Below are 67,704 nucleotides of genomic sequence, written 5' to 3'. Positions count from 1 at the left end.
ATCTAATACGGAAGACATTAAATCATGTCTGTCAAATTATGAAATGAAAGTGTCAATATCTTAGTAACTGACAGATAATACTTGAGGTCCTATTCTTGAGATCAGTCAGACTATTAGAAATAATGAGATTTTTAGAGAAAAGCATCTACATAAATGACAATCCCATTAAAATTATCTTTTTCTTAAACCAGTTAGAGAAAAAGGTTGTAAAACAATGCGCCTAACTTAAAAAGGGGTATGAAAACGATATAATAAGAATCCCCAAATTTGGTATAGACTTATTATAGTCTTATTACACCAAGTGGATGTTTCAAAGCACTTTATGGGATTTTACTGTAAAGTGCAGGTGAACGTGGCAGCCAATTTGCAAACAACAATGACCCACAGACACCCATAATTTACAGCAATTACAACACTCTGCAACCTATCTAACCCATTCTATTGAGCCACTTAGGTGAGGTAATAGAGGGACATCCAATTTTATTCATAGAGCATAGACTTACGCAGAACCATCTCAATAGAAGGCAAACAGAGCTAAGCACCTTCATGAGAGGATTAGGAGAGAAAAAGTGGTGGAAAAATACATGTGGAGCACTTCAGCTCTAACAATGAGAGAATACCATCAGGTAAAAAAACCTCAGGGAGGCCAGCAATTTACCGAAACCTTATAAATGGTTACAAAATACTGGGACGTTATCATAAACCTTTTGGAGATTTAGGTTCAGAACATTATGTGACTTTCCAAAGATGTTACCTCAAAAAAAACTATGAGATCAGTCAGGGCTTTTTGCTGATTTAATTGGTTATTTTCCTGCAGGCATTTCTTTGAGAAACATAGGAAGACCATCCATTTAGCCCATTGAGCCTGTTCTGCCAGTTTAATAGATTGTGGCAGGTTTTTTATTCTCATTGTAACATACTTCTTAACACTCCTTACATTTTAAGTCTCTGTCTCCCCATTCCCTATTGATCCGGCCCCTACAGCCTTCCCATGCAGGGCATTCCACATTCTCTGGTAGAGTCCTGTAGAGTAGTGGTTAGCGCGATCACCTCGATTACGAGAGGACCTGGGTTTGATTCTCGGGCGGGACGAAACCTTAAGCTAGTTTCCTTACTCCACACTTCTCTGCTTACCTCGCAGTAAGTAGGAACCTGGTTGTTAGTTGATTGGTGGATAACTTTCCAGGGGTAACAATCCCTCAAAAAAAACATTTGGTCATTGGAATATTTTAGTTTACTCTCCATGACTGTTTTTGGAACATTTCTGTGCGCAATTAACTGACATATTTCACCCACAAAATACACAGTAAATTAACATTTACAATATATATTGAGATGTCTCAACAATGAGATAAGGTGCTTTTTCAAATGCAAGGATTATTATTATTTTGATGATTACGGTATTTTCCTTTTCATTATTGAGATCAGGTTAATGGATCTATTGTTGTCAGCTAGTTTCAGCCTCTGTTTTTGAACAATGCTCATTTGGGAAAGATATCAGAAGATGGCTGTTCGCAGTCGAATGTACTTTTCTGGAGAAAGGGAAAATAATTGAAAAAAAATAAAATAAGATATTCAAATGCATATGAATCACATACATAGCAACAATTCATTGTTGTATGTATAGATTAAGAGGGCATGGTCCTGTGCCCAGTGCATATGTTCTAATAGCGTGAAGAAAAGAAAATCAGGGCTTGAATTTTTGCTTCATATTTGACCTTGCAAATAGTAAAATAAAACCATAAAGTTAGCATCGTACAGAATGACGATAACCTTATGATAACCTTCAACAGTACTTATACTGGGCATCGTTACCTAACTTACCGATGTGCCATTAATGACTTCCAATTGTCAAAGATTTTGTTTAAAGAGCAATTTCTTTCCATAATGGATAAGGAGAGTGACTAGGCTGCAGTATTCCTTTCAAGCACCTCTTAATTTTTAAACTCTATTCTTCTTCCTGGGTGTCAGGTGGTAACACAAATTGTTGGTTTGCATTATGTTCAGAACTGAAGAGATATTTGCTTGTGATTTGAGAGCAGACGATTCTCCAATCTCTCAGTAAGTAGATAATTTAGTTTACCAAGTTTCTAAATAACGCTATAACCTAAAATTATATTCCGTGAGAGAATAGATTTGCAAAGTTTGATTAGACTTTGAATTCAGAGGATTGAAATTAAAAGCATCCAAAATGTTGATATTTGTTTAACTGAGACTGTAGTTTAACTGTTGTTTAACTGGGTCTGTAGTTGCTAATTTGTTTCAGCATGTCATTGTCCTTATTAGGAAATTGAGTTTGAAATCGCCATGTTTCAGGTCTCCTGTTATCTTTTATGAAAAAAAGGTTCCACCCAAGTTTCCTTCTTAATCCTGATTGCCTAATTTTCAAATTGTACCCCCTGGTGTTTAAAATCTTTACAACAACTTGCATTTGTACAGGACCTTGTATAATAGCATAACATCTTAGAACATCTTATATTATACAATCAGATTAAACAGGGTGCTTCCCTCTGGAGAGAGAGCAGACAGTGAAGAAATAAATAAAAATTCAATTCATGACTGTTCGTGGGATACTGTTCTCCACAATTGGCTGCCGCGTTTCACCCACAAAATATACAACCAATTCATTTTACAGTATATTCTGTGAAGGGCTTTGAGCTATCTCGAAAACGTGATAAGACGCTATATCAAATGCAAGGATTATTATTATTATCTTCACAATCACAGATCAGGTGGCGAACAAGGAAGCAGAGAGAGGACGAGGGGACAAAGGGAGAAGTATGGTCAAAGAGGTAAATTTTTAGATGGAGAGATGGGGGTAGAGGAAGTTTCAGAAGTTAGGGTCAAGGGAAGGGACCTATATAAATGCAAGTTTTTGTTGTACTTATATCCTTCAATGATGATTTTAAGCAGATGCTCAGTCAGTTCTTTTTGAATAAAATAGTCAACTTTTTTTGTTTCACATATCAATTCTATGCGGGGGAGAAATTACTCTCATATCCAGCATGAGGGTTTTAAATTATAAATCTAGTTTATTCTCTTGTACCAAGAATGGCTAATTTGTGACCCATGTGACTATTCTAGGCATGAGTAATGTGGCCCGTGGGCCTCAAGTTGTCCTAAACTAGACTATGCTATCATGGTCCAGGTGGAACAGCTGATGAGTCTATAATGTCTATTCCTCCCAATATTTTAAAGATCTGCATCTTGCATCCCTCATCTATATTCTAACGAGAATAGCCTTAACTCTGTGAACCTTTTCTTGGATCTAAGGGCTCAAACATCTGCAATTGTAGGCGCGGGGCTGGGCAAGGCCATCGAGGGATTAGAAAGTGGTGACGAGGATATTGAATTGTATCTGCTGGGGATGGTGAGTTGAGCAAGAATGTGGATGATGGAGTTTCAGAATTTGGTGCTGGAGAGTTCTGGATTATCTGCAGCTTGTGTCAGGAGGAACTGCAGAGTCTAGTGGGTAGCACAGTGGAATAATTGAACCTGGACATGATGAAGGTGTGGTTGAAAGCTTCAGCAGTTGTAGAGAGTTAGAACTCGTCCAGGATTCAATATTTGAAATTTGAAAGGCAATTGGTCCTGAAAACGAGGATTGAGACGGGGAAATAGAATTGAGTATCATCTGCATATATGAGGAAATGGACCACATACCTACAAATGATGCCACTTTGGGGAATCGCATAGATAGTGAGAAGAAGGAGTCCTAAGGAATGCCAAATGTGAGTATGTGGGGCAAAAAGGAGAAGTTATTGGGAAAGACAAAAATAAAGACCCTGGGATAGGTAGGAGTGAAACCAGGAAACCAAACCATAGAGTTGCAGCTGGGAGGAGAGATGGTGATGAAGGATAGAATAGTCGATGGTGTCAATGGCAGTAGAAATGTAGAAGAGAACAAAGAGACAAAAGCAGCCCTAGTTGCAGACAGAAAAAATGTTATTGGTGACTTTGAACTAGGACATTCTCAGTGCTAAAGGTGGAAACAAGACTGGAGGAGTTCAGAAGGGGAGTGGTGGGAGAGGAAGGAGCAAAGCGGAGGCAGGACCATAGGTGAGATAGAGGGTGGAGGAGAGGCAATTGTGCAAATCCACTCAATTTTTAAACTCAAGGAAGTCCATCTCACATTTGGAGTTGGAGATGAGGATGGAGAGAACATGGTTGGAGTGGGCAAAGGAGGTGGTTGTTGGTGGAGAAAGGAGCCTAAGGTTATCTTTGGCCTCCAGTAGAAATTACCAACTAAATTAAGTTACCATCCTCTTCTGCTGCACTCATATTTTGCTCTAGAATGGCAGATTAGTTCCTGAAATTTCAAGAGGGTGCTTCAATGCCGCAGAACCAGCTTGAAACAAAGTATCATAAAGAAAGTTATGATACAATAGAAAATTAGATTATCCAGATCTTTAAAATAGCACCTTTCATGTTGGGAGCACATCCCAAGGCACTGGACAGTCAGGGATTTGGACCTGAGCGTAGGGTTGGGATTGGGGAGGGTGTTGGGCAGGAGGGTGGCCGAAGGCTTGGTCGAAGAGGAAGGTTTTGAGACGTGAAGGAGGCAAGGGAAGGGAAGGATCGAGGCAAAGGGATGTGGGATGGAGTTCCAAAGGGTGAAGCAGAAAGGCTGAAGGCCTGGCCGACGATGGTGGAGTGGGCCGGGCGGGGGAAGTGGAACAGGTTGCAGAGGTAGGAAGGAGCCCTTGCTTGGAGGGCTTTGAAGGCAAGGATGAGGATTTTGAACTCTGTCCTCTGGGGATGGGGAGCCAGTGGAGGGTGGGGGTCACAGTGCCTGGTGTGGGAGAGGACACAGAGTTCTGGATGATCTAGCTTGTGGAGGGAAGATTGGAAGTTGCGGGGGAGAGACAGGTTACTCAGCATGATCTTAAATATCAAACAGTAACAAATTAGCAGCATTATCACAATGAATAAATTGTAAAAATGCTGCTAATCTCATATCAATGTGTGCACGTTTTATGTTGTAATTCAAAGTACATAGAGTTGGGCAGGTCTTGTAGATTAAAGCTGAAAGGTGGGTCCTGTGTGGGAGAGCAACTGAGGAGGAACAGCTGTGAGAGATGATAAGAGGAGTGTGTAATGGTGTTATCTCGTTGAATATGTGCTCCAGACACTTTCCCCCTTATATCTAGAGACCAGGACAGTGGTTTGGAAGTCTGCTTCTATATAATCGTGGTCAATAATTTCACTAAACTAATGAAAAACATCAACAAATTAAATTTGTATAGCACCTTTATGTAAGGAGGACGTCCCAAGGTGCTGGACAGTCAAGTGGATGGGATCAGGAGGGTGGGGAGGGATAGAAAACAAAGTACAATCTCAGGAGGTATATAGAACTCAAAGTGTATTAACAACATTAACAAAAAGGAGAGTCAACTTTTGAGGTGAATTCTTCTGATGCAGGTTAGTAACCAGAAGCTCCATTAATACATTATATATAGGTTTCTTCAGATTAAATTACTGAAAGCATTGTGCATAAGAGATGCGTTAAAGAAAACACATTTTCATTTTGAAGGGGTAATTTTCCCCCAAGATATTAAAATTATGTTACCATTCCAGAAATCTGGTTATGAAGTTTCTTCTGAACCTCTTAACAAATGGCACAGTCATAATATTCCTTGGATTTGGTATACAGCCTTTCAAGCAGGGAGGATGTCTCAAAGCACTTCACAGGATTCGCTCTAGGGTGTAGTGACTGTACATTTTGAGCACTGAGGCCAATTTACACACAGCCTGAACTGGGAGTTCAAAGTCCTGCTCTGGGTCTTGAACCCACAACCTTTGACCCAACTGACCCAAGCTGACCAAACGACAATGAAGCTTTTATCTTCTTACCTACATTAAAAGTAAAATTGAACATCTTAATTTTGCTATTGGTTTTACTGCATGGTACCTACTGAGTTTACACTGTGTTTTCTTCAGATATAGTTTTAATAACCTTAGTAACAGGATTGCCAGTTTTGACGTTAGAAGCGGGCTTTCAAACCATTTGTTCTAATTTACATTCAAACCTTTACCTCCAGATGCAAGGAAGAAATAGTTGAAGCACATTATACATGACATCCTCACTGCCACAGCCCAGTTTTACTCTTCTATTCAAGTCTCCCTGTATTCAGGTCTCAAAATATTAGTCTGCCTTCTGCCTTGGGATCTTTTCCCAGCTGGAACTCAAAAAGAAGTGAGAAAATAGGCTTTCAAATTATGACTGAATTTAAGACTTCCAAAATTTTGCATAATTCTACATTTAAAGACAATGAGAATTTCAGCCTCAAATATCTGTATTTTAAGCAATTCAGTGTCATTGGGGAACATTTCTCCAGTGCTGTCAAGTTTTATTTTAGGGTGCATAACAAACTAGAAAACAGTACAATAGAAGGTTTTGACATACAGTGTGAGTCAAAATGGTGACAGATAAAAACATTGTAGACAATGGTTTCACAATATGAAGCAATACATTGAAGACAGTGGTGGTCAATCAGTTTGGTTGGCCAACAAAATAAATGTTCTTGATTGAATATTTCTTGATTTATTCCATAAAACGACAATGGACCTCACATCTGTTAAGCCATTATATATTATACATGTGTGTTTGGTTCTTTTCTACCTGCTTTAAAATTTTTTGCAAGATTTTTAAAAAAATCCAAATTAAAGGAAATTTCCAGGGTGATTTACAACAACAACTTGCACTTATATAGCACCCTCCACGCAGGGTAGCGTCTCAAGAACGCTTCACAGTGGCGGAACCTGACTCCGAGCCGGGGTGGAGGTGGCCACATGCACGGTCGAAGAGGAAAGTATTCAGACGAGAGTTGAAAGAGGGAAGAGAGGGGGCAAGGCGGAGGGATTGCGGGATAGAGTTCCAGAGTTTTGGGGCATATTGACTGAAAGCACGAGCTCTGATGGTGGGGAGAAGGGTGCGAGGGATGAGCAGGAGGTCGGTGTCAGTCGAGAGGAGGTGCCGGGTGGTGGATTGGGGACTGAGGAGGTTGGAGTGGTAGGGAGGTGCAAGAGAGTGAATGGATTTGAACACGAGTCTGAGGATCTTGAAGTTGATCTGTTCAGTGATTTATTTACAAATAAATGCAGGTCAAAGAACTGCATTTCGAAAATGTTCCTGAACAATGAACCCTGAAATACGTTACCAATTGTTGTGGCAGTTTTCTAAATTTCTCAGGGCTTTTTCATTTCTTGATTTAACTTTCCCTTAAATACCCTCAGCAGTCATTTATTTTGCAGTAAATCCAGTGTTTTTATTCATTTCTTAGGACTTTATTTAGCTCTTCAGGATATCTTGTCAAGTTTCAGTTTTCTATATGGAATTGACATTTTTTAGTGCCTAATGAATGACCGTGAACTTACTTTCATACCATCTTTGATATTAAAATTTATTTGTTTTGAAAATAGATAAATGCACACTCGGCCTCATAGACCAGGAAATGCATGCTTACACCATCATGATTCACCTTATTTCGACTAAAATATCGTGAAATACATTGTGCGCATAAAGCTACAAAACAATTGAATATCCTGGTATTTTTGCTCACTTTTTCTCCTCTTCTGGTCATAAAGGCACTGCCAGGTATAGTACGTCTCAGTGCCTTGAATGAGTGCCAATTCCTCATGTGTGAGACTTTTCACCCAATGTCCACACAAGCACTTTTCAGCAGTACTCACTGGATAGCAGTCAAGAATGTGAACCCTGGATGAATTTTCTTTTCCTTAACCCTGGGATGCTGAGGCCAATCCTAGCACCCTGAATGCTGTTTGAGATGATCAGCTAATTCAGCACAGACAGAATCAAACCTTTTGCAAAGTTGGTGCCTTTACGCATTAAGCTACTGGAGCAAGTATCTGAATTCAACACTGCATGCAAAAACATTCAAAGTGTTTCTTTTGAAAATTAATCTAGAATGAAGAATGTTCAAAATAATATTCAAAAACAACTTCCAATTATTTAACACTCACATCATACAGTTCCAATGGAAGTAAAACATCAAATAGATATAATGCACCACAATTGGTAACAAATTCATGTCAATTTTCTAAAATGGACGGTTAATAAATTCCAATAAAAATACACAAGGACTAAATCCCACTAGTGGAGATAATAATAATAAATAATAATAATCCTTGTATTTGATATAGATGATCACAATTTGAGACTTCCTTGTTTATGAGGTATCAAGCTAACCCAATTCTGGGATATGATGTAGCACCAGTCTTCATTATCAGTTTTAGGATATTCCTTAGGAAGTATTCATTTCTATCTAAAGTGGAAGCTGGGAAGGGGAAAGGGTAATTGTCTATTTCCAGATAACTCATTTAATAAGTGAGCTTTTAGTAGTCCACAAGAAATAGTCATATTCTAGATTTTGATAGTGAGGCAGAACGTTGGACCATCAAACTGTGAGATACACTATTAAACAAGGCAGACTCTTTATGTCAATAAACTCTCAATATTAGCTAAAGTGTACTACCCGTGATCCAACATACAGCATTGGCAGTGGTTAGGAAACAAATCTCCTCCTTTTCTTCTAATGAAAATACTATTACGAGGGTAATGCCTTTAAACATTTTTAAGTTATTACATTTCAGTCTTAGAGAATGAAAAAGGGTGAGAAATCACATATTTTGTTGAATGTGAGGGACAAACAGGAAAGCAAGTTTAAATGCTAAATTTATAGACATTTAACAAGTTTCTATTAAAATTTGTAAACCCAAATTAATAAGGTTAAATGAACATTCAAATATATCTGGGCACATCATCCACTAACAAACATACTAACTAAAAAGGAAATACACACAAGGCTAGACCAGGACACCAAATACAATAGGTTTGTTCATAGAGAAATGTTACTTCCTGACAGGAGTATGGCATTCATTCATTTACCTCATCAGCTAAAAAATACAGTACAAGTGTTTGACATATTACATTACATTTTGAATGACTGAGTGGAAAAGAAGTGTAAGTAGCTTAATTTACACCACAGCACTTAGTGCTAAACTCTCCCTCAGGAGCAAAATACATTGGTTAGTGGAAAAATGCAAACCAGAAATGAATTTTGGTTTCTTTACCCCGTCTCCTACCCCCACACAGATTAACGTGTCTATACCTGTGGACCTAAATCTCAGTGCCTCATAATCCAATGATATTCACTGTGGATCCAAAAGTATGTTGTAGCTAAACATGAAAGCTTTCTCCACAGCCACAGGTTCCTGTGATGTTGGGATTGTGAAATATAAATTCACTTGAGAGTTTACTTTCAACATAGTCCATTTCTGTTCCTAGAATTGTCAGCTGTGCCTTCTTTTCAATGAATACTCTAGCACCTGGAAAAGAAAATTAAGTTTTTATTTGAGTGGAAAATCAAACTCTTTAAGATTCAAGCTCAAAAACTATTTGGTTAGGCCATCATGGGATAAACTATACTTTACATTATTTTCTCATGACAAATACAAAGATCCCAACTTCCTGGTAGTTTAGAAATCCTGCTTCAAAATTAAGCAATCATTTACCCTGAAATATAATACAACATGGGTTTTATTTTAGTTATAATGGAGGAAGTTCAGGATGAAATCTCAACAGTAAAATCATTTTTACTTAAGTTAAAGCCATTTATACATATTCAGAAAGGTAGGAAAGTTATAGGACTCAAAAAAATGACAGTTCTAAAAAGGAAACATGTATCTTGATTTCTAATCTGATTGTACTTTTGGCGGTGGAGATCCAGTTCACTGAGCCAGAATTTCGGGCAAAAAATGCATATACAGTGCTGGAAAATGTTGGTAATGTATTTACCAGCACTGAATATGCATTTCTACTGCTGTGTAGAAAAAGTAGTAATATACCTACGAGGATACCAGGTGCCAGAGATATGATATGATAGGATATGAGGCGGGAAGTTGTAAGATCACGTGGGCTGATCAGCGATGCATTAGCGTGTGCTAGGTGGGTTGGGCCACCGAGAGTTACATGTGGTCCCATGGAAATTTGTGGTCTGTGGAATTTTTTAAAATGGGGGGCGTGTCAGTCAGCTAGGGTAAATTCCAGATACCTGGAGTGTGGAGAGCTGGGGTTTGAGTGTATTAGGAACATTTCTCTTATAATATTGATTAAGGGATGTTCTGTACTTACAATAAAACAAAAATGAAAAGAATAACATTCTAAATCATTAAAAAAAACTAACATACTTACCATCCTGGACTACCTCTTCATCAAATTCTCCTTTCTCCTTTGTGTATTCTAAAGTATAAGAAAGACCATTACAACCTCGGGTTCGAACACCAATCTTCAGTCCAAGCTGCAAGAGACAAGATTTTGAAAAATTGCATAATATGTTTTACAGGACAATTTAATGAATTCTATTCAATGTGCTACAAGGACATATTACTTATTTTCAAATCAACAATGTCAAACACCTTAAAGGTGTTAAATATCAAAACTGTGTACTTCATAGCTCTCAATGGTCATACTGAGCTAGGAGTCTAAACTCGATACCGTTGACCAGTCTATCCTCCTCCAATACCTCTCCTCTCACCTCAACCTTCATGGTTCTGTCCTTGAATGGTTCAGATCCTACCTCTCCACTTCATCTCCTCAAACAGTTTCTCCTCTAGCCCCCTCATGCTGTCCTTGATCCCCTCCTCTTCAATATCTATATGCTCCCTCTTGGTGACATCATTCGCAGACATGGGGTCAACTTCCACATGTATGCAGATTGCACCCAACTCTACCTCCCTCCTCCCACCCTTGACTCCAGGACCACTGCTATCCTGACAGAATGTCTGTCAGACATCAAGTCCTGGAGGAGAGCAAACTTTCTTCAATGCTGGTGACAGCATCACTGTCCATGGATGCACATTCCATCTTGCTAAGCCAGTCCGGAACCTCGGCATCTTGTTTGACCCACAACTATCTTTTTTACTCCACATCCGCGCCATGACCCGCTCTGCCTTGCCCCACCTCTGCAACATCGTCCGGCTCTGCCACTGTCTCACATCGCAGGCCTCCGAAACCCTCATATACGCATTCATAACAACCAGCCCCAATTCCTCCCTCCATAGGCTGCAGATCATCCAGAACTCTGCAGCCCGTGTCCTCGCCCACACCAGGCTCCATGACCCTTATCACCGCCATCCTCGCCCGACTCCACTGACTTCCCATCACAGAGACACAGTTGAAGATCCTGTTCTTCGGCTTCAAAGCCGTCCATGGCCTTGTTCCCCTTACCTCTGTGACCTCCTAACCCGCTACCAACCTGCCCGCTCCTTACGCTCAGCGGGCTCTGGTGTGCTTCATGTCCCCTGACTTGCCCTACCTACCATTGGCGGGCGGTCCTTCAGCCATTCCTCCTGGAACTCCATCCCAGTCCCTCCACCTCACACCCTCCCTTGCCTTCTTCAAGCCCCATCTCAAGACCCTCCTCTTCGACCGTGTCTTTGATCACCCTCCTTACCCCCCTGCCCTCCACCCTCCCCGATCCTGACCCTCAGCTTGGGGCCGAAACACTGACTGTCCTTTGGAAGTCCTCCCGACGTTAAAGGAGCGAAACAAATGTAATTTTGATGTTGTTGTTGTAGTAGTACATAGGTAGTTCGGGACATATGTGCATGTGACCGTCAGGAAAGCGGAAGGCGAACTAGACGGACATTGATTTTTTTTGTCCAGCATTTCCCATGTTCTTATGATCTCATACTGTCCAAGAATTTGATACCTCCTCTTAGCTTTGGGGGTTGGCACAATTGACTCAGTGCTGCAGGTTATAGAAAAGAAGAGGAGGAAGAAAAACTCCTAGTTTCTCCTCTTAATTATTATCTTGTGACCCTGCTGGAAATAATGTGCCAACACTCACTATCTAGGCCATACATGAAAAATAGCCACTTGGGTAAGGTGCTGGACGGAGGTCAGGGCCTCTGAATCTAATCAAATGCCTTACAAGTTATATCTGAGAAGTTATTCTAAGACATTTTTTGCATTCCTGAGCCCTATGTCTGTCTGTCTGTCTGAACTCCAGCTTCCAACATCTTAATTACATCTTTACCTGTCTTTCTCCATTTGATCAATGAACAACTGACTTTCCTTTAAGTTCCAAATACTCTGCTTTACTTATCTTCCTTCTCTGCATTGAATTCACACTTCACTGCTGTCTTGACTCTAATCCATTGTCCCAATGTTGTGGCACTTAAACATCTCCTTTAAAAATCTGCAGGCTTTTAAAATCCAGGCTGGCTCTCACCTAACTATTGCTTCATTTTATTTCATCCTCTTTTGTTATTTTTAATCAAGCTGATTATTTTGAACCATGCCCTATGTGCCTTACTTGTCCTTCCCCTGAGTGTCTCAGTTAGAAAAAAGTGAATGTTAAACACAATCCTAATTATAGAAAGCTGTTTGAAAAGCAGACTTGTTGAAGGGTAGGCATGAGAACGTAATTGAATTTTACTCATCTCAAATGCTACAAAAGAAGGGAAACTATGAAGTTCAAAATAACCTACTTTTGAATTGCAAACTCAATCAGTGAAGTGACTTATGGGACAAAAATAAGTTATTTGATGCACTTTGACATTCAGCACTTTCATTTCAGAGAGAAAAAAATGCAACCTGTCTGATATATTTCTAAATCCATTTGGCAAAGAGCAGTCGATTTACAAAAACCACGATACTTACGCACTCAGGCTTTTCCTTCAGCAGTTGCTTGACTTTTGTAACAGCCAAAGGCGTCTAGGAAAATAGAAAATGGGTTATTTTATTTTTTTAAAAATTGAAAATGTTCAACAAATTACATATATTGTGTTCATTTTATACAATTTATTATATATAATTAGACTAGGAATTACAGATGTTTATCCTCTCCAACTAGTGAACTTGCTTGGAGAGGTTCATTCTACCTGAAAGCTAGTGCAAGCTATTGAAGTCATAATTATTTGTTTGCAGAAACTGGGATATCTTTCCAATAGGTTTCCACCCTAATTTCCCACAGCTTGACTTTGCCCAAATCATGCTTGATATTGCGATACAAATCAGTCCCATTCTGTGTGTGTGTGTGTGTGTGTGTGTGTGTGTGGTGTGGGGGCTGGGGGTTAAGCGGGAACCCCTTAGAGCTGAGCTGGCTCCAGGATGACGTACTTGGAAAAGGAATGATGGAATCGATTCAATCCAGTGAAGCGTTCTTGATAGTGTGGGTCTCAAGCCAGGCAGTTCTGCAGTACTCAGCAGCTAATCAGCAGGATTTGGAAGGGTAAGTCCAATCACTTCTGTACCTCTCCGCCCTTGGCAGCCTTTAACCACTCTGCCCTCACTCTCTGGAACAGTATCCCAAGTCTCTTCACCTTGTCCATCAATCTCTGCCTTCAAAACCCACCTGAAGACCTATCTTTTTGATTGTGCTTTCTCTAAAAGCTCAGGCTATAGTTATGCGAAGACATTTTGAGACATTCTTCCAACTTGAAAGGGGCTGTATAAATGTAACTTTTTGTTGTACTGCCCAGCCGACTGAGACAAGAGTTATCCATATTGGGATATCGCTCAATCCAGGTGGTTACTGTGTCTTGCCAGATCCATGGTGCATTGAGATAAAAGCACTGCCGCACACAAGGAACAGTGCATGTTTTTGACAGCTAAATTGAGGCCCTGAATTATGGCCCATTAAAAGGCCAAGGAAGCTGTGATCATCTACACTAAAAGAGGGAAGACTTCAAGGAAGATCTTATTAAAATATTTATCATATCAATCTGAGTAACTATGTTTAAAATTGTGAAAAAATCTACAACAACGGGACACAAACCCAATTTCAGTTGTAGGGCCTGATCATATCCTGGACTGTGAACTCAAGACCTGACTCTTGAACCCAGAACCTTAAGACTCAGAGATAAGACCACTTTAAGAGATTTTAAGAGTGAATATGGGACTCCCACAGTAAATTGTGAAATTGTGAAATGGTAAATTGGCTTACTTGCTTATGACATTTGATCTGTATGTAAATATTGCTGTTTTATATGCTCAAAGAAAGTTCCTCTTGAAAGAAAAAAAAGAATGATCTAAAGTAGTCACGAATTAGCTAGGCAAAAGAACCAAAACCCACAAAGAGGTTCAAAAGGTACTTAAATGTTTTGACAAAATGAATAGAAATACAGTTTTACTGTGTCAATTTAAAATCAAGGTGCATCACTTAGGAAAATTAGTCATGGCAAACAACATCAGGCTATTTGATGCATTATAATCTCATTCATGTGTGGTAAAAGAGCAGGATAACCTCCAAAAGTGTACTCATGCTTCCATGGTCTTACTAATCTTTGTGTTTGATATATCATCTTTCACATCAGGAAGCTTCACATATTGAAGCACTTCACAGGATGTATTTTGTAGGCTAATTTGAATTATCGGTTGTATAACTGGAAAGTGTCTTCTTACACTGCCTTTGGTATCAAAGTTAATTCAATCAGTAACCATAATGATAAAATAATCCTTACATTTGATATGGCACCTTTCACGTCAGGAAGATGTCTCAAAGCATTTGATAGGATGCACTGCAAAGTGTAGTGACTATATATTTTGTCCAATTTGTGCAATGTCCAATTTGCGCACAGCAATGTCTCACAAACAGCCATGACCAATTTTATTTAGGGGATTATTGGCATCTGAAGAAATTCCCTTTCTATTTTGAAAAGTACTATGGGACGGATCTTTTAACATCCATTGAAAGAAGCACATGGCACCTCAGTCTAACATCTCACCCGAAGGGCAGTTCCTCCAGCAATGCAGCACACCTCAGGAGTACATTGGAATATCAGTCCAGATTATGAGTTCAAAGTGCTGACATGGGGCTTGATTGAACCCTCAATCTTCTGACTCAATGGTGAGAGTACGATCAACTGAGCCAGACTGAGACAACAGTGCATCTGAAAATGCAATTTTGATTTGCAAGCAATTATTCTGTTTGCTTTGTTTATTGCTGCCTCTGACTGTTTTGATGTGGTGAGCAATAAGTCAACTAACACCCCTAGCGAGACCTCTTCAGCATCCTTCTTGACAATTTATATCCCATCCAATGGGATACAGGTGTTTCCTATTCTGATTTCCTATATCTAGTACTGACATTTATTTGCATAGAACGACATTGTCAGTCATCTGCCCAAATGCAAACCTAATCAAGCTCTCTTCGAAAGAATATTGTTGCCTCTTCTGAATTAATTTCTCTCAGTTTAGTATTAACTGTAAATTAAAGTACATTCAAATTTGATGAATTAGGAAGAGTGTAGCTGGAGTTTGTTTTATTGCCCTGTGATCTCTTTTTGGACAGCACTGATGGAGAACAATTTGCAATGACATCTCAATGTGCATTAGATTAGATTAACAGTAAACAAAATATGTAGATAGGAGAACAGGACATTGTGCGCACTGTGGCTCATCAAATCTCCACCGCACAGCGTCTAATTATACTGATGAACCAGAACTGGTGACTGATACCACTTCATTGCACAATGGTTTGAAACTCCCCCACAGCCCTCTGACAGATTAACCCTCTCCCCCCACAGCCCTCTGACAGATTAACCCTCTCCCCCCACAGCCCCTCGCCCCCCCCCCCCCCCCCCCCCCCCCCCCCCCCCCCCCCCCCCCCCCCCCCCCCCCCCCCCCCCCCCCCCCCCCCCCCCCCCCCCCCCCCCCCCCCCCCCCCCCCCCCCCCCCCCCCCCCCCCCCCCCCCCCCCCCCCCCCCCCCCCCCCCCCCCCCCCCCCCCCCCCCCCCCCCCCCCCCCCCCCCCCCCCCCCCCCCCCCCCCCCCCCCCCCCCCCCCCCCCCCCCCCCCCCCCCCCACAGCCCTCTGACAGATTAACCCTCTCCCCCCACAGCCCTCTGACAGATTAACCCTCTCCCCCCACAGCCCTCTGACAGATTAACCCTCTCCCCCCACAGCCCTCTGACAGATTAACCCTCTCCCCCCACAGCCCTCTGACAGATTAACCCTCTCCCCCCACAGCCCTCTGACAGATTAACCCTCTCCCCCCACAGCCCTCTGACAGATTAACCCTCTCCCCCCCACAGCCCTCTGACAGATTAACCCTCTCCCCCCACAGCCCTCTGACAGATTAACCCTCTCCCCCCACAGCCCTCTGACAGATTAACCCTCTCCCCCCACAGCCCTCTGACAGATTAACCCTCTCCCCCCACAGCTCTCTGACAGATTAACCCTCTGCCCCCCACAGCCCTTTGACAGTGTAACCCCATCCCCCCCAGAGCCCTGACAGTTTAACCCTCTCCCGCCCAGAGCCCTGACAGTGTAACCCCTCCCCCAGAGCACTGTCAGTTTAACCCTCTCCCCCCCACAGCCCTGACAGTGTAACCCCTCCCCCAGAGCCCTGTCAGTGTACCCCTCTCCCCCAGAGCCCTGTCAGTGTACCCCTCTCCCCCAGAGCCCTGTCAGTGTACCCCTCTCCCCCAGAGCCCTGTCAGTGTACCCCCTGCCCCTGTGGGTGTGTCCCGGGTGAGCCGGGTGAGGCCCGGGTGCAGGCCGCGGGCGGGCCGGGCGGGCCGGGGTGCAGGCCGGGCGGGCGGGGGGCCGGGGTGCAGGCCGGCGGCGGGCCGGGGTGAGGCCCGGGGTGCAGGCCGGGCCGGGGTGCAGGCCGGGGGCGGGGCGGGCGGGGCCGGGGTGCAGGCCGGGGGGGCCGGGCGGGGTCTGGCCGCGGTGACTGACCAGGGTGAGCGGGGCTCTGGTGACCAGCAGCTTCCTCCTGGCGGTGACGGCTCTGACGGTGGCTCTGACGATGGAGCCGGACATCTTCCGCGGCCCCACAGGGCCGTGAGGGGAGGAGGAGGGGAGAGAGAGAGAGAGAGAAAGAGAAAGGAAAGAATAAGAGAGAAAGTTCTGGAGAGAGAGAGAGAGAGGAAAGGAGAGAGAGAGAGAGAGAGAGAGAGCAGCCCGGGGGGGGGGCGGGGACTCGCGGCAGCACTGCGCGCGCTGATTGGTGCAACCTGATAATGACGGCTGTAGCAGCCAATCAGCAAATGCGATTCCCCGCCCCGGTCACCAGCAACGTCAGAAGGCGACCTGAGGCCCCTCCCCCTCCCCGCCCCTCCCCCCACAGCCATCACTGACCGCCCTGACCACACCGGGAGGGCTTCAGTTTTAATTTGAGTTTATTGCTTCAAGTCGTGTTGCAAAAAATCTTCAGTTTATGTAAAGGATTAAAATCTAATATTCTACAGTTTCTTTATCTCCTCAGTGCACACTGAGCAAAGAGTGGCATCAACATGTTACTGGGTTGGAACCATACACGTCCTGAATTAAACTGTAGAAGTCAGCATTGCAAGTTATAAAAGTTGTGATACCAACCACTATAATTCTTTTAAGTACTTAATACTTTTAAGTACCATCATTTCTGGCTGTGTAACTGCTACAGAACGCATTTCATTTACTTAAAAAGAATGAATTAACAAAAATATCCATTAAACACTATCTGAGCTCTCAAAGGAATACTTTTAATTTGGTATTCACAATGCAAAATCTATCAATTATGTATACTGCTATCAGTCTTCTATAAGCTTTGTAATCCTGTAGTTGATTCGTATAATTTAGTCACCTTGAAACTGAATTGGTTTTAAGTATTTAGATCAGTACACTAAACTCACTTAAATTATATGCGAGTTTCTATTTTCAATATAACATTTTACACATTTGAATCTATACCTGGCTTGCTGCACATAATTACTGCCTTTATTATGTTTTCTTTGGAGGAACACATGCCTTGGTTCCAAAGATCAGTTTATTTCTACAAATCATTTTAGTTTCAGATTGGTCAAACGTATCTTTTTTGAACTGACCTTTATAGAATGGAAGGAATATGTATAGATTGGAAAGAAGGAACTCATGTGGTTCTGTCACCCAAATACACTTTCTGCTGATATGGGGATGTACCCTTTGCCATGGCTACTTGCTAATCAGTATTGCCTTGCAGATTTAACCATTTGCAAGCATGTTTTTTTTCTTTCCAACCCATTTGCCCGTGGCTTTCACATTCATACAAATACGTAGTTTGATTGAACTACAAGTAAGACAATTCAAAACCATTGGTCTGTAGACTAATACAATACTGTATATAATTAATGTTAGACATACTAAATCTAAGTCTCTCCACTTGACTGTAAAAGAAACTTCTGCTTGGGTTCCAAAAAGCAGCCTTTCAAATTTAGCACAAAAAAATCAACAGAACACAAAAGATCATCCATTTTCATATAAGGTTTCCTTTTTCTAAGAATTTTTATTTGTGTTGCCACAAGACTTTACATACAGTAGTTAAGATTTTGAATGTACATTTACCACATATGTACAAACAAGAGGTACCTATCCACATCTCAAATCTTGCTTTTTATACAAGCATCAGTGTTTTAAACACTTCAGCAACTTAAGCAGCAAATCCTCAAAAAACACACATTTATTCAAAAGCAACTTATCACAGTCATAGTATTAAACAAATTCAAGATTTCCATTTCCAGATGCACATATAACCTTATATAACATTTTCCCTCCAAAATCAAATCATAAAAATACCACTGGGACGTAATTTGAACCACAACTATTCATATAAGTTTTTAAAAAGGGTTGTTTACATTTTGGCTTCAATTTCAATGGTTCAAATTAAACCAATTGACAGTCCAAAGATTAGAATGTAAATAAATAACATTTACCCACTGCCAACTATTTGCTAAATCAGCAACTCCCAAAAAGACTTGTTATTATAACAACAACTTGCATTTATATAGCGGCCTTCACATGGGACAGTGTCTCGTGGTGCTTAACAGTGGACTATAAACAGTGGATTATAAACAATGATACATCAAGTTATACTCCTATTCTCCTATCTATAGTAATTAAATACATCCAAGATCACAAATCTGATGACATATTTGTGAATTTATTTTAGTGACAAGTTTATGTACATTTTGGGGGAGGAGGGGAGAACTAAATTTGAATGTTATTCTGAAAATTGGGGTAACATTTCTGAACTTTGATGTTACTTTAACAATTTTCAATTAAATTACTATTAGCACTCATGTATTGAATGTGCACAAGAAATAATTCCAGAATTGATGAGCTGGGTTTGCAATTTACTTTACGGAAGAAAAATAAACTTCTGTAATAGTTGGCTTACTGGTCAAAAGAAGATTAAAACAGTGCTTGAAATTTTCAATTTCTGATGCTTGATATTACAACATGAAATACATTTTAAACAAGGCCTGTGGTCTAATTTAAAAACATTCCTCATTTTAAAAAAAAGAACAGGCCACCACATTGTGGCAACATTTTAAAACACAAAACATAAAAAAAAACACTCTTTGTTCCACCAAGACAAGCATAAATCATTTACTCTCTTTTCAATTGTGGTAGAATTAGAGGATTTACACAAAACTTATAGATTTATAATCATCAACCAAATGGAAACGCACTGCATTTTCTTTTTGGCTTTCTTTCTTCAAATTTCATTCTGGTTGGGCTCTTTTATGTGAAGATTTTCCCTGAGCGGAAGAGTTTGTTGAGAATTTATTGCTAAGGCCTGCTAACACACAAAGATTAAGCAAATACAATTTAAAACATCAAAATAAAATGTACTATAACATGAAAAGAAAATGTTTATTAAACTCTTTTCTCTATAATGCATGATTTAAAAGTATTATGTTAGCTAGTGTTAGTATGGTCCTTCTCAATCTTTTAAAGTAGTTCAAATTCCACATACAAAGAAATGTTAATCATAAGTATAAATACATAAATAAATGCAGCCTGATTATTGACAGCATGATGACATAAGTCATCATGGTCTAACTGGTGGCTGATGGGCCACATCCGGCCCGGCAGGTGATTTTAGCCGGCCCGAGACCATTTCCAACATTAGCTCCCTCCCTAATGAACGTTCTACCAGGGCAGCGGCAGGAGTCGGTGGTTGGGAGGATGCAGTGCAGAGAGTGGAAATACTGCCGTCTGTTACTGCAGTCTGTCAGGAAGGCAAGTACGTCTCTTACTAACCGCGTCCTTAGCACCCGCCGGCTGATTGAGAGAGAGAGGGATTGGGGAGTGAGAGAGGGTGTGAGAGAGTGATTGACAGAGAGGGGGAGAAAGAGAAAATGATTGAGAGGAGAGCAGGGAGAGATTGAGAGGGGGGAAGAGAGTGTGTGAAAAGGGGAGATTGAGAGTGGGTGATTAACATAGAGGGGGAGAGAGAGTGATTGAGAGAAAGAATGTGAGTGGGGGGGGGGGAGAGAAAGAAAGAGAGAGGGCAGAGATAGAAGTGTGAGGGGAGAGAGAATAGAGAAGAATGTGTGCGAGAGAGAAGGGGAGTGAGAAACAGTAATTGGAAGAGATGGCAGAGCGAGAGCAAGAGGGGGAGAGAGAGAGAAACAGAGAGTGAGAGAGAGAAAGGAGAATTGAGGGCAATGTTTTGTGGGTCACTGTCAAGGAGTCATCCTCAGCCATCATGGGGGCAACTGAGGACGACACCTAGTGATGTGCCGTGCAGTTTCTTCACAGAAAGCTCCCTCTTTCCCCAGCGAGGAACTTCTCTATGTCCTTCATTCCACCTCCCTCCCCTACCGACCTCTGTGACCTCCTGACACAGCCTTTCCCTTGGCAGAGCAAACACCAGTTTGCTTCATGTTCCCCCACCCCATCTGCCCCAACATCTCCATTTTGCCGCCACTCTCTGGAGTTCCATTCCCCTCTTTCAAGGGACATTAAAATCTAACGCTTTGACCACGCTTTTGGTCATCTTTTCCCCTCCCCATCCCACCTCTCTCAGCTCCCATCCCCATCTAAGGTGCCCAGCCGAGTTTGTTGAGCACTCTGAGATGTCCTTACAACATAAAAAAAAGTGCTGTGTAAATGTTATGTTTCTGGAAGGGAAACACAAAATATTGCTTAAACGTCCTGGGGACCTTTCTCAAATAGGGAATCTAGCCCTCGGCAGCCAAAAGGTTGGACCAGCCTGACTTAGTGACAAGTTAAACCAGGGTTGAGTTATCAGGAGTTTAATGTATTAGTATTAATGAAATTTCCAAACCTGGCTGAGAATTTAAGAATCCTTTTTGTTTTTGTTTCCTCTTCTCTTTCTGTAAGATTTAAGTCCAAAATAAAATTAAAATTTATATGCGGCAAAAAGTATGTTCACATTTGGTTTCTGTCCCAATGTTCTTTTTTTNCTCTTACCATGTGAATTTTATTTTCATTTCCTATGACATTTGATACTGAAGAGGGCACAGTCATTCTTACTGATGAAGCATTCTCAGCACCCGATCCACCTGTAGTAGTGCAGAATAGATAATCCACCAGGAAAATGAAAGACAAAAAGCAACGTAATTCCTTAACACAGTTATACCTTACACTCAACACAGATAAAAGCCTTAACCATGCATTCGTGGCACCTCCTGCCTTGATTTTTCCAATACTCTCCTCTCCAGCCTCACCATTCATAAAATCCAATTCATTTAAAACTCTGCCTCCTTACTCTCACCTGTACCAAACACCACACCTCCTATTATCCCAGTCCTTGCCAATCTCCATTGGCTCCCTGTTGAAAAATGGATCGATTTCTACATCCTCACAAAGCACTTTATGCAGTGGTACCTCCCTACCTTTCTGAACTGCTTATACCCCATTTATCTACCCGCTGCCTTCATTCAATGCCTCAACACCTTGCCCACCCCTTGCCAGCCTTCAGATCGCAACAGTCACCTCCCCTCTCTCCCTGGCTTGGCGTCAAGTTATGCCACTGTCAAGAACTGTGAGACGCTACTCCACAGGAAGGACGGTAAACAAATGCAAGTTGTTCTTGTAATTACTCAAGGAAAACCTTTGTTTCTAGCTTTCCTCACTCGTAAAATAAAAAAATACGAAGTTGGAATTATCTTTCAGTACCTTTGTATTGAGGACATTCTTTTTTGATGTGGCCTTCTTTCCCACAGGTAAAGCAACGCTTATCCTGCTCCTGCTTTCTCCTTTGTTCTGCATATTGCCTGGGAGTTCGATCTCTCAGAATTTCATTTGTTACCTTCTCTTCTTTTGTTTTCCGTGGGGTACGAGCCTCTCCATACAACTCTCCCTCTATTTTTGGAACATCTTTCAAGCTTTCCCTGTACATCTTCTGGACATCCTTGTTTTGAGGTTCTTTTTCTTCATGTTTTCTTTTAGGTTTGGATTCAATAGGTTTTTGAAACTGGTCATTCAAACCCATTTTGGTTCTAACGTCCTCACGATTTTCTCTTCTTCTGGTCTTGCTGTGAATGCATCGTTTTAAGAAAGAAAAACACTTTTAGGAAACAACTGCTCACAATTCAGAGTTGAAATCACTACTTATGCTGGGATACCAAATACTTTACTGAGTATATAATTTTGGATAACACAAAACAAAAATGAGAAATTTTTGTAAAAATCTGACCACAAGGATAGATTTTTTTTTACACCAAAAATACAGTAATTTTAAAAAGGATTCTGTGAATTAAGGCACGTCATATTTTTGTTTCCATTTCAAAAAATATTATTTTTTATTTAGAAAAACTGGTCACATTTTGAAAGCTGTAAAATACATATCGCTAATAAGAAAGGGAAACAATAACTGAAATAATTTATTTTACAATCTACTGCAGTCAAAAGTGTGATGCTTTTTTTTAATATAACCATAAATAACTCATATATGCACTTGGTGTTTTGATCCACACCATATAATCATGCCCTAGGCATGTTCTTTTTTTCTCAACCATTTATAATTTATAAACCAAAAATATACTTTAACAGAAGTGAAATAGTTCTATGATTAAACTTAAAAGTAGTTACGTTTGGGGATTTTTCTCCGTCCCAAAGCGCTTCACAGAATATACCGTAAAATTAATTGACTATATTTTGTGGGTAAATTGTGGCACCCAATTGCACACAGTAGTCTCACGAGCAGTCATGGACCGAATGACCAAATTATTATTAATTTTTTGAACAGATCTGCCAATCAACTGGTCTGCTCTTCCAAGTCCTGCCGACAAACCAGTCTGGCTGGGCTGTCATCAGCAGTGCTCTTGAGTACTGCAGAGCTGCATTTCTCAGGAACTACCCCACCCCCACCAGCAGAATAAAGGGAAAGGTTAGAACAACCTTTTTAGTTATTATATCATGAAACGTGCTTTGCTACAAATGGCTGAGATCATAACATTTGAAAAGAAATTGGATAAACATTTGAAGGGGAAGAATGTAAAAAGGTATAGGGAATTGGGATTGGGGTAGATAGATAGCTTCAGTGGATGAGGTAGCATGAGTTTAGATTTGACAGATCAAACAGATTCTCTTTTTTTAAGCAGCTGGTGTCTGATACACGCAGAAACTCATCACCATGCACAACTGTCTCCAAACTAAACTACAGAACATTCCCTATATATTATATATATCCATTTGTCTGGAATGGCATGTACACGATCTTATCCCCCAAAAGGAAGCACCCTATTTGCTCAGACCTGGAGAATTTAGGTGCAGCTTTGCGAAAGTGTGCGTACCCCAGAATGTACATTGTGGTACTGCTGGATTAAATCAGCTAAAATCATGCATTTTACCATTGCAAACACTAGCAAGCTTCTTGCTGCTTGTCTTGCTAGGACCACCCTACCCAAAGGGCTTTGAATATACAACAGGTTGCTACAAGCTTAACCTACATTCTGTATCATTGAGCAGGCATGTCATGTCTCAGCGAATGCAGAAGATATAATGTTGGTGGCCACACGAGATAACATTATATCTTCTGCAAACCAAACAGCAGCACCCTCCTACACTGTCATTTTATCAGTCTATGAATCCACCTCAACTCTAGAAAAGCAAATCCCTGCATTCTCCCCTTTTTTTTCATTTTCTAACTAAATGAATACAATAAAGAAGATTTTGTAACAATTTATATACTTTTGAGTATGGTTAGCTGATTTGTTTGAGAATTAATCCCGTTGAAAGGAAAGTAGTAGAATGTATTGCCATTTAAGCAGAAAAAGATATATTTTGACAGAACTCAAGCCTCTTCTATCCAACTCACCATCTTCTCATGGGACAATCTTTCATGAAATGTCCAATTTTCCCACAAATTCTACAACATCTGTCATTTGGAGCTACCTCTCCTTCAGTCAGAATCTCAGGATCAAAGAAATACTCCTTTAATTTAAAAAAACACATTTGACGAATTATAAAATAATTCAAGTAAGTTATGCACAACAATAATTTATATTTCCTGCTACAAAATCACTTTCACCAGGGCCCAAGGTGAGCCAAGTGCATTTGCAACTAAATATATGCCCAGAGCTCTGGTTAGGATTTGAATGTTATTAGAAACTGGCCAGGAAATCCAAGACAAAGATTTTTGAAATTGATTGAAATACAAACCTGATTTTAAAAGGCAATTTGAACCTTCTGGAGGAAATTTTGGAATCAAATCAATGCAATTTAAGCTTTTTTTGTTTTGATGTCGAATCTATAGAACCTATGTGGCATAAAACTGTAGTAGAGCTTAATATTCACGATAATTGTGACTGGTTCAGGTGTGGATATGAAAACAGCGTAGGCATCAGGTCACCACACAAAATATAATGAACAATACAACTAAAAATGTCTTCCAAAACTTTATGCTATTACCAGAGTATGGCAATCCCAACCTTTCTCTCTATAAATATTGATTGCATAACACAATTTGAAAGCAAATTTCACTGGAACTCTGATAAATATAGTGAATGTGAATAAATTCCAACTCTGCTCTTAAAATTCATAGGCAGAACTCTCAAGCATCAATTTTAAAATGTTTCCAACTTAATTAAAACATGCAATTTTGAAGATCTGCACGTGTTTCTAATAGTATAAATCAGGCTTCTCCATCATCTCAAGACATAATGCCTAACTTCCAACATTGGAAACAGGACATGAAAATATTTCATAAAAATATAGCATTTTAAAAACAAATCATATGATGGAAACATACAACATAAAGAGTGCAACATACCAAAAATGCAGGATATTCCTTTGGGATCCATCTGACTGGAGTTCCAAAAATTTTTCTTCCATTGATTAAAGCTTTCATGATAAAATTTGTCACTGAAGGAAACAGGCAAATCATTTAAATCAGAATCAAGTCATCCATCTGTGGTGGTCTTAGCAGTCAGGTTCCTGAGACAGGCAGGTCTGCAGTAATCCCAGGTACTGCTGATGACAGACCAGCCAACCTGGTTCTTTGGCAGGATTTAGGAGGAGTAGGGAATTCTTCCCATTTGGCTCCTGTTAATCCTGCAAAACCTTAATGGGAGTGGTCCAGGATGCTTGCCAGACAGTACCCTCAATGACAAGCTATCCGGATTTAGCTGGTCAAATTCCAGCAATACCCCTCTGAAGTCCCCAAGCCTTGGTTCTCACCAGCCAGCACCTAATATTATCCAGAATTAAGTAAACTTGGGATGTGTACCTCCAGGGAGAGAGAGTGTATTATATGCCAGACACAGGGATATTTCAATGTGTAGGTGGCACATATATATATATATATGGATTTCTTGTTTGGCTACTCTTAAACTTGGTGATGGGTATATACTCTGCTGACCAAAAAACGAATTACTGCAACCAAACATTTAATGTGAATCAAAACAAAATGGAACTTACTTTTTCGGGACAATCCAGCTCCAAGATTATGGTTCAGGTCAAATGGATCTATTTTAAACAAAATATGTTATATTTTTAGCTAAACAATAGCTACTCATATCTAATATGAGGCAGATTTAAAATAAATTAAAGATTCCACACTTCCAGTTTATTTTATTCAACATAGCTGAACCTTATTTTACAGATTTGTATAAAAGACAACTTTTTTTTAAAAAAAAACCTCAGTTGAAAGAGTAAAACTTAGTGGGGACTACACATGGACTTTATTTTTGTGCATCTTTTAAAAAACGTTTGGGGAAGAACGATGGTTTGGCTGATTAGTTCACAGATGGAATATTGGATCACTCCCTCCCACCTCCCAACTTACCCTCTATTACAATGTATTTAGACGTCCACTGCTTCTTGAAGGTTGTGAGCAGATTCTTTCGCCTAATGCTGATAACATGTTCTTTAAAATCAAACTCCTCAGTATAGAACCTGAGAAGTCCCAACCATAATTCCCCTACAGATTCTTCGTTCTTGCCATAGTCTGGCCACCTGTTTTTCTATAATCAGAAGAATTTCAAAAGGAGTGCTTTAAGGGTTAGTTATGGAATGCTTCCTCTTAACATGCAATTCCTAACTTGAAAATGTTGATATAGAATGAATCGAAGTGATCTGCAAATTAACTTTTCATCTTGGAATTTAAAGTAACAACACATTACATTTGTAAGGCACCTTTCAAGTTGGGAGGGTGTCCCAAGTTGTGGGACGGTCAGGGATTTGAACCCGAGCGGGGTGGGGGTGGGGAATCAGAAGGGGTGGAGTGCAGGAGGATGGACAAAGGTACGGTCAAAGAGGAGGGTCTTGAGACATGCCTTGAAGGAGGCAAGGGAGCGAATAAAGTAAATGGTAAATGTTGATGTTAATTTACCAATTCATCAAGTTTATCAAAGTAATAAACATTCCAGCCATCGACAAATACTGACTTTTTTNCTCCATCGAATATCTGAAAAGCATTGAAATAAAATATGTAACAAAATAATAAAATTATAATCTGTAACTGTTTAAGAACTGTATATCTGCAGTATATTGAGTTTAACTAGGTTTTTAATCTGATTTAAGAAAATATAAATCATGAAGTATGTTGATGTTTGTATATTTAACACCGTATTCTAGTTAACGAAAATATTTACTTTTTTTTAAAAAAAATCGAGTAATCCTGTAGTTGAGATTTGTTTACATTTTCCTATAAATATCAACCTATTTTTCCCATATGAGAAAATAATAAAAGCTTTCTCTTGGGATCCTTGTTTTTTTTGTTAAATCTTACCTCTTGAAGGACAGGAATAACTGGTGGCTTCCTCTGCTGCAAGAAGTAAAGTGCCATTAGAGTATATGCATATGATGAAAGACTGCCCCTGGATGCATCTCCAATATCGCATATCTGTTTAAAATGAAATACAAATTTCTAGTGACTGAAGTACAAATTTCTAGTGCCTGAAACAAAAATAAGTTTTATCCAGCATTTTGGATCACCAAAACTACCCTGTGAAAAATCAAACTATCAATATAAACCACAGGATTAGCGAATACTTTTAAAAATCCATTTTGATAAACAAATACAGAAGACTCAGCAAACACATACCTTTGCAAAAATTTTCATAGTATATCCTAAATATTTCACTCTGGGATCAATAGCTGCATAAGAGGCCAAAAGTCCAGTATTATGCAATGCCTGCAATAAGAAAATGTACTTGTAAATCTGTTGAATCATGTATATTGTAAATATATTGAATCAAGTTTACTGTAATTAAATATACATTTTAATTAGAAAATAACATCAAAGCAATTGTCCAAATAGGATCAGAAGTCACCGGGAACACTCAGCAGGTCAGGCAGCATCTATGGAGAAAGGAAAGTGAGTCAACGTTTTGGGTCCATGACCCTTCGTCAGAACTGGGTATGTTGGGAGGGAGAGGCTTTTAAGGACTATCAGAGATGGGGGAGGCAGGGCAAGGAAGACAAAAGGGAAAATGGGGTAGAGAACAGGGGATGATAGGTTAAAGAAGACCTCTTTCCCCGTTTTGTTGCAATCCCCCACTTTGTTTAGCATCATTAACACCTCTTTAACCCATCATCCTCTGTTCTCTACCCCATTTTCTCCTTTGTCTTCCTTGCCCTGCTTCCCCCTTCTCTGTTAGTCCTTTAAAGCCTCTCCTTTCCAACATGCCGCAGGTCTGACAAAGGGTCATGGACCCAAAACGTTGACTCACTTTCCTCTCTCCATAGATGCTGCCTGACCTGCTGAGTGTTTCCAGCGACTTCTGCTTTTGTTTCAGATTTCCAGTATCTGCAGTAGTTTGTGTTTTGTCCAAATTGGGTGGATGCCCTACTAAGTTATGCATAATGGCGAAATGATTTCAAACCAACACCCCTAAAATCCAAGCACACTTCATTGTTTCGGTAGACAGGTTGCATTTCAGATAGAAAACACAAAGTGAACATTTTAAACCCAATTATTTCTAAAATATTCGATTACTTAGTATTTATTAATTATGACATTATTATATAATTATAAAACATCTAGTTAAAGTGAACTGCTTCAGTTTTCTTACCAGAGTGTTATACAAACTAATGTCTCCCTCAAGTCCACTCCTTACATGAAAAAACTTAACGATTGGCACTTTTGCTGTTGTAATGGGCAGAATGCTTCTTAGGCCTAGAATTACATTTGAAAAGCAGTAGGTTATTCTCTCAAGACAGTACCATGCGTTTCCAAAACTCCATTCTCCTTTGCATTCCCATAATGGAATATTTAAAAGTTAAATAAAACCTGTAATTCTTTGAGAAAGCATTTCAAGTATAGGAAGATCCCATTATAACATGCCCTGGTATAGCAGGGATGCATTAATATAGTTTCACTGTATGCAGAAAGTGATGTCAGCTGTGAATTCACGATCCGGAAATGCTGACTGTTGACTGTTTTTATGCTATGCCTAGTTGTGGACCTAAAGCACTGTTATAAAGGGGCCCAGCTGTAGTATGCACAAGCTGTCACGAAAGGACTGTTTGTCAATATACAATGCAATAATGCAGGGTTTGTATGAGCTAGATTATACCACAATTAGGTATAAGTCAGTTGCACGGTGAACCCCATTCACTGTGCATACGTACAGCAAGGCCATTTATTTGGTACAGCAAATGTACCTGGATGCTTCCTGAGCACTCTTGCCAAATCCTCAATAATCCTGATGCAGTTCAATCCCTGGAAGACATTAAATAAAAGTTTGCATTCTGCTTTTTTTAACACTATAAAGAAACAATACTCAATATGTGCAATATAATCTATATCCTACCACCCTATTACAGTAGTCATTTTGCCATTTTTTTCAATGGTCTCTATAAATTTCAGACTACGGCGTGAAGGCCTGGATAAGTGAACAGTTGTAATTAATCTCTTTTGAAGATTTTGTGGTCATATTAATCATATTTTTACAAAAAAGCAGTAAGTTGTGATAAATCATTATATTGTCACATCTTATTTCTCTAATCTTTCTGAGATATAATGGAACAAATCGGTATACTATAAAAGGGTAAAACTTACCATTCATAATAAGGAGAAGACACCTGACAGATATTTTCAGTGTAGAAATTTAACAAAAGCTTAGTTCTCATACATTGAGAAAATCAAGCATAATTTACAAGTCAACTGAACAATTAAATTAACTTCCAGTCATCTAATGTTTCCTACATACTGTGCATTATATGGCTTTTAATTTAATTTTGTTGACTTTTTGCTTGTGACTGCTATCAGTCAGTGTTTTCCATATCCTTCCTGATATTCAGGAAAGCACAAAACTGACAAATTAGTGGAAATTTATTGAGAAATAATGCACAGGATATTACTAATCAAATTTGTGTTTATAATGCTCTACGTATTCCTTCCCCCACAAAGCTACTGTAGGAACAGAACATGTCCAATAGCTATTATCTGCGAATATAGTGGAAAATAATGCAAACTTTGTGTGACTTTTCAGAGTACAGCTTGATCAAAGGAATTTCTGAAAACCATATATTCTTCATACCTCTGCTGTTTCACGACCTTCAAATGTCATACAGATATCAAGGTCACTTTGTTTGAAACCAAACCCATTCTTGGAAGACCCAAACAAGCAGAGATTTGCTGTAGCTGTAAAACATGAAGATGAAGCTATATTCCAGCACATCAGAATCAGAGTTTAGGGAGTTGTAATCCCATTTGCCTACACTCAGATATCTAAATAAAATCAAAATGGAAGTTATTTATAAAAGCAAATGGATTCTTTGAGGGATATTACGTGTACTTTTCCATTTTAAATACAGTACAAGAATTGACACTTAGTACTGATGAATTACAACTTCAAGTCATATTAAAGCATTTCAGTATACTAAATTGTAAATAAACCAAAATCTGAATATTTTAATACATTAGATACCAAAAAACGTTTTAAAATTCTTATATCAATTGAGGCATGTAATTATTGAGAACAATATTTTAGAATAAAATGAAAAATCATTCTTTCTGAAACATACTGCTGTGAAGCTAAAGTGTTTTTTTTTAAAAAAATATATAGAATAAAAACAATTCTATTTGTATTTCACTAGAATTCACGGTGGTTCTCTTGGAATTGTTAAAAATATTCTCTAGCAGTATTTAGTTTTTATAAACTAAAACAGCCAAACGTCAGTAGAAATACTGATTAAATAACCTTACACAGGATCCACTTGAATAAGGAGAACCAATGAATTTATCTTGATATTGTATAATTACAAATTGGATTATTCCACAATAGCATATTATAAGTATATGATTAAGATTTTGAATTTGTTGGCAAGTTACCATATTAAAAATTACATTCTAGAAATAGGGTTTAGTTTTTCTAAAAGTATAAGTGTTTCATGTCCATATTTCTGAACATCATTCAAAATAGGAACTTAAACTGTATAGGAACCTATCTGTAATGAAAGCAAAATACCTTTAATTAAGATTTCAAGGTCATTAATTGATAAATGTTACACAGTTCAGCAAACGATTTACTATTTACCATCAAGCTCCGTTCTGATAAAATCTTCCAGGCATAGCAAAATATGTTCACGTGCCTGAATTTCCAGACTATCTGGAGAGAAATCTTCTAGAATGGAAAGAAAGGAATATCTTAGTTTCATACAATTTATTTGATCTCTTCCCAGTAATCTTTGAGCTTGCAAGTTACTAAAAATATATTGTACAACAGACATTGTTAAACCCAATAGTTACATATTCTACTTTTGATATATTTCCTCTAATTTTCTATGTACAGTTTAATTTGCACATTCCTTGGGGTGGATTCATCACCCCGGGGTGGGCTGCAGGCAGAAACAGTGAAAGAGGGAAATTCACAAAAGTAATTTTTTTTTTTACATTGCTTTAAGGATATTCAAAATTCTTTGATAGACAAACATTTCAGATTAAGTATATGAGACCCACAAACAGGAAACTGCAGTGAAGCCCCTTGCTCATCTGAGGCAGATGCTGCATGGCTGGAAATTGCGCTCTTTCTTCAACAGCCCCTCTTTATAGAAAGTTTAAATTCCTAGAAGGAAACTACTGAAGACATTATCAGCTACTACAGCAATAATAGAAACCAAGAGCTATAGAAAGCATGTACAAATGAATTTCTTCCACTGTAAGCAATTCACGCTTAAATTTTAATTTGAACCAAAAGGAGGAAGAGCATTGTGCAGCTTGTCAGGTGGTTCCTCTTGGTATTGTGTTAGTATCTTAATGGCATAATGGTACTGCGTGCGTACATTAATAGTGGTAAATAAATTATTCAAATATTCACCCATTTCATTGAAGAAGTAATTCTCAACTTGGGGCCTCATGGCAAACAGAATTGTCAAATACTGTCAAATTAGTTGAAATCAGATAATAAAAAATAATAATATCCTTGGATTTGATAGAGCGCCTTATCATATCTTTGAGACGTCCCTAAGCGCTTCACAGGATACACTGTAACATGAATGACTGTAAAGTACGTGGGCAAAAAGATCTCCGGAAATAAACCTCAATTTGTACAATGCTTTGGTTTAACCACTGCAGGAAGTTGTGCATACGATTCTGGCTGCTGTGGTAGAAGGTTGTACAGACCCTTGAGGCAGTTCGAAGAAATACAACACAGATGATCCTCAATTTTGAGAGATGAACTATGAGAACTCCTGTCTGAATCATTGCATGTGGAAAATTACCATTTTAATTTTATATAAGCTTTGTGCGTTTATACTAATCGCAGACATATCGATGAACTGAACTTCGAAGTAGCCCAGTACAAACTTATGTTTCCTCATGCAGTGAATTCCCAAACAGAAGCTGGGGAAGGAGGGAAGGCCATATTTTTGATTATTGCAGGAGGACTGATGATTTTGTGTGCCTTTTTGAGAATAAAAACAAAGATCTTTAAATGCTGAAAGTGTATTTAAGACAAAATACTTACTGTAACAATGGAAGCAAACCTGATCCAGAAATTCCAGAAAGATGGGTGTCATTTGTGGTAATGGATCAAGGTCAACTTTTTTGAAGTCCTCTGGACAATCTTGCTTCAAATGTCCTTCTCGTTTGCACAAGTTGCAAACAATTATGGAAGCCTATTCAAGAAAGGTAGTGATGTTACTTTTTTTAAACATAATGAAATAATTACGCAGTAATGTAATGTAAATAATTACATAATTACGCAGATGCTTACTGGAGCCTAAAGTGAAACGGCCAATTTATGCAGAATATCTTTCCCACCTACAATTGAGTTTTGAGAACATATAGCTGGGCAGTTGAGGCTTACTAGCCCTCCAACCATTCAAATTAAAGCGCACTAACAAATCCATCATTCTCATTAATAGTGTGTTTAGAATAAGGCTTTGCAGTCAATCATCACAGTTTGGTTGCATTTACCATGATATGCACATCAGAAACTGAGATTGAGCCGGGCAGCTCTCAGGATGTGTCCTGTTTGCCCTTCAGCTGTATAAACTCAGCAGATGTGAATGGATTAGGGCTCCAGGGTTATACATAGGATTTGAGATAATATAGTATCTGTTATCTCTAAAACTACACAAGTATAATTCAAGCATCAAACTTATGACAAAGTAATTCATGTTAAAAACAAGGTGTAAGGAAGTCTGGGCTTGTAATTCTATCTTGTCTTAGATAGCAAGACAAATTTTCTTAAAATATAATATTGTACAGAATTGTAGAAAATTTTTAAATTCAGTTTTAAATTGGCAATCAGTCTTTTGAAGAACTGCAGAAACCCAACTTGCAAATTAAAACAAATTTAAGGATTTTCCATAATTCTGTGCAACATTGCATTTTGAATCATACAGGCTAATTTTAGGTGAAATTTTGGACATCTGACTGAGCGGAGGACACTTTGCTTTTGTTTATTCTTAGCAGAAGAAGTTCTACACCAAATCACTTAGTAATTTCATATCTTAAAATATATATAATACATACACAATATTGTGGGTTAACGTCATAACAAGTTTAATCAGCATCTGCTTTTTTTAAAAAAAGGACAATATTCTTCCAACGACAAAGGGTTTCCAAAGGGTTGTTAGAAAATGGACTCACCTTGCCCTTTGTAAAATCAATTCTGTTGAACGTATAAAACATATCGTCCTCTCCACTGGTTTGTGATTCCTGGTGAAGAGTTTCCTTATTCATTTCATCCAGTTGAAGCTCTTGTTTCTGCTTCATAGTTACTTCATTATCAACACTGTGTTTAAATAGCTGAGCAGTGGCACCATCTTGAGATTTTGCTGATGTCTGTCCCTTGCAGTTCAGTAATTCATCATGAATTACTGTACCCTCACCAGACTGATCATCTTCCTCACTGGACTCAGTACATATATTCTCAAACTCCTCGTCAGCTGTATCAAGGTGAATTCTTGAAATATTCAGATCCAATTCATCCTCTTCCTCCTCCTCATCGTCTTCCTCATCCTCTTCATTCCTGCTTACTGCTCCCACAAGCTGATGCATTGGCTTTTCAGGGGTGCAAGGTAATAAATCTACACTGTCAGAGCTTTCTCTATCTTCATCATTCAATACAATTTCTTCTTCATCTTTCCCTTCTTGTTGACTGCAGTCTTCTAAACCAAATTCATCACATTCCATATTCTGTGGATTCAGAAAACCTTCAGAATCTGATAGACTTTCAGAATAAAAGTTATCTCTAAAATAAGAATTTTTAACACGGGTACCCATCTCTTCATCACTGGAGGTTTCCTTATCGACTTCTGTAGAATGGTTACCCTTGTCTTCCTCCCAGACTCTGCTGGTAGCAGCTGAACTCTTTTTCTGCTTTCCAGGCATATCAAACCGCTCCTCATCATTTCCACTTTCCAAAACATCATCACTGCTTTGCTTATCTTCACTTTGTTCTGGATGATTTTTATCATTAGGCTCATATGAAGTAATCAAAATGTTTTCAAAATCAGAAATCAGCTCTTCCTCAGCAATTCCTTCAGATCCACAGTTTTGTATAGTTTGTTCATTTCTAAAGGAATCTACAGCATTGATTTTATCACTATCCGTATGCAATTGCAAGTACCCTCCATTGGGAGTACCTGCTGGAATAGCACCACCAGTTTTGATACTGTCCAGCTTTTTAGTACTTTCAGAATCAACTTTTGTATTGCCCTTTCTGTTGCACTTTGCTGCTTTGTTCTTGGGCAATGCAAAATACTTGTAGGTTGCTCTCAAACAATGAATGATGTAATCATACACCATCTGGCTGTTAAGGGTTCGTGCAACATTTCTTTTTACCGAGTATGGATCTGGGAGAAAAAAAAATTACAAAAATAGATGGTTAGCATTTACATTCTCCAATTCAACAAGATATTTAACACATTAATCCAAAGTACTTTATGACTGTTCTATTGGTCAATTCAAGGAGGTTTAATCCATTTAAAAGTAAGAACTCTGTAAATATTACATTCCTCAATGTGGTTTCAATCATACTATTAAATCATCCTCTTTAATCAAATAATTTTTAGTTTTCCTATGAAAAAGACATGAATTTTACATGATGAATTATTTTAATATCTTTACAATATTAATTATATATTCCATGATTGATTTGCTATTAAGTTATAGTTAGAGAATGTTTACAGCTTTCAACAAAAACAGAAGTCGCTGGGAATGCTCGGCAGGTCAGGCAGCATCTATGGAGAAAGGAAAGTAAGTCAATGTTTCGGCTCCCTGACGCTTTGTCAGAACTGTGGCATGTTGGGAGGGAGAGGCTTTTAAGGACTAACAGAGAGAGGGGAGGCAGGGCAAAGAAGACAAAGGTGAAAATGGGGTAGAGGACAGGCTATGATGGGAAACCATTAGATGCTGCCTGACCTGCTGAGTGTTTCCGGCGACTTCTGTTTTTGTTTTCAGATTTCCAACATCTGCAGTATTTTGTGTTTTGTTTATAGCTTTAAGTAAGTTACTTTTACTGAAAAATATTCACTACAATATATTAATACTCTTACAATATAATTTAAATGTTAAATTGAAATACAAAACTAATGTTATTCCAGAACTGTAGAAACAAAACACATTTCCACACTGCTTAACTATTTGCTTCATCGTGTTTTGCTCACAGTTCTGTTCAAAAAGGGGAAGAAAAACATTTTCAAAACAAATATTTCTTAAATGTTTTATTTGTATTTAGAATCACAGGAATCAACACCATCATAGGTGAATTATACACCCACTTTTATTTGTGAGAATATAAATCATGCCACAAACAATTTGATGGTAAGTGAAGTACAAAAATTAGTAAAATTGCTAATATATTCATAAATTGGTGTCTATTGTATATCGTAATTGAAGCAGAGCATTTCTTTTTAACAATATCTATTTATATAATGCCCTTAATGTGAGACAACCTTTTATACTTGAAGATAGTTTCCAGATGTACAAATAAAAAAAATCCAATGTGTCCATCAAAGCCTTTTGTGAAATGCAATGAAATTACAAATCTCGACCCCTCAAATGTTAATTAATAACCAATCGTTTAGATTCACAATTATTATTATTAATACCTTCTATTGCAATTCTTCTTTTAGGCCAGTCTTTAGCTTCCCGAGAAAGTGGTTCTCGAATTCGTATTCCGATGACATAGTCAGCCAAGGCAAATTCCAGTGCATAAAACCGAAGAAGCTCCACCCACAGTTGGCCCATAGGGGAGGAACTTTGTTCATCTTCCCTAAATGTAAGTGCTACCTAAGAAACAGAAAGGAATGTGATTAAGAAGTTGCCCAAGTCAATTACCAGATCTATAAAAAGAAAAGATTGCTGTGATGTATCTGATGCATTCCAAAACAAACATACTTTTCCTTCATTCGAAATAACATCATCTGTGCTGACAGCTTTCAGTTCCCAGATGACCTGGTTATCTTCTACACCTTTAAGACTGAAATTTGCCAGGTTATCCAGAGAAAAACCTTCAATCTTCAAAGAAAAAGTACATAAAATGTTATCAATGGAAGTACTGTATGCAAAACACCATACATAATATATTGAATCCTCACATTTTTATATGCAGCTGAATCACAGATTCAATCTGTTTCATGTAAGTTTTTGTTTCTTCACTGTCTGATTATTGGGTCTATAACAGGCTCCATTTGTCAGTTTATCCACAGCCCTTTTTCCTTCTCTCTCTATTAAGCACAGAAAATGGATTGAAAATGTGGATTGGGATGAAATATAATGGTAGAAAGTTATAGAACATGAGGGGTAAAATTCACAGTCACAACCAAGAATTGAACTAAGAAAACTAACCCAATTATACTAACTTACCTCATTAACCACCATAAAGACTATATTCATGTTGATCCTATTAGCAAGCTAAGTCTGTATTAACCTCAAGAATTTGGGAACCTCAGGCATGGTTTCACAATAACAGTTTAAACTTTACTATCAAAATGGCTTAACCATTTCCCATTTCTTAACAGCTTGAGGGTAAATTAAAGCAATTTGAGCTTGGACAGATAGAACATAGCAGAAGCACACTGATATTCCCATGATTCAAACTGAGTCGAAATCATACAGAAATTCGTGACAATCAAATTTGCTTAAGTAAAATAAGTAATTAAAATCGAGAATTCAATTAAGAGGTAACTCACCCATAATCCAAGGTAAACGGGCAGCACAGCTTCCTTTCGTTGCTGTAGAAAGTAGATTATCATCAAAGCAAAAGCATATGGTGGTAGGCCTCCTTCTTCTGGACTATCAATGTGACAAAGCTGAAAGTAAGAGTTTTGGGGGATTGAGAAGGTTGAACACTTGGAACATTCGGAACAATCTGCAACATTCGGAAACTTCCAAACGATCTGCTCTTAGATGGACCCGATTTTAGTATCTTTAATGCCAGTCTGGCTAGTATCTTTAATGTTTCCGAGAGGACAAAATTATCTAGAAGTGAGCAATACCAAGAACCATCACTCAATGGTGTTAGCACACAAAATCTTGGTATCCCTGGGGAGGCAGGGTTGTTACATAATGACTATCCAGTGACCTCTATCACACAGATAGGAAGTAGCATCAGAGAGGAGAAACAAGGAACATAAAGGAACATAGAGAACTGGGAGAGACAAATAACTTTGGAATAAATAGTTCAGAAAGAGGAGGGATCAGACAGGGAAGAAATGCAAAGCAAAGGTAGTTTTGGAGTGCATGGGCGTGACAAATAAGGTTAGCGAGCTGCAGGTCCAAGTTACCATATGGGCTTATGATGTAGTATAATAACCAAGACCTGGCTCAAACAAGGGCAGGAATGTGACCTTAACAATCCTGACTACAATGTATTCAGGAAGGATAGGGAAGGAAAAGGAGGAGGCAGGCAGTATTGATGAAAGATACTGCTACAGCCCGGTAAAGGGATAATGTGCTAGAGGGTTCAAAGACGGAATGAAATTTATTTGGTTACAGATGTGGAGCAGAAGAGAAGCTGTTATGCTACTAGGTGTATACTATAGACTTCCAAATAGTGGGAAGGAGATAAACCTAGAAACTACAGGTCAGTTAGCCTAACATCGGTGGTGGAGAAATATCTAGAGACCATGACAGCCAACATGGATTTGTTAAAGGCAAATCGTGCCTGACAAACTTAACTGAGTTCTTTGATGAAATAACAGACAGGATTGATGAAGGTAGTGCGGTTAATGAGGCGTATATGGATTTTCAGAAAGCATTTGATAAGGTGCCACATAATAGACTAGTTAGTTAAATTGAAGCCCTTAAGATAAAAGGGTGAGTGGCAGCATGGATACAAAATTGGCTGGGACACAGAAAGCAAAGGGTAGTGGTGAATGGTTGTTTTTCAGACTGGAGGGAAATATTCAGTGGTGTTGCCTGTTGTGGAGTCAGTATTAGGTCCACTGCTCTTTTTGATATATGTGAATGACTTGGACTTGGATATAGAGAGCAAAATGTTAAACTTTGCAGATGACATAGATTCAACATACACTAAATGGTACAGTTTTAAAGGGTGTTCAGGAGCAGAGAGACCTGGGGGTTCACATACACAGGTCTTTGAAGGTACCAGGACAGCTTGATAGAGCTGTTAAAAAAGCATATAGGATCCTTGGCTTTATAAGTAAAGGTTAGCAATCCTACTGTTTTAAACTTTAGGTCCTACATCATGCTATAAGTCTTTAATTTTGCTTTCCCTGGACTGATCTGGCTAGGGGGACACAGATCCCTGCATTCCTTGACCACAATATTAACTTTTAGCAATTTTACCAGAAACTTTATTGCTAAAAGTTAATTGTTTAGCTGAGAACATTGATTCAAGCTTCTAAGCTAGAATAATCCTAGAAAAACAAAATGTAATACCTTAAAATTTACAAAATAAGTTTGTTCACCTCAGGGTGAAAACAAAATGGTGGCATTCGGACACTGAGTGGAGCAAAACACTTAACTGAAAAGGCGTGCTACCTGCTGGTGTTTTAACCATAAGGTTGAATCCCACTTAGCTTGAAAAATCTTGTGTGAAAAAACCAAACATTATATAGATTGATGCACATTTCTGTTACTGTGATGAAAAGATGTGGGAAAAGTTTACCACCATCATTATGGAACACTTAGTTTGACAAAAGTGGTTAACTTATTCGGGACATGGTTTTAATTGACAGCATCCTATAAAATAACTCAAGACCAAGTTGAATGAATATGAAACTGTTCTAACAAATTAATGTACCTACTGTTCCAGGATAAAAAGATGTAATATTACAATAATAAAATATTATTATTGTAATATTACTAACATAATAATATAAACAGTATTGTAGAAGCTAACCATAGAACATTTTGACAACTGGTTACGGGAGATCTACTTGGTGAATTGATTTGAATTGAATTGGTGAAGAGAATGGATAAAAATAACAAGTAGAGCAAGTCAGAGAGGAATCAAAGAAAACTGTAAATATAACAAACAAAACGAACATGCTAGTTTGAAGGTGTAACAATGACAATGAGATACAGTAAAACTCACATATGTTGTATCATCAGGACCATAACATTTAATATAAGTTACATATAAGTCAGAGTTTCAGGCAAACTTGTACAATAATCAATAATCTACAGAGCATGTGGGTAATTCAATGCAGCCTGTAAGTGCACATGCAGTATTAACGTCACTGCCGCCGGTGAGTGTGCATACGTTGACGGGTCAAGATTACATTTCCTGCGATTCAATTGGCCTTGACCAGCAAGTATTGGAATTGCATTGAATTGCGGGAAATTAAATTCTGGCATGTGTTGATGGATCAAAACTACGTTTCTCACGATTCAATGCTGTCAGCCGGTAGGCTATCGTTTCCCGCAATTCAATGCAGCCGGTAAGTGCAGGAGTAATGGAGGATATGGGAGCAGCGTTACGAGTTAGGAGATGATTAATATGACCTAGTAGAAATAAATCTGAGCGGCTTTGATAGGAAACTAAATGGGATGGCCTGTAGAATTTAGGCGATTGTTTGATTTTTAAAGATAAGACTATATTCACCTCCAGGCTCGACTATGCAAATGTCCTGCTGGTCAGCCTTTCCAACTCCTTTCTCCACAGGCTGCAGATAATCCAGAACTCTGCAGCCCGTGTCCTCTTTCGCACCAAACTCCGTGACCCCATCTCCCCCAACTCTATTGGCTCCCTATCCTTCAGAGGATCCAGTTCAAGATCCTGGTCCTCACCTACAAAGCCCTCCATGGCCTCGCCCCAACCTATCTCTGTGACCTCCTAACACCCTACCAACCCGCCCGCTTCCTCCACTCAGCCAACTCCGGCCTGCTCCACATCCCTCAACCCACCCGCCCCACCATTGGCGGGAGAGCCTTCAGCCACTCTGCCCCCAATCTCTGGAACTCCATCCCCCAATCACTCCGCCTCACCCTCTCCTTAGCCTCCTTCAAGTCCCGCCTCAAAACCCTCCTCTTTGACCATGCCATCGTTCACCCGCCTTCCCCTTCCTTCTGCCCACCTGACCCCAGCTCGGTTCTGAAACGCTGTACACTGTCCAGCACCTTGGGACATCCTCCCGACGTGAAAGGCACTTTACAAATGTAATCTTGTTGTTATGCAAGTTTTACTGTAGTAATCATTTACAATTACTGGATATAAAGCTATCAATAAAAATTAAATTTGAATAAGAGAAGGATATATTTTAGTTAGTAAAAACCAAGATAGCAGACAAAAGAGTTTAAAATGACATTCAATGCACATTTAGAGTACCTCTTAAACCACAAAAAAAATCCAAAGGCAAAATGGATTTCTTACCTTCCCCCAATACCTAAAGGCAGTAACCAGTGGAGTAAGCCTGGGTTCCAGCTTTGCCAGGGTAGCTAAGTGGCAGGTTGTGAGCCATGCATTTTCATTGCCTGCGCTCACTTTACATAAAAGACCACTAAAAAGGAATAATAATATAAATAATACATTTATATTTATGGTATACAATTTACCATAGAATAGTCAGATCATGCACTGAAATCAAAATGTATTAGCTACACTCATTGGGTAAAACAGTGCTGGCATCAAGCAATACAAAAATCATAAATCTCTGTATATTCATTGTTATTGGCATTATATTTTAAACAATCCATAGATTCTGGGATTTTAAGTTATCAGGAGATTTGCAAAATTCATTTTTTTAAAGCAATTTAGGGCTTTAAAATCGTATGCAAGGATTATTATGACACAAAATACAATACTGAAACAAGAACAATCTCTCATCTCAAAAGCAGTAGATACTTCAAACATAATTGACTGTCATCAAGACAGACCCATTGGATGTAGGATAGAGATTTAGTTTAGTGACTACCAGCTCGTTGGTTCAAATGCAAATCATAATTTTTGTATTCCCAAATATAAGCACTGTTTTACACCAAATTATCAGGTGAAAAATCTGTGACACTACTTAATGAACCTGATGTGATAACTGTCCACCTTCCATCAAACACTCTGACTACTCTCTCCGGTTGTCAGACCAGAGATCCCCCCCATCCCATCTGTGTTGAGGTTCCTGGTCTCAGTCAAATGACTCATGTTAAATTGGCTTGGCCTTCCCAGGGTTTAGGAGGTTAAATTCAGACAAGTTTCATGCTATTAGTCCTTCTATAAGGTAGTGTGTTTGTGTGGCAGTCAGGTGGAGAGAAGTCAGGTTTAGCTGTGATGCCCTCTCCAGTGAAGTGGCCCACTGACCCCAAGGCTTACACATAAACAATCACCAATGAACAATTGCACGTTATCACGAGGAGGCTGGGGATCAGGAGCAGAATGGGGGAGAAAATTAGAAAAACAAATGGGCACATTTAAAAAAATATACATATCTTTAAAAAGGAAAAAATATCATTAGTCATTGCTAATAATCTCTGCAACAGTTCTACTGAGATTCATTCAATAAAAGATTACACTTTGAAACTTCAACAAACAATCTTATAAAAATAATAAATAATCATTGCATTTGCTATAGCCTCTATGAAAGTCACTTTCAGAAAAGGTGACAAATCTTGTCAATTGCAACATGCATTTATCAAGTTGGCTTAATTGACAATGTGATATTTCAGAAATCTTTATTTGCAGGCGTTTTTTAGATGTTTATAATCTTGGCAAATGCCTTGGGATTTGCCATTTTGCAATCTAGTATATACAAGATGTAAATCCCAATTAATCCAAATAAATCCCATTTGTGACCTGTACTTTAGACCCCATCTGTTGCTACTTATAGAATAGAGTTGCTTTAAAAATATTGCCCTGAAGAGGCAATTCATTTATTTAAAAATTCTCTTCGACCGTGCCTTCAGCTCCCCTCTCGACTCCCTACCCCTCCTCGCTCCTTCCCTTCCCTCCCCCTGACCATTTCCCCCTTGCTCGGGTCCCGACCCAACTGTCCAGTGCCTTGGAACATCCTCCCGACGTGAAAGGCGCTCTATAAATGAAATCTTGTTGTTGTTGTAATATGTCTTGGATTCTGGGTGCATTCATTGCTATCAAAATAGGAAATGACCAGCAAAATTCACTAAAAGACCCCTGGAATTTGTATTACATTATCTGTCTCATCAAATATAGAAGTTCCAATAAGACAACTGTATTATGAACCATTTATTCAGTGATTCATTCACCTTCTTTTCAATTTCTTGAATAATTCTTGCTATTGGTTCTGTTGATTGCTTTGATCTGGCAATTTCTTGTTGCCAATTACAGTCATGAACTTGAATTTGAAACAAACCAACCAACAAGTCACTCTTTTCACCAAATTGATATTGTCCTCTTCAGGAAGTATGTTACTACCGGAAACAGAAGCCTTCCCATTCCCATCGGTGGCATTCTGTGTTGCACTCCCAGATCAGATGTGGCATGGTTAGCTGTAGGATAATGCACCTTCTGTTCTGACATTGTGCTTAAGTCTCAACTTCAAAGATTATATCTTGCTGCAGTGTGACACCTTTCCCATCAGCCTTGTTTGCCCTTTTGTCTAATTTAGTGCCAAATTACAGGTATTTTTGTGCTAGAAATTCATGACCACAAGGAATAGATTTAGACTACCCAACTCTTTCAAACGAAGTTCCCTCCAGTAAACAAAGACTTTAATTCAATTTTTGGGGGTTAACTCAGGGCCTGACACTTGGAAATCCATCGCCATGCTTAAGAGTTTGAACACCACAGAACCATATGAATACGACTTACAAACAGAAATTTCCCTCTACCTGGAATGGATTGCTTACTATCTGCCAAGAGGAATGTACCCTGTTTACACGTTTTGGTAATGTATTAGGCACATACTTGAGTTTGGGTGCGTTGGAGTACTGCTGGAGTTTAAAATAAAAACACGTGGTTTACATTTGCAGCACTGTTCGGCATATTTTCCACTGTCCAGCTAGGAACACCCTAGGAGTTTGCCTTGTAGGGTTAACATGAGCAGAGTGGGACAAATTCTGCCCTGAGTGACTGGTCTGCTCTTTCGAGTCAGGCTGGCTGGTTATCGACAGTGCCATGTTCAGGAATCAAATTACTGAGATTGCCATAGAGGTTTGAATTAATTCCAATATTCTATTGCTAGGCACATTATTTCAGCCAGCTCGGCCCCAAGGAGACACAAATTATTACCCTTCAAGAAAGAGAGCAAGTCTCAGATGCTACTCTGCTAAACCAATGCACACCCCTTCCCCAATAAATTAGTAATGCAAATTGGAACCAGCAATGAGAAACGATATAAAAACATAACTTTTAATAAGAAATAGAAGATGTGTGAACCATTTATGAGAGGGTCCAGAGTAATAATAGGCTGAAGGCAATTAATGAATAGATATAGGAATAAGTAAAATGTGATTAAAAAAACATTTTTGTTTACATCTTTAAGCTTTTTTAGTATTAGATGAGTGGAAAAAAGGAATCAGTTAGGTATTTATTCTGTCATTGCTTCTGCTGTTTGGAGGCAAGAGAATCATTTACATTTTTAAAAACACACATTCTAAATACCTAAAGTGACATTGAAAGGTGTTTGACAACAGGTCAGCTTCTCAGGCTGGAAAGGTTTGCTTGTATGTATGTAACAAACTACTGCGACTTTAAAAATACAATATTAGGGAATAGTAAAGAGAAACTTCATGCTCATTCTAATGGCAAAAAAGGGCACATCTGTTTGCTTATTAGGGCTTCTCCTAGTGAGCTACTGGGGTTCTCCAGTAAGCTCAAATAGTGTTCAATGATTAGTCTTTTACAGTCACTCATTTTAGGTTACAAATTATGGTGCACGATTACTCTCAGATTAAGAAGCAAAAAGACCCGACAAACCTTTGCTTTTCCCTGCATAGTACAACAGGCACTCTGGCATGGAACTCCGCCTCAACATCAATGAAAGTAACTGTGAATAAAATTTGTGGGGAGGAGAAAAGACAATTTAAAACACTGATGTTCTTTCTGCTCATTTCTGGGAGATTCAATATCCATGAACTGACTACTAACCTCAACAATAAATTTACTCAGGAATGTGTTGACATACAACATGCAGATACTTCAAAAGCACGTTGATAGGGCCAATTACAAAACATTATATATTTGAAGCTAGAACTTTAAGCACTACTTGGTAAAACAGTTAAAAGGCATTTAATATTTGTCACTATATAAACATGGTGACTCACTTTCAGTGGGCAACAGTCTTCTAGAAAATTTTGATGAAGAACCCCTATTCTGATTTACTGGAGCACTAATGATTTAAAATCTGAGAATTAATTTTTTGTAAAATGGGTCCTGGGATAGGATTTAAGAGATTTCAGCCTAGGCTCTTCTAGTTTTGACCTATTGGAAAAGGACAAAAATATTACAAAATGTAGCTACTTTAATTTGCCAAAGGCATTAATGTCAAAACAATGCATATATATCTATATGTACACACTTGTAGTCTGTATGTTAATTTGTTATGCATGTCATTATTTAAATGTGCATCAAATTTAACAAGGTCAGCTACATTTCTGTAGTTCTCAGAGCTTGTCCCTCATTTTCTCCAAAACAAGAGCATCAAGTATGTTATGTATAAACAAATCTAACTACATACAGTGGAAGCCGCTTAAGGTGGACAGATTGGGGCCGGCCATTTTGTGCGATTGACCCAATGTTCGTCTTAAGCAGCTTCCACTGTATAATAAAATCGGTACTTTAGTCACTTAATCATTATTACATTTTTATTTCACACTAGGTTCATAATTTCTAAAGAATACCAAGAGCAAGTTACTTGGCTATGCATACAACATTTTAAATGCCTACTTAGTAATTTAAACAAACAAAAGCAACTTACTGCTATTCTTAAGGCTTTCTTGAACAAGCAATAGCACATCTGGTTGGTTCATCTGAGAAACAAAATACCACAAATGCAGTGATTCAATGATTTTTAAAAAAATGTTATTTGCATTACACTTCAAAATTCCATCACTTTTGGAGGTTATTTTTATTTTTTTTATAATATATATATTAAAAAATTGTACATACTTGGGATATCTATTCTTTAGGCTTTTGAGATCCCATAAATGCATTTCTGCCACAAAATAAATGCAATTTTCTGAATGAAACAAAATTAAAAGCTGTTCCACATGCTCCCTTAATTTTCAATCACACTATTTCGCATTAATCTGAATAATCCTTGCATTCAGATATAGCTCCTTATCAACACTGTTGAGACGTCTCAAAGCATTTCACAGGATATACTGTAAAGTGGTGTTACTGTGTATTTTGTGGGTATTTTACACAAACAGACATGGAGTGGGTGACCAATTTTATTTGGGAGTCTGTCAGGATACCGGAAGAAACTCCCTTCTCTTTTTGAATAATATCATGGAATCTTTAACCTCCACCTGACGTTGGTTTAATGCCTCACCTAAAGGATGGCACCTATGACAATGCAGCACACTGCCAGCCCTACACTGGAGTATCAGCATAGATGATATGAGTTCCAAGTCCTGACATGGGACTTGAACATATATCCTTCCGACTCAAGAGGCAAGAACACTACCATCCGAGCCAGCCTGACATGGTTATAATGGAACAGATTAATACTATTCAAAGCTATACAATATTGCATTTGATGCATGCAACATACAAATTTTGAAGCATGGAATGAAAAACTTGGTACTCAAAATGTATAAACAAGAAAGTTCACACCTAAACAATACAGAACACATAACAACAACACAAACCTCTAAATCTAAACAAAGATATTGAAAACCCAAATAGCTAAATTCAGGTGGTGTATTAGTGTGCAGAGTTCTTTGTCCCATTTCTAGAAACTTACATGAACTGGAAATTGTATATCAATGTTGAGGTCCGAATCACTAAAACCAAATCTTGTACAAGAGGAGCCGTATAGTCTAAGTGAGCAATCTGTGTGATATAAGAAAAAATATTATATAGATAAGTTATTGTAGAATTACAATTACAATATAAGTAATATAAGTATTACTTTAAAGCACAACAACAATACATTTGTATAGCGCATTTCATGTTGGGAGGACGTCCCAAGGCGCTGGACAATTAGTGTTTCGGACCCGAGCTGGGAGTCGGGATCAGGGAAGGTGGAGGGTGGGTGGGGGGAGGAAGGTGGCCGAAGGCACGGTCGAAGAGGAGAGTCTTTAAGGAACCAAGGAAGGGGGCGAGGTGGGATGGAGTTCCAGAGGGTGGGGGCAGAGTAGCTGAAGGCTTGGCTGCCAATGGTGGGGCGGGTGAAGCAGGGGATATGCAGCAGGCCGGAGCCCGCTGAGCGAAGGGAGTGGGTAGGTTGGTAGGGGGTTAGGTCACAGAGGTTGGGGGGAGCAAGGTCATAGAGGGCTTTGAAAGTGAGGACCAGGATCTTGAACTGTATTCGCTGTGTGATGGGAAGCCAGTGGAATCAGGCGAGGATGAGGGTGATAGGGTCGCAGAGCCTGGTGTGGGGGAGGACACGGGCTGCAGAGTTCTGGATGATCTGCAGCCTATGGAGGGAGGAGTTGGGAAGGCCGACAAGCAGGGGGTTGGCATAGTCGAGCCTGGATGTAATGAAAGCAGGTATGAGGGTTTTGGCGAACTGAGGGGTGCGGAAGTGGCGGAGTCGGTTGATGTTGCGGAGGTGGGGAAGGCAGCGCGGGTCATGGCATGGGTGTGAGGGAGAAAGGACAGTTGAAGGTCAAACAAGATGCCTAGGTTCCTGACTGGCTTGGTGAGGTGGAGTGTGTATCCGTGAATGCTGATGCTGCCAGTGTCTGAGGTGTGGAGGCACTGACACGACCCAATCAGCAGGGCCTCGATCTTACTGATGTTTAACTTTATAAAGTTAGTTCTCATCCAGGACTTGATGTCTGACAGGCAGTCTGTGAGAACATAAGAAGTAGGAGCAGGAGTAGGCCATTCGGCCCCTTAAGCCTGCCCTGCCATTTAATAAGATCATGGCTGTTCGTCTAACCTAATTCCATTTACCCGCCCTATCCCCATAACCCTTAATCACTATTTTTTTTTTAAAAATCTATCGATCTCAGTCTTGAATATGTTCAATGACTGAGCAGCCACAGCCTTCTGGGGTAGAGAATTCCATAAATTCACTACCCTATGAGTGAAGAAATGTTTTCTCAACTTAGTTCTAAAAGGCTGACCTTTAATCCTGAGACTATGATCCCTAGTTTTAGAATCTCCAACCAGGGGAAACAGTCTCACACTATCTACCCTGTCAAGACCCTTAAGAATATTAAGACCAATATTCCAGGTGCACAGTATTCCCAGTGGGGTCTTACCAACACCCTGTACAATTACAGCAAGACTTCCCTACTCTTGTACTCTAACCCCTTTGCAATAAACGCTAACACGCTATCAGCCTTCTTAATTGCTTGCTGTACCTGCATACTAACTTTTTGTGATTGGTGAATACTAACACTATCTAGTCTCTCCCCATCTAAAAAAAATCTGATTTTCTATTTTTTATACCTAGGTGAATAACTTCCCAATTCCCACATTATACTCCACCTGCCACCTTCTTGCCCACTCACTTAACCTGTCCGTATTCCTTTGCATCTCCTTGTGTGCCCCTCACAGCTTACTTTCCCACGTAGCTTTGTATCATCCGTGAATTTAGACACAATAAGCTCTATTTCCTCATCTAAGTCATTGATGTAGACTGTAAACAGTTGAGGCTCAAGCACTGATCCTTGCGGCACTCCACTAGTCACAACCTGCCAATCTGAGAAGTACCCGTTTATCCCTACTCTGTTTTCTGCCTGTTAACCACTCTTCGATCCATGCTAATACATTTCCCTTAATTCCATGAGCCCTAATCTTATGTAAGAACCTTTTATGTGGCATCTTATCGAATGCCTTCTGAAATTCCAAGTACTCTATATCCACTGGTTTCCCCCTATCTAACCTGCTAATTACATCTTCAAAAAACTCAAAGATTTGTTAAACAAGATTTCCCTTTCATAAAGCCATGTTGACTCTGCCTAATCATGTTATGACTTTCTAAGTGCCCCACGATGAAGTCCCTAATTATAGACTCTAGAATTTTCCCTGCCACCGATGTCAGGCTAATTGGTCTATAGTTCGCCATTTTTTCTCTCCCACTTTTCTTAAATAGCGGCGTTACGTTTGCGACCTTCCAATCAACGGGAACCATTCCAGAATCCAGGGAATTTTGGAAGATCAAAAACAATGGATCCACTATCTCTGCAGCCACCTCTTTTAAAGCCAAAGGAAGCAGGCCATCAGGTCCAGGAAATTTATCAGCTTTTAGTCCCATCGATTTCTCTAGTACCATTACTTTACTGATATTAATTTCTTTAAGGTCCTCACTAAGATTAGTTTCTTGGTTCCCCACTATTTTTGGTAAATTTTTAGTATCTTCCAACGTGAAGACAGAAGCAAAGTATCTGTTTAATGACACTGCCATTTCTTCTTTCCTATTATAATTTCTCCTGTCTCTGACTGTACGGGACCCACATTTACTTTTGTTAATCTCTTCTTCTTTATATACTTGTAAAAACTCTTACAATCTGTCTTTATAGCTCCAGCTAATTTGCTCTCATATTCCATTTTCTCCCTCTTAATGTGTTTCTTGGTTATCCTTTGATGATCTCTAAAGCCCTTCCAATCCTCAGGTTTACAGCTCTTTTTGGCAATATTATAGACCTCTTTTAATTTTATACTCTCCTTAACTTCTCTAGTTAGCCATGGTTGAACCACTTTTCCCTTGGAATTTTTATTTCTCAATGGAATATGCGTTCGCTGGGAATTATCTAATATATTTTTGAATGTTTGCCATTACTTGTTTACTGTCATATCTTTTAATTTACTTTCCCAGTCTATCTTAGCCAAATCATCCCTCATTCCTGAAAAGTTGGTTTTATTTAAGTTTAAGAACCTTGATTCGGACTTAATTACATCACTCTCAAATTTAATATTAAATTCCATCATATTATGGTCACTCTGCCCTAGAGGAGCCTTAACTTCAAGATTACTGATCAGCTCTGCTTCCTTACACAATACAAGATCTAGGATCGCCTGTTCCCTGGTTGGTTCCTCAGCATACTGTTCTAGAAAACTATCTCTAATGCTTTCCATAAGCTCATCCTTTAATTTACTTTTGCCAATTTGGTCTTCCCAGTCTATATGAAGATTAAAATCACCCACTATTATTGTATTACCCTTGTTACATGCTCCTTTAATTTCCTGATTAGTACTCCGCCAATACTGTAACTGCTGTTCGGGGGGGGGGGGGGGGGGGGTCTATAAACTATTCCCACTAGTGTTTTCTATACCTTGTTGTTACTTAGCTGCATCCATACTTATTCTACATCCTGATTTTCTGACTTAAGATCCTTCCTCGCTACCCAACCTCCACCTTGTTTTCCATATTGCCTATCTTTCCTGTATGGTCAGGTACCCTGGAATGTTTAGCTCCCAACCTTGGGTCTCCCTGTAATCACGTCTCAGTAATGGCTACTAAATCGTATCCGTTTATCTCTATTTGTGCTATTAATTCATCTATTTTGTTATGAATGCTTTATGCATTCTGGTATAGCGCCTTTTTACTATTTCCCCTACTCATTACTATTTCCCATACTCATTAATGCCCTATTTTCTTTGACAAACGTTTTCCCTACTTGACACACTCTTCTTCATCTCCCAAGTCGCTACTCTGCTCTGCAGCCTTGACTTTTCTTATTTGCTTTGTGAGTTTATGTTTAACCGTAACTTGCCCTCCCCCCCTTATTACTTTAAAGCTCTATCTACCTCCCTAGTTATTCATTTTGCCAGGACACTGGTCCTAGCCCGGTTTAAGTGGAGCCTATCCTGATCGAAGAGCTCCCTCTTTCCCCAATACTGGTGCCAGTGGCCCATAAAATGAAACCCCTGCCTCCCGCTCCACTCTTTCAGCCACATGTTTAACCCTTTAATCTGCTTGTCCATGTGTATCGCTCAGGTAGTAATCCCAAGATTATTACCTTAGAGGTTCTGTTTTTTAATTTCATCTCTAGCTCATTAAACTCCCTCATCAGATTGTCATTACTACTACTACCTATGTCGTTGGTTCCTATGTGGATCACAATAATTGGATCCTCCCCCTCCTGCTCCAAGTTCTTCTCCAACTGCGAAGAGACGTCCTTAATCACAGCCTTCGTGACTCCTGGTTGCGGCTGCAAAGTGTATCTGTCCTCCTGACTGTATCGTTCCCTATCACAACTACATTCCTTATTGCTCACCTCACTTGTGTGGCCTCCTGTACAGAGGTGCTGTGGTCAGTTTGCCCATCCTTCCTACAGGCTTCCTTACCCACAGAGGTTGCAAGTACCTCGTACCTGTTGGATAAAGTTAAAGTCCGAGGCTCCTCCATCACTCCTCTGGTGTCCCCTTATCTGCCTGACTGTCAGTCGCGCCATCCTGTCCCTGACCACTGACAAGATCTGTACATCTATTGAGCTTCAGGGGAGTGACTGCTTCCTCGATCAAAGTATCCAGGTAGCTCTCCTCTTCCCTAATGCTGCGCATAGTCTGCACTTCATATTCCAGCTCAGCAACTCTGAGCTGAAATTTCCTTAGGTACAGATACTTTCTGTAGATATAGCTGCACGGATAGCAGTGATCTTGGAATTGAGGCAGAGAGGTAGAGTTGTGCGTCATCCGCACATAAATGTGGAAGTTGACCCCGTGTCTGCGGATGATGTCACCAAGGGGGAGTATGTAGATAGTGAAGTGAGGGCTAAGGACAGAGTTCTGAGAGACGCCACACGTAACAGTGCGGGGCTGGAGGAGAAGCCGTTAGTGACGACAAAGTGGAGACCGTGGGAGAGGTAGGAATTGAACCAGGCAAGTCGCAGGTCAGCGAAGATGGAATTGAGAGGAGAGGTGGTGTAGAAGGATAGAGTGGTCGATGGTGTCGAAGGCAGCAGAGAGGTCAAGGAGGATAAGGAGGCAGAGAGAATCCTGGTCACAGATGTTCAGAATGTCGTGTCAAAATATTGCAATTTTACATTGCACAAGATAAAACAACAATATTGTAGAACAAAGCATTAATATAAAGTGAATTATTTGTGAAATAATTTACATTGAACAACGTTGTGCTAAAAGATATTATTGTACAAACATGTTAAAAGTAAATGCTTTACCTGGTAATAATTGGTGGACAATCTTTTCCATTGCCTTGGTAATTTCATGCCTTTTAATCACATCGTTTTCAGTTATGCCACATTCTTTTACCACCTTTTCAATGGCAGCGTCAATTGCTTTTACTTGTGATGGACGTGGAGGAGGAAGCATTGTGAGCATTTCTTCTTCTCGTTTTTCCTGTAAACACAAACTTCTAAATTTAGCCAGAACAAAAGTGGTTGAGGGAGGAGAGGCGATCGAGGGAATGTTCATCAGTGTCAAAAATGACACAGAGGTTGAGGAAGATAAGGAGTTAGAGGAAACCCTGGTTGCAGAGAGCAGTACATAATAATCCCTTCAAGAAATAAGTTAATAATAATGTCACTCAACCACAATTGTTTGTGGGACACTGCTGTGCGCATTCATCTGTCATGTTTCGCCCACAAAAATATACAGTCAATTCACTTTACATTAAATTCTGTGAAGCGCTTTGAGACGTCTCAACGACGAGATAAGGTGCTAATTCAAATGCAAGATTATTATTACATTGTTGGTAATTTGGGCCATCTTAGTGCTGGGGTGGAAACTGGACTGAAGGGGATTGAGCAGGAAATTGGGAAAAGAACATAAGAACATAAGAATTAGGAGCAAGAGTAGGCCATTTGGCCCCTCGAGCCTGCCCCGCCATTCGATAAGATCATGGCTGATCTTCAGGCCTAACTTTAATTACCTGCCCTATCCCCATATCCCCTAATCCCTCTATTTTTTAAAAATCTTTCAGTCTCAGCCTCGAAGATGTTCAAGGACTGAGCATCTACAGCCTTCTGGGGTAGTGAATTCCATAAATTCACTACCCTCTGAGTGAAGAAATGTTTCCTCAACTCTGTTCTAAAAGGCTAACCCTTAATTTTAAGACTGTGACCCCTGGTTATAGATTCTCCTATCAGGGGAAACAGACCCTCAGTGTCTACTTTATCCAGCCCTTTAAGAATCTTATATGTTTCAATAAGATCTCCCCTAATTCTTCTGTACCCTAGAGAATATAGGCCTAGTTTATTAAGCCTATCCTCATAGGTCAGTCCCCTCATCCCAGGAACTAACCGAGTGAATCTACGCTGCACCCTCTCTAGGTCAAGTATGTCCTTTTTTAAATAAGGAGACCAAAAGTGCACATAATATTCCAGGTGCAGTCTCACCAGGGCCCTATACAGTTGCAGCAAGACTTCCCTACTCTTGTACTCTAAACCTTTTGCAATGAATGCTAACATGCCGTTCGCCTTCTTAGTTGCTTGCTGCACCGGCAAACTAACTTTTTGAGACTGGTGTACAAGGACACCCAAATCCCTCTGCACACTAACACTATCTAATCTCTCCCCCTCTAGAAAATAATCTGTTTTTCTATTTTTTCTACCTAGGTGAATAACTTCACAATTCCCCACATTAAATTTCATCTGCCACCAACTCGCCCACTCCCCTAGCCTATCTATATCCCGTTGCAATCTTTCATGATGTAAATTGTAAATAGCTGAGGTCCAAGCACTGATCGTTGTGGCACTCCACTAGTCACATCCTGCCAATTCGAGAATGACCCGTTTATCCCTACTCTGTTTTCTACCCGTTATAGGTGAAAGGGAGGTTGAGTAGCATCAGGATTTTGGAAAGGAAAGGCAATTTGGAGATGGGTCAGTAGTTGGGAGAGTTTGGACGGATCAAAGTTATATTTTTTGAGAATGAGTGATAATGATAGTTTTGAAGGGTAAGGGACAGTGCAGGAAGAAAGCCAATGTCCTGCAGCTGAGGACAGAAAAGGGCTGTTTGGGTGATCAGCAGCTGGGTGAGGAGGGGGCGTCAAGGAAGCAGGTAGTAGATTTCATGTGGGTGATGGCGAAGGAAAACGAGGGAGAAATGGGGATAAAAGTGTCCAGTGTACGGCTGTGCGGAAGACCGAGGACTGTGGAGGGGAGGAAGCAGTTGCGGCCTTATGGATTTTTATTAATTTTGCAAACGAAAGTCCTTGGCATTTAAAATCAGAGGTGAGGAATGGAGGTGGTATTTTTGAAGATGATCACTTGTTGATGGACCTCATGGCCAGTGTTGTGCCACCTGTGTTTGAGAAGTTGGGATAGGGATTTGAGGAAGTGGAGATTGTTGTTATATCAGAGGAAGTGGGTGGGGAAGGAGAAGTTCTGGATTTCAGGAGGGCAGGTGTATTGAACAGGAAAGAGAGATAGCCATTGAGCAGCTTGATATTGGCCTCGAGATTGCTACAGGTGAGCCAGAGAGAGGTCTTGTTCTTCTTTATAGACTACATTAGTCCACTAGTTTTGAGTATATAGTCGATAAAGCCCCCGTATAAAACGAATACAATTTTACTTTCAACCCACCTTTATATATTTCTTGTGTCGCTTTTCTTTGATGTGCTTGTGGGCAGATGACACAGATTCAATCAAAACATCACAGAGTTTACAGGTGTATTTAGCGGTAGGGCAACTTCGGGCACGCTGAAAAGAAAAATATAACATGCAACTCAAATGTTTTCAAGCTTTATAATGAGTATAAAACATGCTCAAAATGTACAGCAAGTGGTTACAATTTGATAAAGTGCTATGTCAAATGCAAACATTATTATTATATACAGCAAGTAAATCAGCATCCAAAGAGAACAAATTAATACTTCAGGTGCGATTCTTCACCAGCATTTGGAACTCTCTCAGTTCTGATGAAGGATCATATCAGAAATGTTAACTTGTCTGTTTCTTTCAGGAGTGTGCACTCCAGGTTACATTTTTGTTTTGAAATTCAGATTTTGTTTAAGAATCTATTTTCCTCTTTGATTTATAATATGTATATCGAGACCAATTCAGATCATCCGTTTACTTGTTTGTGTAGTTTCTGCTTTGAAGTTGAAACTATCTAAATTCATTTCAAATAGAATCTTAATAGTTGGAAAGGTCACATTGCTTTGGGCTATATTTAACCGTCTCAGAACTGAATGGACAGTGTTCAATTCCATAACTATGCCTATTGAATAACTATTCTTAAATGCGAAGTGGCAAGTCAGTGGCAGGCAAGTTTTTTTGGGTTAGATTCGGATTCTAGCAGTCACTGATTGCTCAAACATTATCATCATAATGCACACCCAAATCAGTAATAGAGGTGAAGTTATTTTGTGAAATACTTCAATATTTGTGAATAACATTTCATAGCAGTTAATATGAATCCAGTCATAGTCATAATTGTAACATTTCATTACAGAATTGATACAGTATTTTATACAACACAGAAAACTGGCCCAAAAGTAATTTAGAAAGGACAAGTTGTCATTACCCTTTTCAATCTATAGATAAATTCTCGACCTAGTCTTTCCTCAGCTTGACACAATCCTAGTCGTTCCTCCTTTGTTAATTTGGATTCATCAATAACAGGTGCACTGATATCTTCAAATTGTTCATTCATTCTCTTTATTTTCCTGGACCGTTTTCGCCCTTCAAAACAAAGGAGGTTCAGTCAGGCACAAATAATACAATATTTGCTACAGCCGCTGTAGACAGATAAAGGCACACATTGCCCACTAAGCAATCTAAAAAACAAAGATAACAATCAATATCTACTTCATTTTAGATAAACCCTTTTCTTAAAAAAAACAAAGCCCTCATCTGTCATTTAGAATGGTCATCTTGGCTCAGTAGTACCACTCGTGCCTCTGAGTCAGAGGGTTGTGGGTTCAAGTCCCACATCAGGACTTAGAATCAAACAGTCTAAGTTGACATTCCAGTGCAGTGCGGAGGGGCTGTCAATTGTCGGAGGTGCCGTCCTTCAGAACCAATGTTAAATCGTGGTCCGGCCTTCTCAGGTGAATGCTAGCGATCCCATAGCACTATTCAAAAAGAGAAGGGAGTTTCTCCCGGTGTTCTGGCCAACAGTCCTCCAAATAAAATTGTTCACAGCTGTTTGTGCAACACTGCTGTGTGTAACTGGCTGCTGGAATTAGATAGCTCTTTGGCAAAGAAATCAATTGAGGAATACGAGTGATTTACAATTGTAAATTACACCTGATAATAATCCCTCAAGAAATTTTAAAAAATAATTTGGTCACTCAATGCACGACTATTTGTGGGACACTGCTGTGCACAATTGGCTGCTGCGTTTCGTCCACAAATATACAGTCAATTCACTTTACAGTACATTCTGTAAACCGCTTTGAGACGTCTCGAAGATGTGAAAAGCACTATATTAAATGCAAGGATTATTATTATTTTTATTTAGGATTATGTATTTTGTTTACTTTCGGCCTGACCAGATGGACTCTAATAGTCTCTTCCAATTCTATATATCCCTATGGGGATACATTAGAGCAGGGTGACACGTGATTATTCTACACATTCATAACATGGGTCGCAATTGCCCATCCCTGTTTTAGAGGATGTAATGAACTTGAATATGGTAGGAATTTCTATGAGAGCACTATTTATAACTGTATAATGCAGCATTCAAGTTTATAATTCAGCTATTGGCTCCGTTTACACAAGTTTACAACAATCATGTTCGATTTTGTGATTCACACTTACAACACCCAGGAAGTGATGCATTTTGCTTTATGTGTAACATCTGGCCCATTTTATTTTGTATTCCATCAGGCATCCGCCACAATCCACTTGGATTAATAACTAAACTACAATAAAATATCATGACAACTACATCAATGAAGACAGGTTTTCTTGTGGATCATCTCCCATAATGATCCATTGTATTTTAATACATGTCTACACTAGTGTTTCAGTATCCTATAAGGTTAAATAGCCCAGTTATCCTATGGAATATAGAAGATTAGAATAAAACAGAGGTGTTCAGTATCATACATATGAACTGTGAGAAGAGCACAGGACTCTCATTTTTGGGTTATATCTTGATGGGATTGGTTGATTCATCACATTATCATAGAAAAGTTCTCAAAAACACAAACTGATAAAGACAGACTGCTGACAATATGAGGGCTTGCTAACACAGTTGCACAGTATTAAGTAATGATGCCCACTGGGGCGCGCGCGCATGCACGCACACATACTTATTATGAGTTTGTTCAGTTCTATCCTTACCCCTTTAGAGTTTGCAGGCAGTTGCCATGTTAATAGAATATCTACATGGTACTCATGCAAGTTCACCTACAAATACACAGTTATTACACAGCACAATAAAAACCTGTGTAGTGTTTTGAGATGTCTCTGTGACACGATAAGGCACTGCACCAAGTGAAATTATTATTAAGTTATTAAGTAAATTGTTCAAACTATGATAGGTCCCACTAAACTGGACTCGAATAAGAAAATGTAGAGATGAGGAAACAATTACCTTCACTTTGCCTTTCAAATGCTTCTTCATTTCCTGGCTCAATATGAAGCTGCCTTCGGACGCTTCTGGTTTTATCACCACTTGTTTGAGTCTTACTGTTCCATTCTATTCTACTGTACTCAAGGTTTTTTGCTGGAGACTTGTACTTTAACTCAAAAGGACTGTCCCTCCAGTTCCTCTCCACATTCTGAACTGGAGACCCATATTGCTCAGGTATCCGCTTTCTACTTTTTTCTTTATAACCATCATTCATCCATGTCCCCGGGCTGTAACCTCCTCTTTTGGCAGTATTTGGGCTGCTCGAGATGCTTTGAGCACCTTTCCTTGGACTTGTACCATAGTTCTCCATTACATCTTTTTCTTTTGGCAGCAGGTTCTCTGACCTTTTATTATAACCTGTTAAATAATTTCCAGTCTGTAAATGATTTTCTTGGTGCACAGTACCCCTCCATGAGCTGGTTTCTTCCCTGCCAATTGCCATCTCTTTGCTCCTTCTCGGAAAACTAGGCCTTTCCTCCATTTTAGTTTCTCAAATCGTGAGTCCGTATAAGAGTTTTGATTTTTCTGAAAAATAAGAAAAAATTGAATAAATTTACCTGAATAAATTTGATCAGTTCATAATATTCACTAATCTTATAATTAATAAATCCTGGCTTTATGAATATATTTTGAAATATTTTGCTAAGTAAATCTTGGGGATCCATATCCCAGTAAGTAAACCTGCATTATAATGAAATGGTTTACTACAGTATGCTATAGTAAATACTTGCTATATTTGTATCTGGCAATTCTCAACTGATTCTGTCCATACTCCTCCATTCCTCACTGAAACATTTGGGTGAAGCGTACCGAATGAGGTGGACAAGTTGTCAATGCAGGCTAAACTTAAGGCTTCCACAGACCTCTACTCAAATAGGTTGGTTTGAGATAAGATGAAGTCAGTCCATACCAGCAACAAAAAGGAAAAAACAAACTGAATAATCGGGCAGGGAAAAATCATACCCCAGGAAGGAAGGAGAGACACACAACTGAAGAATGAAACAGACCAATGAAAGCAAAAGGTATCACTGAGTCGTTTTCCAAATGTGTCCCGAAGCTTTGGTGACAGAAGTTATTGAGGCATCCGTGTAATTCCTGGAGCAATTCCATTGACTTCTAAACAGAGTTCTGGATGTACTTTGCATCCAAGCTACTTTGCTAGAAAATATACTCCTTGCCTGTTCCTAATTATATTAAGGTTAGGTGGTATTCTCTTTTCTGAAATTATATGCATTTCTTATGTGTTTCTTCTCCTTAAAGTACAGTAATGAATGTTAAACATCACATGGAGGTCTCAATGGTCCTCAGGAAGCCATTGCTTGAACTCAAAACACTCAAAAAGAGCAGAGGTGCCTGGAATGTACACTCGGAACGGGAATGTTCCATTTCCTACCAAGCCTCAGTAGAAAGATTAAAATACCCATCATTCTCACCTAATCTTGCCTCTTGGCAGCACTAAATAAGCAACAGGATGACATTTATGTTTCATAACACAGAAGTTTTGCAGACTTTTAAAATTAATTTGTTTACAATTGTTTGCCTGCTTCTCTAGGCCAAATAGCTTTTATAGATTTCTCAGTGTATGTCAGGTCACTGAAAAACTTACAAAAGCTACTTGGCTGAGGAAATATTTTTAAATAAAGACCATTACAGTAACAAATCCACTCCAATGTTATAAGCATTACAACAATATTAACCTAAATACAATATACATATATTTTTTGAACAGCAACGAGATCCTTTAGACCCATTTTCCTGTCCCCCATTCTCTCTGCCCTATTAAAATATTGTTAACTTTGATTTCACCTATGTCTACCCAGTCTAACCTGTTTTAGTTTTTCATATCCTCAAAAATGAAGAATGAATCTTTCAAAATAATCTTTTTTCTTCTTCCTGACTTCCCGTGGAGATGGGAACATTTTAATTCAAGAAGTTTTGGTCATTCTAGCTATTTGGGGTCATTGCTGGGCACAAACTGGGTGCTGCATTCATTTAAAAAATTCAGTCACTACATTAAATCTGTGAAGTATTTCTAAGACTTTCTCCTGACTTGAAAGTCGCTAATGCAAGGATTATTATTTATCAAAGGCAAGATGTGGACATGGATTCAAAATTGGCTGAAGAGTGTAGTAGTTAGGGAAGTTAGGTCAAAATTAGGGGAGATTTCAAGTAAGGGTCTGCACTGGGACCACTCCTGATCCTTGTATACATTCTTATTAATACCTGGACTCGTAGACCCAAAGTGTTAAGTTTGCAGGTGACATCAAGTTGGTGAAGTGTACAATCAGTGGAGGCAACAATGGTCATAGAAAGACAGCTTGATAGAGCATGCACATGGGCTGATGACTGGCAAATGATTCAATAAAGATAAATGCAAAGTAATACATATACTGCATATTTTTTTCTTAAAATATGTAGATGGGAGGAGAGTAGGGTGGGTTTTCTGAGCTCAAATAGGTTGAAGCATCTTTATTTAAACCGCTCTGATCTGTTGAACATTCTTGGCTCTTGCCACTGGGTAAGAAAGTTGCCCCATGCCAGGACGAACTCACATAAATTTAAGGTGACACTCCAATATAATGCTGGGGTGTGCTGCATTGTTGGAGGTACAGACCTATAAATGAGTTAAATCAAGGTACCATCTGCCTGTTCAGGTGGACATTAATGATCCCATAGAATGCTTTGAAAAGAGAAGGGAGTTTCTCCCTGTGTCCAGGCCAATAATCCCCCAAAATAAAATTGGTAATTTCTTTCATGGCTGTTTGTGGGATATTGCTGTGTGAAAATTGCCTGCCACATTATCAGAAGCAAGGATTATTATGTGACATGCTACTTAGCATAGCGTGTCATTAGACATACAAGCTTGATGAGTAAATAAGTAACCCAGTCCATCTTGGTCTCAAACTGTTTAACACTTCACAGTGCATCACTGAGGTGATCGCGAAGACCTTCCAAAATAATAAAAAGGAAAATAACGAGCAGTGAAAATGCAGTTGGCCTTTTCCTTTCTTCTGGTGGCCATTGCACCGGGTCGGACATAAACAGCAGCAGCTCAACGGTCTCATTGTGTGAGTGAACGGCTGCACGAGGTATAATAGGTCTAACTCCATTGGTGGGAGATAAGGAAACTAACAGTGCTAATAAAGTAAAGGGGAAAGGCGACAAACGATGGAGCTTGCATTAATGAAAGCAGTCTTGGCCGACAAGATGCGCGCCCGTGCGCGCTGGGAAGGTCTTGCAAAGGAGGTGACAGATTGGACATCATCAGCATCACAGAGACACGGTGGAATGATTCCAATCAATGCCATACAAATCTAACCCTCTCCCCCCCCACCACCACCACCACCAAAAAAAAATAAACTTATAACAGAACCACAGTGAGCAAGGTTATACAGCACACAGAAACAAACAAACAAATAACACCAAGCTCAACTGCTTATTTCTCTGTAGAGAGAGTAAAAGAAAACGACAGTTTGATTCACTCACTGTATCTGTACGCAGCGAATACAATTTTTTTTTAAAAAAAGGTTTGATCCTCTCCCCCCCCCCACTCCTCCTCCTCCTCCTCCTCCTCCACCCCGGGTCTGTGTAGACGAGAGAGAATAAAAAGAAAACGAGTTTTATCGTCGGTGTGTAGAAAGAATAAAAGAAAAGTTGATTCACTCTGTGCCTGCGCCAGAGAGAAGAGGAAGGAAAGAAAATAACGGGTATTAATCCTCTTCCCCCCCCCTCTCCCCCTTCCCGTGTCTGTGAGGGGAGAATAAGAAGAGTTTTATTCCGTGTCTGTGTGTATCTGTCTGTCTGTGTGTGTGTGTGTCTGTCTGAGGAGAGAATAAAAGAGAGCAGTTCCTCGCTAACAGGAACATGGGAACAATGGCGCCGTGTAACATGTAGAGAGTACTCCCCCGGGCCTGGTCGGGGCCTACCTCAATCTGTCCTGTCTGTGTCTGTGTCTGTCCCGCACGGGGCCGCCGACCGTTACCCCGCCCGGGTTCAAACCAACCACTTCCGCTCTCCCCGGGGCTCGCGGCCGACACCACGCGACCCGACGCTCCCGTTTGTAGCCCAACGTCCCGCCAACAGCAGCCCCCGAACTGACGTCGCGTCGCGTCGCGTCGCCTCCCCGTGGGCCAGCGATAGGGTTGTGTGCTTTTCGAAACTGTGTAAGAAACGGTGTGAAACAGACAGAGAGAGAGAGAGAGAGAAAAAGCCATGTTTCGCGGTTTTATATATATATATATATAGATATATTTGTTTTAAATTAAAAACCAGGCCCCGGCCCGAGAGCTGTGGGGTTTTTTTTTCACGTGCAGGGCGGCAAAAACCCGCCCAATTGGGCGTGAACCCGCCCAACATGGCATCATTGGCCCCCAACGCCCTCCTCAATGGGACATTTCTGTGTCACTAACTCTTTCTCTCTCTCTCTCTCTCTCTCACACACATTCTCACTCTCACCTCCTCTCTGCTCAGCCCGGGTACGGCTGCAGCTGCCGCCTGTCCTCCTGCTCCTCTTGTTGTAGGCCTCCGTCTGCGTCTCAACCCCAGACAAACATGGAGAGAGAGAGAGAGAGAGAGAGACCAGGAGCCACTGTCTGCCTTCCTTCCCTCTCTCCGGTCTCTTCCCCCAAAACCCCACAACCTCCCAAAACAACTATCCCTACAGGTCATCCAGCAAACTGCAAGACCCTACTTCCTCTCCTCATCTCTTCCTCTCCCACCCCTCACAACTCCAAATAAAAACAACCAGAGATACCCCCCCTCCCGGACAGTACACTGACACCAGCTTCACTGTCACCCCCTTGTCTTCTCTCCCTGGCACTCGGCTGTGTCATTACTTTGATGCATTCTTCAGACGATTTTTTTTTCTTCTTCTCTGAATCCAAACGATTGAAAATGGAGGTTGTTGGAGGCTGTTTGTTTTGTTTTGTTTTGTTTGTTGGGGTGGAGGGCTTGTGTTGCCATCCAATGCTGTAGTATTGATGTAGCTTCTCTCCGCCTGTGACCAACATCTTTAGATCTCAGCAGGTCAGGCAGCATCTATGGAGAAAGGAAAGTGAGTCGACGTTTCGGGTCCACGACTCTTCGTCCCGTTCTGACGAAGGGTCGAGAACCCGAAATTTTGACTCGCTTTTCCTTTCTTCACAGCTGCTGCCTGACCTGCTGGATGTTCCTCGCGACTTCTGTTTTTGTTTCAGATTTCCAGCATCTGCTGTATTTTGCATTTTATCTTTAGATCTCCCTTTACTTGGTGCTCACCAATACATTTGTCAAATGGGTTGAGACGTTCCTTTATTTTTTTTAAAATTGCAGTTGCCTTGGCAATTTTTTTTTGCGGGTAAATCTTAATATTAGTTTTAATTAAGCTAAATAAGAAGGACCAGAAGCTGATCTAGACATGCTTGAAATGACGACTATGTTACTAAATCGTAGGATGTAGCGACAGTATTCAATCTCATTCTGATTTGCCTACACCACCTTTGCTATCTTAGCTACAGGTATCAGTTTGACACAATGCATATAATATACTGTATTGGCTCGCTGCCAGCCAGATGCTTTACTGTTGGCTCTGCATCATTCCTGGTCAAATGCACAGTGAATGACAACTACAGAACTCAGCTAATTTGCATCCAATTACTGGTTAATTTCTAATGCTATTATTGAGCTACTGGGGACCAGTATTATAAATCTTAAATACAGTTCATATATACGCAGGACGTGGTACCTACCTCGATTGGTATGCAGAAAGATAAGAAGTGCTCGTGGTACTCTGCATTTCCAACTGGTAGAACCACCTCTCAAATTGGGCTAGGGGGACACAGGTGTCTGAGCTGTTTGCAGGAGGCTAGGGGCAAAGATCTCAAACATCTCATGAGTTGTGAAACTACCAAAGTACTCACAGGGAGTTTCTGGTACCTGCTATCCACCAAGGGAAAGCCCATACTGCACTTGTCAGATGTCTAATAATTCGCTGCCTCATTTCACCTACAAAATGTACAGTTAATTCACTTCACAGTATATTCCGTGAAGCACTTTGAGACGTCTCGATGATGTAATTAGGTTCTCTATCAAATGCAAGGATTACTATTAGGAGTGACTACTGGATCTGCTGCGTGCATGGGATGTGGGGAGAGGGGTAGTAAGCAGGGATTCTTGGGGGACGAAGTGACTCCAAGTTGATATACTTGACAGTGGAATGTCGGAATCAAGTCAGTCCTTTGTGGTGGTCTCAGGGATTCGTTCCTGAGCCAGGCAGGTAGGGGATCCACTGCGTTGGATGTTGATGACAGACCAGCCAACCTGGCTCTTCAGCAAGACTGGGGGCAGAAATTCTTGGATCTAACTGGACAAACTCTCCAGAGAGGTCGGCTTTGGTCAGTTGGATACGTGCAAGTGAGAACACGCCTATTTGGTGGAGGAGAGCATTTCCCATTCTGGCGCAGTTGGAGGCCGTGCGGCTCGAGCTCTGGGAGATGAGTCTCTGTTTATCTTTAGTCCGGTTATATGAATAGTTTTGTTTATTGAATCATTTTTGCCTGTCAAATTGTATATTCAGTTAACAGAATTTCACTTTATTGCAGCACTACTTCAACAACAGCAACAATAAAAAGTGTCTCTAATTGTATGAAGGATACACCTAGTGTAGAAGAATGTGCAAACCTTGTAATGGAAATGTCTCCAATAACAGTATTCTGATCAATCAGAATATTGGGTAAATAAATGTCCATAAGCTGTCCTTTCTCCCTCATATCCGCGCCACAACTGGCACCGCCTTCCATCACCTCCGGAACATTGCCAGAGTACGGCACTACCTCACCCCTCACGCTGCTGAAACCCTGGTCCACGCCTTTATCACCTCAAGGCTGGACTATGGGAACTCTCTCCTCGCCGGCCTTCCCGGCACCTCCCTCCACAAGCTGCAGGTCATTCAGAACTCTGCAGCTCGTGTACTGTCCCGCACCAGGCTTCGCGACCACATCACTCCCACCCTCGCTCGCCTCCACTGGCTCCCCATCCCCCAGAGGATTGATTTCAAGATCCTCATCCTCACCTACAAGGCCATTCACGGCCTTGCTCCCTCCTACCCCTCCAACCTACTATCCCCCTACCTACCTGCTCATACCCTCCGTTCCTCTGGCTCCGGTCTACTCCACATCCCACGCCCCAACCGCCCTACCATCGGTGGTCGGGCTCTCAGCCCCGAGGCTCTGGAACTCTATCCCCCAGTGCCTTTGCCTTGCCTCCTCCCTTTCCTCCTTCAAGGCTGGTCTCAAGACCTTTCTCTTTGACCTTCAGCTCTCCTCTCGACTCTCTACCCCCTTCTCGCTCCCTCCCTTCCCTCCCCTCACCCTGACCATTTCCCCCTTGCTTGGGTCCTGACCCAACTGTACAGCGCCTTGGGACGTCCTCCCGACATGAAAGGCGCTTTTTAAATGGAATCTTGTTGTTGTAAAGGAAGAGGACAAATATCTTGAAAGACCTCCCCTACGGACACCTATGTCAGCAATGGAGCTCCCCTCATTTACACTGGATTGACATTGGCATTCACAGAAGGGATGTTTTAGTTACAGATGTGCTGTTTCAAACAGTTTTAAGATAACTGAGGGGGAGTCACGTAACTTGACACGACCTCCATGGGAATCTCGGTTCCCAGGCAACAGCAAGTCTGACTGGCATAAAAATCTCAAAGTAAATTCAAGCAGATGTTTTTAAACGATATGGCCTGCAGACTCATCCGCATGAAATCCGTGTCTGAGAGGTAATTTTTCGTGGTTATTTGGGTGAATCTTTCATGCAATAAATGTTACTCAATGCTTGGATTCATGTTCACATCCATGCCTGAAAAAGAACTTCATTTTGGAGCAGCACTGTATGTTACTTTAATCTGTTACAATTTCTTTATACTGATCTTATGTGAGTTTAATAGCTATTTCCAACCCGAACTGCCAATGATTGACGTTCTGCTGTTATTTTTCAATTTCCTCTCCAGTTTTCCTTCCATCCTCTGCAAAAAAGATAAATTCCACCTTGTACAGCATTAGTCTGTATGACCATTTCTCACTTATCCAAATTTCTTAAATTCAGACGTAATTGTGATATTTGTTTTGAAAAGGTCTCCCAAATTAAGATTGACTTTAAGAGTCTTCCAAAATCCTGCAGAATCTTAAGACTATGGTCAAGACTATGATAAAGTTTGGGTCCAAGACCAAGGTTACCAAGGTCTTGGACATAAAATATGCACAAATTTGTAGAAGCAAATGATTGACCAAGTACAACTCTATTTTCTCTTCGACCGTGCCTTCAGCTCCCCTCTCGACTCTCTACCCCCTCCTCACTCCCTCCCTTTCCTCCCCTCACTCTGACCATTTCCCCCCTGCTTGGGTCCCAACCCAACTGTCCAGCGCCTTGGGACGTTCTCCCGACGTGAAAGGCGCTCTATAAATGAAATCTTGTTGTTGTTGTTGTACTGAGGGTTGGCTCTGCAGTAAGCTGGTTAACATGACAGTCTGTCACTAAGCATTACATTTCAGTCTTGCTTTTATCCATAAGTGAAAATCCTAACTCTTTGTAATGGATAGATGAACGTAAGGTGCAAACAACTGTTTGATAATGCATGAATAGTTGACTTCACTAGTGTACTTACAATGAAACCTTATTTTCCTTTGTGAAAGTTGCAATGTCCAATGTTGTTCACAAGATGGCAGTACAAACAAACAGTACTGAATAGAACCTATTTGAGCCAGGTTTTTGCAAACTTGATTAAAAGTTAGTATTATCTTAATAAGGTATCTGGTTGGCTAGAAAATGGTCACTAATCCCAACAGAATCTTACATTTCAAATTGGTATGCAATATGTTATTTGCGGATGAACGTAGTAGAAAATTAGCCATTTGAAGTGCTTTGAAATGTCCTTCCAAAGGACGCTGCATCGATTGGAAGATTTATTCTCATGCTTATTTGCTTTTTGTAAATGTATTTATAGTTTGAGGTAAATTTCTGCATTCAAGATGAGGAATGTCAGTGCTGGGCAAGAGAATATTGTTGGTACCCACTGTTAGTATCAAACTCGTTCATATAAGGTATAATATAGCCAACTATACAGTGAAGCCCTATCTTCTGTAGCTTACTCTCAACTTTGTGATTTATGTTTATTCCTGTTTACTCAGTGACTGAAATTCACTCATCATCCATAATTACATTAGGGAAATATACGACAGAATATGTAACATAGTGCAGAAAAACCTTCCCTGGACCCATCCCTGCCTTCCAACTACCAGCCCATCTCCAACCTCCCTTTTCTTTCGAAGGTCCTTGAAAGAGGCGTTGCTTCCCAGCTTCGCTCATTTCTCCTACCACTCTCTTCATAAACCCTTCTAATCAGTTTTCCGTGATGCTCACAGCACAGACACTGATCTTGTCAAGGTGACAAATGACATTTTGTCCAACTGTGACCAGGGCTCTCTCTGCCTCCTTGTCCTCTCTGCTGTCTTCGATACTGTGGACCACTCCATCCTTCTCCACCGCCTCTCCTCTCACCTCAACCTTCAAGGTTCTGTCCTTGAATGGTTCAGTTCTTGCCTCTCAATAGCCTCCAATTTGTCTCCACCAACAGTTTCTCTTCCAGGCCTCGCACAGTCTCATGCAGTGTTCCTCAAGGATCTGTCCTCAGTCCCCTCATCTTCAATCTCTACATGCTCCCCCTTGGTGATATCATCCGCAGACATGGGGTCAAATTCCATATGTATGCGAATGACACCCAACTCTATCTGTCTGCCTCCACCCTCAACTCCAGGACCACTGCTGTCCTGACAGACTGTCTGTCCGACATCAAGTTCTGGATGAGAACCAACTTTCTACAGGTGAATGTCAGCAAGACCAAGGCTCTCCTGATTGTGTTCGTGCCAGTGACTCAGCACCTCAGGCACTGACAGGATCAGCCTCCATGATTGCGCACCACTTCACCGAGCCAGTTAAGAACCTGGGTGTCTTGTTTGACCCTCAACTGTCCTTTCTCCCTCATATTCGTGCCATGACCCTCTCTATCTTCCCCACCTCCGCAACATTGCCTCATCACGTCAAGGCTTGACTACAGAAACTTCCTTTTTGTCGACTTCCCCAACTCTTCCCTCCACAAGCTGCAAATCAGAAATCTGCAGCTCATGTCCTCCCCCGGACCAGGCTCCATGACCCCATCAGCATCACCCTCACCCGGCTCCACTGACTTCCCATCCCCCAGAGGATCGAATTCAAAATCCTCGTCCTCACTTTCAAGGCCCTCCATGGCCTTGCCCCCTCCTACATCTCTGACCTGCTGACCCCCTATCAACCTGTCCACTCCCTCCGTTCAGCAGGTTCTGGCCTGCTCCATGTCTCCCGCCTGACCTGCCCTATCATCAGCATTCGGGCTTTCAGCCTCTCGGCCCCCACTCTTTGGAATTCCATCCCTCAATCCCTTTGCCTTGCTCCCTCTCTTGCCTCCTACATGGCATGACTCAAGACCCTCCTTTTTGACTGTGCCTTCAACCACCCTCCTACCTCCTCTTCCCTCCCTCATCCCAAACCTGCCCCCCCCCCCCCCCCCCCCCGCCACCCTAGGGTCCTGATCGCTGACTGTTCATGGGATGTCCTCCTGACGTGAAAGGCACTTTACAAATGTAATTTTGTTGTTGTTCTGATAGTTGTTGTACAGTTTGAGATTCAAACCAGCAATCTCCCGGTCCATAAGTCGCAAGGCTATTCACTGCACCTTTGTAGCTGCCGCTACAGTTAATTAATTAATTGATTCCTTTAACCTCTTTAAAAAAANGGTGGTGGGGTGGTGGCGGTGGGCCTGGTAAAACAGTGAGAACAACAGATCCACTGTCAATCTGCCACATCTGCCTGTGGGAGAGAAGAGAAAGAACATTCACCAGTGTGGCAATACAGCATGACATGTATGAATGTTTATTACGCTATCTATCGCTTTTAAACTATCAGAGTGTAGCAATTTATCTGCAGCACTTAATGGAAATGCAGCACCTCCCAC

At 40.1% G+C, this 67,704-nt stretch overlaps 2 protein-coding genes across 2 annotated transcripts; both read right to left on the bottom strand.

Moving 5' to 3' along the window:
- Nucleotides 1-7,316: 7,316 nt before the first annotated feature.
- On the bottom strand, nt 7,317-16,854 carry LOC103188168 (iron-sulfur cluster assembly 1 homolog, mitochondrial). Its single transcript, XM_042345475.1, has 4 exons — nt 16,708-16,854; nt 12,686-12,739; nt 10,214-10,319; nt 7,317-9,348 (listed from the first exon to the last, which is right to left on the bottom strand). The coding sequence occupies exons 1-4, from the start codon at nt 16,789-16,791 to the stop codon at nt 9,200-9,202; spliced, it is 393 nt and encodes a 130-aa protein (XP_042201409.1). The 5' UTR covers nt 16,792-16,854; the 3' UTR covers nt 7,317-9,199.
- Nucleotides 16,855-18,251: 1,397 nt separating this feature from the next.
- tut7 (terminal uridylyl transferase 7) lies at nt 18,252-61,414 on the bottom strand. The gene is made up of 29 exons (XM_007908046.2): nt 61,137-61,414; nt 56,643-57,206; nt 54,621-54,778; nt 53,678-53,794; nt 51,314-51,491; nt 45,982-46,070; nt 44,992-45,043; nt 43,992-44,061; nt 40,479-40,605; nt 36,832-36,951; nt 36,038-36,157; nt 35,749-35,929; nt 33,284-34,491; nt 32,154-32,304; nt 30,726-30,812; nt 29,727-29,830; nt 28,849-28,906; nt 28,257-28,360; nt 27,287-27,376; nt 26,972-27,085; nt 26,573-26,647; nt 26,027-26,204; nt 25,660-25,707; nt 25,013-25,104; nt 24,059-24,174; nt 21,916-22,274; nt 21,208-21,299; nt 21,062-21,110; nt 18,252-19,567 (listed from the first exon to the last, which is right to left on the bottom strand). The coding sequence occupies exons 2-29, from the start codon at nt 57,160-57,162 to the stop codon at nt 19,491-19,493; spliced, it is 4,734 nt and encodes a 1,577-aa protein (XP_007906237.2). The 5' UTR covers nt 57,163-57,206; nt 61,137-61,414; the 3' UTR covers nt 18,252-19,490.
- Between the last annotated feature and the right edge of the window lie 6,290 nt (nt 61,415-67,704).

The sequence above is a fragment of the Callorhinchus milii genome, unplaced genomic scaffold (assembly GCF_018977255.1).
Source record: "Callorhinchus milii isolate IMCB2004 unplaced genomic scaffold, IMCB_Cmil_1.0 Scaffold53, whole genome shotgun sequence".
NCBI lineage: Eukaryota > Metazoa > Chordata > Chondrichthyes > Chimaeriformes > Callorhinchidae > Callorhinchus > Callorhinchus milii.
This window is presented reverse-complemented; position numbering and strand designations above follow the sequence as displayed.

Bases quoted from the DNA above. Each gene is read 5' to 3' on its own strand.
- LOC103188168 (XM_042345475.1), bottom strand. From the start codon at position 16,791: ATGTCCGGCTCCATCGTCAGAGCCACCGTCAGAGCCGTCACCGCCAGG. The intron at 12,740-16,707 runs GTCAGTCACCGC...CTATTTTCCTAG, and splicing joins CCAGAGCCCCGCTCACCCTG to ACGCCTTTGGCTGTTACAAA. The intron at 10,320-12,685 runs GTAAGTATCGTG...TGTCTCTTGCAG, and splicing joins TGAAGGAAAAGCCTGAGTGC to CTTGGACTGAAGATTGGTGT.